Source organism: Hippoglossus stenolepis, chromosome 23 (assembly GCF_022539355.2).
Source record: "Hippoglossus stenolepis isolate QCI-W04-F060 chromosome 23, HSTE1.2, whole genome shotgun sequence".
Lineage (NCBI taxonomy): Eukaryota > Metazoa > Chordata > Actinopteri > Pleuronectiformes > Pleuronectidae > Hippoglossus > Hippoglossus stenolepis.
The window spans coordinates 16,561,816-16,633,904 of record NC_061505.1 but is presented as its reverse complement, the minus strand read 5'-3'; the positions used below and the strand labels follow the sequence as shown (position 1 = coordinate 16,633,904).

Sequence of the window (72,089 nt, the reverse complement as noted above, 5' to 3'; positions counted from 1 at the left end):
TCCCCCTTTCTCTATCAAACAAATGCAGATGTTATTTAGACTCCAGTTACCTCTAATGCCCTGCGGTGTTTAAATTTAACATACCACTCAATGAACACATCAAATCTTTACCCATAAGATTTATCAGGCAGTGTGGTAACAACAAAAATGAATCTTAAACAATCTCCTTCAACCACATCATGAAAAATAGCAATTGTACAGTGCATCTCTCTATCACTGTTGATAGACCTGTTGCTCCAATCATTATGAGATATCCAACATTCATTTTAGGAGTAATAATCACACTCTTCACATCTATTAACTGATTCCGGTTCCTGAATCTACAAATATATGTGATGTCTCTACCACTCACTGTGATTTGTGTGTTCGGGCATTAGTTTATACACATCATTGTGAAAATATTTAGCATAAAGTACAGTAGGCCTCTCTCTACTGATCTTCTAATCAAGCTCACAATGGTCAATAGCAATCTTAATCATCTGTTCTATGTCTAACATTAATTCACATGGTGTGTGTGTAACCGTGTTCTTACTATAGTGACGTGCTTGAAACTCTCTCTCTCCATCTCAGTGTCCTCACCAGATGAATTCCTTCACTGTCCCCAGCTCACCGATAATCAAATCGCACCGTGTGCGCTGCTTCCCAGGGCATTCTCTTGCCCACCTCTTGGTGGAGCTGAGTCCAGATCAGAATCTAGTCGGAAACACTGAGACTGGAGATTATTTCAGTTCCTGCATATTCACTTCAGTTAAACAACATCCATACACTCTACAATCCAGCACAAATATCCCTACTTTCATTTTTCCTTTTTCTTTGTCCTCTCTACTTCGTTCTTATTCTTTTTATTTCTCTCTTTTCACACGCAGTTTAGTTTTGAATTACCAAAGATAATTTAAACTCAAACTTCCCATGCTCCGAAAAGTCATCCTCTCTATTTTAAACCTATTTTCTCAAATAGGTTGTCTCAGCAATTGTGAACCCGACTCTTATTTTATAAATTTAAACTCTGGTTTTGTTCAGCAGAAATACGAAATTTAGAAAATAAAGTTCTGCTTATATGGGAAAAGAACTTAAAAGTCTCTTAATTTAATTTTTTAACCAAATCGTTTCTATCTCTTAAAAAAAATTATTTTTAAGATTTGTTAGAGGTTTTTTTATTTTTTTCCTTTTACTATTAGCTTTTAAAACCCAATTATACCCCAAATATATTTAAACATATACTCACCTTTTTCTCCAGTTCGAGGATTCTCACCCTCCTCTCTTTTTCTTTTCTCCTCTGCTTTCTCAGCTGAAATCCTCAGCTTAAATACTCAGTTTAGTTTCATCAAATTCTACATGTTTCTTCTTTCACAGTCACACATATCCATCAACAAAATTTGTTTCGTTTAGTTTATTAGTGTTTTAGTGTTAGTAACCTTAAACCTTCAACCAACACCAAAATGCTTTTAACCTTCAACCAACCTTCAAAAAATGCTTTTGTAAGGAACAATAAAACCCATCTCCAATATAATGTTGCCAATTGTAATTACCTCTTGTAATTCCTGATCACTTGGCAAATTTCTCCATTATTGTTCCTACGTTTTTGATTCCTTAATACATTTAAAATACTCTGCCTGATATAATGCCTTAGAGAAATCTCATATTCACACTTCTCTTTAGCACCTCGCATGCAGGTATAACATGTACTGGAATTATCAGATTTTCAACAGATTGCTGAACTGAGACGATCCGGACCTGGCCTTGGTCCTTCTGTCCCAGCTACACCTCTATTGCAAAATAATAATAATATTACTATATATTAATAATAACTACTAGTCATGAGCCCGACATCAGAGCCCAATCTTATTTATAATATTTTTGACCTTTTCCTAAAGATCGAAACCGAAGCTTCATGGATCCTACACCGATTTCCAAAACCTTGCCATGCAGACACGTCTGTCCCTCAATACAATGAATGAGTGAATCTCTTTTTCCTGGACCTTTTCCTAAAGGTCATAACAAATGTGGATCTTTTCCTAATAGATCACAACATTGGACCTTTTCCTAAAGATCGAAACGTTTTAATTTTACTTACCCGAGAGACAATGCTTGTTTTCCAGACCAGGTCCGTTGGATCACCTCAGTGAGTGCACTCCTGGCTCTCAAGCATTCGGCCCTCATTTTGTTGAGGTATGAGTCCCAGACTTTCCTCAGCATTGAGATCCAGAGTGTCTGCTCACACGAGTGATCCTGCCGACAACGCCAAAATTGTGGTGGCAGTTTCTGTTTAATAATGATACTCTATTGTATAATAATACACACATAACATTGTCTCTAGGAAAGTTCAACTAAAACACCTGCAGGTGGGCTCACCCCACACAGCCACCTAGTGTGACGTGTACAGAATGAGCACAGAGCACAGGAGAATCACTTCACTTATACAATCAGAAGCCCCTCCCCGCGAGGAGCCAAAAGGTATTCTTCAGCCTCTTGATGTCTGACAAGGTTGGGCAGAGTTCCTGTCTCAGATCTCCGTCTCAGACCCCTGGTGTGCCTTTCTGGTGTGAGACAATCTGTCTCCGAGATCCCCTATCTAGATTTACAACATCAAAAGACTCCAGTCCTGTATACAATGCAGAGTTCCCCTCACCCATCTCTATCAGACACACTAAGTAACCCCTGCAGTGAAGCATTTGCTAAGACACACATGTGGGGGCCATAAACACTTATAGTCCCCTCTGCAACTTTTGTAAGTCACAGAAACACATTTGTTCTCTACTTCTTCTAAATACATATCTGTTCTTCTATTAAACATTACACAAATGCAAAATCTGCCATTACACGCTCAAGAAAACAGTTGACACTCAAGAAGATGTTTCCAGTGGTCATCCGAGGGCAGAGTTTGGAGTATAAGCCTTGGCAGAGTACAGATATGTCAAACATACTTGAGAAGTTACCTACTCTTCAAGATGGAGCACATTCTTGGATTTCGAAGTTGGAAGAGATTATGGTGGGAGAACAACCTGCCATTGGAGATATTAAGAGACTTTTGGCTAATCTCCTTGGAGTCCATGCTATGGGAGAAATTCTACAGAAAGCTGGACTTAATCGATATGTGGGAACTGCAGTGAATGATTCAGAGCTGTTTTCTGCAAATAGAGGTCGAGTGTGGAGAGCGCTGAAAGAGACATTTCCGACAAATGTACATCCTGACAACATTTTTATTGAACCACTGGGACAGGAAGAAAACCCGAGGGCCTATGTGTCGAGAGCTCATCAAGTGTGGAGAAATATCACAGGAAATGACCCGGATTTGAATCAAATGGAGCAGTCAATTTTGCGAGCCAGAATACAGAAGGGGTTGCCCCTATCAGTGAGGAGCAAACTGGCAGAGGTGGTTGGTCTTGGAAGCATGGCAAAGGGTGTCTATACGGATCATATAGCCCATCAAGTGGTTCTGTATAGGAAAAAGGAACATGACCAGAAAGAACAGGACCAAGAGACCCTCAGAAAACTCAATCAAATACAACTGGTGGATAATAAGAAGATGGAGAAGAAGCAGGCTCTGGTTATGCAGAATCAGGCTCCACTAAATCAACCATTACCACAACTACAGCCGAACCAGGTTCAGCTCCAATCGTTCCAGCCATCATCGGTGGTTCCAGTTGTCTCCTACCCACAGCCAACTTTTGGTCAAGCGCAGAATTGGAGAGGAAGGGATCAAGGAAATTTCGGAAGAGGAAGAGGAGGAAGGTTTAATCCAAATTTTCAACAGCGTTCAGAAGAATGTTATAATTGTGGACAATTAGGACACTTTGCCCGTGAGTGCAACAAGACAGGAGGGAATTTCAGAGGGAACTCCAGAGGAAACTTCAGAGGAGGATTCAGGGGCCAATCAGGGCCACCCAGGGGACCGGTGAACCCTTACAGAGGCCCGGAACCAGGATTCTAGAGATGCCCTGAAGACTCGAAAGGGGGGTGTCAGCTGATAGTGTCAGGGCCGGAGAGAGATCCAACAATAGAGGTGAAAATAAATAATCGACCATTGGAAGTGATGGTGGATAGCGGAGCTGCTTTTACCTGTATTCAGCCTGAAGATGCTATACATCTCCCCATGTCCGGTCAATTGATTCGGACAATCGGGTTTGAGGGAGTGAAACAGCTGATTCCTCTCACAGAACCAATTGAGCTCAGTTATAAAAATCGGAAGATTACAATACCCATATTGGTATCAGAACATACACCTATTGCACTTTTGGGAAGAGATGCTTTGTGTAGATTGAAGTGTACAATAAAGTTTACACCAGACGGCTGTCTGGTGGAAGTGCCAAATGATATTTTTCACCAATCATTGATGACAACGGAGACTGAAGCTTCTTCAGTATTTTGGATCGGAAGTCTTAATGCAGATTTTTTGGAGCCAGCTAAATTGTGGGAGAAGTTTATCATTGCCAATATGCCTGATGCGAAGCTTCCAGAGTATCCATTTCACTGCACGCTCAAGTATTTCAATAATGATGCCCAACCAAACACAGAGGAATGGTTGAGTCGTCAACCAAAGCAAGTTCAACTCAGTTCGGGTTGTATAATTTGGGACCACAAGGAGCAGCTATGAAGATACACAGAGATGACTATTTGGATAAAGAGTTTGATATCGAGAAGAGTGTGCCACATGTGTTGTTGGTGTGTGAAGAATATAAGCAGAAGCATATAGGAGAAATGATGGCAGAAGCAGAAGAAGCTGTTTTTATACCGGTAAAAGAGAATCTTGCCATCTGGAGGAGTGAGGATCAGAGATTCATTAAGATCATGATCTCTGCTCAAGGACAAGGAAAGCCACAAACTGTGCGGATGACACATGAGTCAATTTGCAGTGCTAAGATGGACTCAGACTTAATGAGAGAAGAGATGTTGCGACAAGTTCCAGAATGTTTGTGGTCTCGGCATAGTACTGATATTGGACTTGTGAAGTCAGCCCAACCAGTGAGAGCTGAACTCCGACCAGGAGTCAAACCTCCTTGGAAGAACCAGTATCCACTGAAGGAAGAGGCAATCCGAGGAATTGAACCACAGATTGAAGGACTTTTGAAAGCAGGTGTTTTGAAGATAACACAGAATCCCCAGAGTAACACGCCTTTGTTGCCTGTAAAGAAGCCAGATGATTCATATCGCCTGGTACATGATTTGAGAGCGGTGAATGAAGTGATAGCTGATTTTCCAGCAGAAGTGCCTGATCCACATACTTTGTTAGCCCAAATTCCTCCAGATGCGACACATTTCACAGTGTTAGATTTATGTGGTGCGTTTTTCAGTGTTCCACTTAGTATAGAAAGTCAAGGCTTATTTGGGTTCACGTACAATGGACAGTTTTATGAGTATAAGTAACAGTAAAGATAACAATTTAAAGATTTGGATAATGGAACTGATCTGAGTAGTTCTAATATGAACGTCATGCGAAGGAACTATGGTGACACAGCACTAAGCCAAGTACAAGTGTGGATGAAAGAATGTGGGTTTCCAACTGGGGGAAGTTTTAGTATAAGACAGCTGAAACAGCTGAGACTGAAGCTAAAGGAGAAAGAAAAAGTAAGTCAGGCCAGAAATGTAAATCTTACATTTCAGGCAGATAGGAAGGTATGTGGAATGTGGTTAAAAGATAGCCATGGTAAGGTTCTAGTTCTGTTAGGAACATCACCATTAAGGAAGTATACGTTAATTAATGACAAAAGGAGACTGAAGGTTGAGGGAGATTGTAGTCTTTATGTATATAGGCCTCAACAGGAAGATCAAGGTGATTATAGGTGTTCTTTTTATGATCCACGTTTTGGGAGTGAGCGGTCCGAGTTGGGATTTAGAGTTCGTATAGTGTCTCTAGTGATAATAGGTGAGAATAAGAATATAGACCTCCAAGATGTTGGGGAAACAAGAGAATTGACGACGATGACATCAACTCCCCAGACGAAAGCTGGGAAAATGGAAGGGAAATCTACCCTTTTAGTGTTAAAAGTTATTGAAGGTATAAATGTATCGCATTTAACTACAGTGGCGCCTCAGATGATTTCTATAACGCCACCTCCTTTGAATACTGTGATCAGAGTTAAGTTAGGAGGAACAGCTTACCTTCCTTGTCGATGTGGAAGGTGGAATGTTGGTAGTAACATTCCTCCCAAGTGGGAAAATAGTCGTGGTGAAGATGTGTTGTTGACAAGACCTGAAGTTGATATTGTGCCTCGTGATCAAAGGAAGTATGTTTTGTATAATGACATGAGGTGGTTGAAAATTAAAGATGATTGTTCACTTGTCCTGCGTAAAGTTACATGGGAAGACCAAGGGGAATACATGTGTACTTATTTAGAACCGGAGTTTAAATTTGTTCCATATCAAAATTATTGGATAAAAGGTCATATAACTCGTAAAGTGACACTCATGATAAAAGATTTGAGTCCTATTGGAGTTTTCACGGTTACTAAAGGGGTTCAGGAACAATTTACCACAGTAATCACTCCAAGGCTGAATAGTACACAGATGAAGCTTGTTACTTTAGCTCCAGAAACAACTAAGAGTGTTCATACATCAACTCAGGCTACTACTCTAGCTATGACTTTGAAGGGGATGAATGCTACAACAGTGACGACATCTTTGACGTCTACGACATTTGTAAATGTGACGCAGACATTTGACATGACACCTTTGACATTTAAGGATGTGGATAATGTAACCCAGAAGCTAATGTTAAAGATAGAGCCTAGGGTGAACAGTAGTAATGAGATTGTTGAAGGTAGAGAACAGATGATGGAAGAGAATGATGCAGATTCATCTGTGACAGCTCAGAGGACTATTTCAGAAGTAGATAATTACTTTTTTGACTCTGATCAGACACCAGAACATATGACTGATCAATACCATACATTACAAAAGAGAGAAACTAAATGGAAGGCGTTTGGGTTTGATCCTTCAGTATTACAAATTGCAGACCCATGGGCAAGTAGACATAAGATGAGTAATGATTCGTATGAAGTAACTTTTTATGTACCACATCAGAGACAGAATATAACTTTAAGGGTGCAGATCCAAAGTTTGCCTGGGAATGTGACTATAGGGAATTTCAAGGATATTTGGTGGGTTTGTGGTGATAAGGCATATATATTTCTACCGTATGGGTGGACAGGATGCTGTTATATGGCAACGTTGAAACTCCCATATGAGGTTTTTACTATGCAGAAGGGAAAAGGGCCAGATGAGGTCCAATCTAATGTCGTTTCCGGAAGTAGGAAGAAACGGGAGATGGCACAGTTTAACAATTTGGAATCGTACCATTGGAGAATCAGTTTAGCAGAGAAGTGGGCTATAGGATTATTTCCATGGTATGGGGTGACATTCTTGGCAGATCACATTGATAATATTACCTATACCCTACAGGGTTTTGCAAACGCAACCATAAAAGGTTTTGAATATTTGTCAAATACTGAGAAAAGCCACAGACTGACGTTGCTAAAACATGACATGGCTCTTGACTATATTTTGGCCAAACAAGGTGGCCTATGTGTGGCTTTGAACTTAACTGGGAATGCTTGCTATACTTTGATTCCTGATAGTTCTGATAATATGACTAGTGTTATAGATGCATTGAAGCTTATAAGGGATGCGTTTGGCCCGTCGGAAAACGCTGGATGGTCTGCAAATGCTTGGTTGCAAGACAAATTAGGGCCAGTAGGAGCAGTGTTAGTTCAGGTTTTGGCAGCACTTGTTCTAACGTTGAGTGTGATGTTTTGTTTTTGTACGCTGTTGTTGACCTTTGCGAAGGTTATGATATTGAGATGGGTTGGAGTTGTGATGCCCGGTGATCAAACTCAGATGCCATTATTATTTGGTGCTGACACGGACGTTGATGAGGACGACGTGATAAGGGTGGATGTATATCCATTTTGAATATCTGATGTTATTATAATCCTAACATTTACCTCTGTTATTGCTTAGTTATTTTGTAGTTTCTTCTTATATTAGAGGTGTGTGTACAGGGGGGAAATGGACAATATGACTTATAATTTCACATTTACTTAAAGAGTGTTAATCTATATTTGATGTTTGATTTGTATCTGTTTTGTATGCAAAAGATACTGGTTTTCTTTTCTTTCATTCTAGAACATATTGGGGGAAGACCACTGTGAGGGTGGTTGATTGTTCAGGGACTCCGATGTGTTGAATGGATTCAGACACTTCAAACAGAACAATACGAATGGACTGAAGGACTCTGAACAAGGACGTATGATACGATATCCAGATTCAACACGTCATCGATACTACAACTGAGAATCAATGCTGCTGAGAAACTACAGTGTTATACATTCTTATGTTTTCTCTTATATATTGCATGAGTAATATTAAAATTGAACTATATTCTCTGTGTGTTAATTGCTAGGAAAATGATGTTTTCTGTTATTGGGTAAATATACTGGGACCTCAGATGTTTTCTTTTTCTTGGTGTTTAGGGATAGAGGGGCTAGGCAGGAAAAGGTCCGTTGGAAGGTGCGATGGGTCGACCAGCCTGACTTTGGACATTTGTTTTGTTTTGATTTGCTGAGGGTTCCATATGTATTTGCTTAAATCATTTCCTTACACAATTTGCTAAAATTCCTAATTTCATTGGTATGGAGTACTATGTATGGTCGCCTAGGCAGAGGGGCCGTGAGAGAATTTTCCCGTCTAGTTTGTTTGATGGATATTTCAGGAAAGATAGCTGCCTGATGGGTTTTTCACTCTCACTTTTACGCTCCATACAGTTGCTTTATTATTACAATTATGTTACAGGACGGATTGTTATTTTTGTCATGATTATACACTTGTATGTTTTATTCTTTTGTTCTTTCGAGACTTTGTGAAGTCTCGAAGGGGGGAAATATGTGGTGTATTTAGTTAACATGGATCATTTTGACACGTGTGTAAAACATAATGACGTGTTTACAGCTAGCGGCGCCTGGTTTCTGGACTCTCAGACTCCCTAAGTGTTATTACAATATGTTACTTGTTAGTTATCTCTTCCTGAGAATGCTCTTTGACCTGTTAGATGGAGAGGTTCCCATCTTCAAGTAGGAAGCATGTTTCGAACTAGATGCCCCTATGTATGATGTCATTTTATCTCAAGTTTTGGGCGTAAACAAGTTCCCTATATGAATGCTTGTCCGGCACCGGTGACTCAGACTTCTGCATTGGCCGAGAACGTCTCCGGGTATACCTAGGTACCCGTCCTGACCTGTAACTTCTGTGTAATAAACCTTATTATACAAGCAAGAACGGTGTCCGCGGAGATTCCTTCATCATCATCTTCAACATCACTGCTGCCTTAAATATACGACAGTTGTCACCACACTGCCTGATAAATCTTAGGGGTAAAGATTTGATGTGTTCATTGAGTAGTATGTTCAATTTTAAACACCGCAGGGCATTAGAGGTAACTGGAGTCTAAATAACATCTGCATTTGTTAGATAGAGAAAGGGGGATTTGACACTAGCATATCAATGGGAGGTCTAGACTCTTTTCTACTCTCTGGAAGTAACACCCTCTTGCGAAAGGCAGAGGCAGAGAGACTTCAGACAAATGTGAACATAGATGTTATTTTACTCAGAGAAGCGAACTATTAAGTAAGAGCAAACTAAGTTTAAGAAGGTTAAAGAGGATGTGAATTAAAGAAAGGATAAAGTAAGTTGGTTGTATTGAGATAGTAAACACTGTGTTGTCTTAGTAGTTTTGATAGACTCATTGGCTAAAGATTTGTTAAAATATCAACTTTTGATTATAATACTACTGGAGGGGAAAAGACATTTAATACCAATAAGATATTTTAAAGAGGGTTAAAGGTTAATCGCAAACGATTTTCCACAGTGATAAATGAAATTAGGAGTGTTGAACTCATTCCTGAATGTTGTAAATCTTTTGATAAAATGTATTAAGATTTTTAGTTTTGGTGTAAACATTAATGATATTCCTGAGTTGAAACAGGTACCGTCATGTTTGTGGACTGGGCACAAATATGTTTTGGGTCTGATCAAGGGATAAGACTCAAATAGAAAAGAATATCTGAATCCTCGTATGGAATATGTAAAGATTGTCTGTTAACACACTACTTTTTTTCCTGTAAGGAAAAACAAAGGAAGCAGAGCTTCAAACAATGTCTTAGAGCTGCAACAACTGTTGAGAGAGCTGTGATATTTGATGTGTAATATGTGACGCTGTGATATGACTTTACTGGTGCCAATATGCTGATAGGATGATTTTGCTTGAGCAAAATACCTCCCACCTTTTAACAACCAGGTGGCTCAGATATGGGACAGTATTGCCTTAGATGATAGACATCACTATTTAGAGATGCAATGTTTTTAACTATGCGACTCTCTTCCCTACATCAGTAGGGAGAGCCACATGATTGCGTAGCAGTTTTCTTAACTAAAGAAAAAAAAAAGTTTTTTTCTCCTAGATTAGATTTAGATTTAAAAGATAAACAGCTAATTATGCAGAAGTGATAGTTGTTTGGTGATAAGTTCAGCATCAAAGGATGCAGCAACTGAGATAACCAAGTGGGTTTACGACTGTGTGATACAATAGAGGCTAAACCACTCCCATCACACTATTGTGCATTGACTGAAGAATGCAAATATGCTAGTGACAAGAGTGTCAAGAGCAACACTAATAGCAGGTTTGCATGGGGGTGGCATGTGATTTTGGCCGAGTTGATTGAATAGGAGATTCATGAACCTATTTCACTTCACACTTTCATCTGTGTGCTGATAGATGCTGTGTTATCATGCAAACTGCATGCAGTCTGCAAATGAGGAGAGCGTATTAAAGATTTTTAATGATTAACTTAATGTAGGTTATAGGAGCTATAAACCAGGGTCAATCACAATTAAATTTTTTTTTTTTTAAGAATACAGATTTAATTTACTAAGTTTAAGAAGTAAACTGTTTGGTGGATAACAGTTTGTTTGGTGGCTGACAGACGTTTGATGTGGGTCACATGGATGATATTGTTTAACCTATGTATGTTTCTTCATTAGTTTGAATTGACACATGACTGTAGTCAGTGTGTCAAAAGGGAGGAATATAGATATAGATGTATTGGGTGTACAAAAACAACACTCTAAACAATACTCAATAAAACTTTTTTTATCTGAGTCGCGTAATTGAATTACAATGAAAATAGGTAAAGAAATCCAGATTCCACAAAGTGAACAATCCACCACCAAACAAACAGTTTGATCATTTATAGAGGAATTTGATAACGATTAAATTGAATTAAGTAAGCTAAATAAATAAATACTGTCTTGTTCTTGTTGACATGTATGCTATGCAAGTAGAAGCTTTCCCCACATCTAGACAGGATTCTTCAGCAGTGACGCAGACACTGCTCGGAGAACTCATTCCACGTTGGGAAATTCCAAAAAGATGTCCACTGATAATGGTACACCATTTGTAAGCACAGCTTTAAGGATGCTGGTGAGTATGGGTATCGACACGAGGCAACATCGTGCCTATCATCCCGCCAGTGGCGGGGCAGTGGAAAGAAACAAACAGTGGAAGGAGACAACAGCACATTGAAAAACGAACTGGTAGATATTGTGTAAACCTGTCCCCTGTACTCTTTAAAATCCACAGGCAGGTGATGGACTCCCTACCGAAATCCATAGACAGGGAAACTGCATGATCTGAGACCAGGAGACTAGATTGTGGTGAAGGACGTGAGAAGGAAACCAGGAGAGCACGTCGATGGAACGAGTGCAAACCAAGTGCCTCTCACCACACAGACGGAAGTGAAGGTCAACCTGGAGACAAGCAAGCCATTGAAGGACGATTTCCGAAGCCACGAGTGGATTCTACAGGACGGAGCGTGCGTTGTGTCAGTGTGCGAGCCTTCAGCCTTCAATTGTTTCGTGTTTGCAAGCAAGGAGAGGTGTGGAAATGATTAGGGCCACACGTCTCTAATCTCAAGAAGAGGCAACACTTTGAAGAGGGGGTTGGCGAGGGGCACTGCTGATACAATAGCGCCAAAGGGGGAAAACAACGACACCTGATGGGACAACTAGGATGCAGTTCGAGGGAAAAGATGGTTTCCCTGTTCATGAACACCGTCATCGTCGTCCTGCCACCAATAATATGGCATGTGAAACCTTGGCAGGAAGAAAAACACGAAATATAACCTGAGCATCAAAGTCAGAACAAAAGGAGAACTCATGTTCGACTTCCCTGATGAACTGACAAAGCCTGGAGAATGCATGGTTTGAGACTATGAAAACATCAGAGACCCAAGCTCACTTACAGATTCAACTCATTGTGTGCAATCAATAGATGAGAGTTCCACAGTGTGAGTGTCTCCAGATGAAAGGTTTTGGAGGACTTGCCCCGGGGGGGGGAGCACTGTGAAGAACACACACAAACAGATGAGTTTGCTCGGGAGATGGAAGATTAACATCTTTAGAGGGGGGCTGGGTTTTCAACTCTTTCTCCCACTGTCTAGGGTCAGGAATGACTCTGCATCACAGGATGGCTTTGAGAAAAGATGCTAGCCAAGAAGGTGTTTGTCACATAATCAGGACGAATTGTGACACATACACAGTGAACATTTTTGACAATATGATGCATATCGTTTCAAATTTTAAATGACCTATTGTCCAGAGAAAGAACAAGGACACTCAGATTCCTGAAGGGCGGAATTGATGGTCACGCCTACTTTTGAATGATTGCAAACTATGTTATTGAAGTTTGTTGAAACCTATTTGGATTTTCATGTGTGTACTAGTGTTGTTGAACTGTTGTATTGTCTTTTGAGTTTAAGACTATGGTTATTTCCTTAATCAAGTCTATGATTGGACGATATGTTCAACTTCCTGAAACTCATCTATCCTGGATGCTTCCCTTTCAGGATGATGAGATGGTATAAAGATGTATAAAGGATATTGAGCCTTTTAGGCTCAAAGGGGGAATTGTAATGGCAGATTTTGCATTTGTGTAATGTTTAATAGAAGAACAGATATGTATTTAGAAGAAGTAGATAACAAATGTGTTTTCTGTGACTTAACTACGGGAAGTTGCAGAAGGAAGTGTTTATGGCCCCCACATGTGTGTCTTAGCAAATGCTTCACTGCAGGGGTTTTACTTAGTGTGTCTGATAGAGATGGGTGAGGGGAACTCTGCATTGTATACAGGACTGGGGTCTTTTGATGTTGTAAATCTAGATAAGGGATCTCGGAGACAGTTTGTCTCACACCAGAAGTCACACCAGGGGTCTGGGACGGAGATCTGAGACAGGAACTCTGCCCAACCTGGTCAGACATCAAGAGACTGAAGAATACCTTTTGGCTCCTCGCAGGGAGGGGCTTCTGACTGTATAAGTGAAGTGATTCTCCTGTGCTCTGTGCTCATTCTATACACGTTACACTAGGTGGCTGTGTGGGGTGAGCCCACCTGCAGGTGTTAGAATTGAACTTTCCGAGAGACAATCATTATTAAACAAAAACTGCCACCACACGCTCTGCTGAGATTTTGGGGCCCCTGGGTGTCTCGGGGCCCGAACTGCAATCATCTTTGGACCTGGAACTGGTAGAACTTTGAAAACCTGGCTGTGCCACCAAGGGCCCCAGGGAAGAGTTTGTGCAAAATTTCAGACCTCTAGCTTCTAAGGGGCCCAAACAGTTGCCCTTTTTAGTGTAAATTTCAGCATAGGCCCTTTGTGCAGTCAGCAGTTGGGAAAAAAGATGGAGGTATTTTTGGTACTTCTGGTTGAGGTAGAGGCACCAAATTTTGCATGCACCTCCTGGGTGACAGGTTGACGCTCTGCTGAGATTTTGGGGCCCTGGGTGTCTCGGGGCCGAACTGCCCTTTGTGTTTTCTAGATCACGGCATCATCTTGGACCTGGAACTGTAGAATTGAAGGCTGGCCATCATCCAGGAAATGTCAGTAGGTGATCTGTGGGGCCCGAACTGCACCTTTGTGTTTTCTAGGATCAACTGGCCGCTGGCATCATCTTTGGACCTGGAACTGGTAGAACTTTGAAAACCGGGCTGTGCCATCAAGGTCCACAGGGAAGAGCTCGTGCAAAATTTCAGACCTCTAGCTGCTAAGGGGCCCAGACAGTTGCCCTTTTTAGTGTCCATTCAGCATAGGCCCTTTGTGCAGTCAGCAGTTGGGAAAAAGATGGAGGTATTTTTGGTACTTCTGGTTGAGGTAGAGGCACCAAATTTTGCATGCACCTCCTGGGTGACAGGTTGACGCTCTGCTGAGATTTTGGGGCCCCTGGGTGTCTCGGGGCCCGAACTGCACCTTTGTGTGTTTTAGGATCAACTGGCCGCTGGCATCATCTTTGGACCTGGAACTGGTAGAACTTTGAAAACCGGGCTGTGCCACCAAGGGCCCCAGGGAAGAGCTTGTGCAAAATTTCAGACCTCTAGCTGCTAAGGGGCCCAAACAGTTGCCCTTTTTAGTGTAAATTTCGGCATAGGCCCTTTGTGCTGTCAGCAGTTGGGAAAACGATGGAGGTATTTTTACTTCTGGTTGAGGTAGAGCCACCAGATTTTTCATGCACCTCCTGGGTGCAAGGCTTAAGCTCTGCTGCGAATCTGGGGCCCCTGCATGGTTTGGGGCCCGAACTGCACCTGTGTGGATTTCAGGATCAACTGGCCTCTGGCATCATCTTTGGACCTGTAACTGGCAGAACTTTGAAAACCGGGCTGAGCCACCAAGGGCAGCAGGGGAGAGCTCATCCAAAATTTCAGACCTCTCGCTGCTAAGGGGCCCAGACAGTGGCCCTTTTCAGTGTCCATTCAGTACAGGCCCTCTGTGCAGTCAGCAGCTGAGATAAAAGTTAGAGGTTTTTTTCCTTCTGGTTGAGGTAGAGCCACCAAATTTTCATGCACCTCCTGGGTGCTGGGCTTAAGTTCTGCTGCGAATCTGGGGCCCATGCGTCGTTAGGGGCCCGAACTGCACCTGTGTGGATTTCAGGATCAACTGGCCTCTGGCATCATCTTTTGGACCTGTAACTGGCAGAACTTTGAAAACCGGACTGAGCCACCAAGGGCCGCAGGGGAGAGCTCATCCAAAATGTCAGACCTCTCGCTGCTAAGGGGCCCAGACAGTGGCCCTTTTCAGTGTCCATTCAGTACAGGCTGTCTGTGCAGTCAGCAGCTGAGACAAAGTTTAGAGGTGGTTTTTTTACTTCTGGTTGAGCTAGACCCACCATATTTTTCATGCACCTCCTGGTTGGCGGGCTTAAGCTCTGCTGCGAATATGGGGTCCCTGGGTGGTTTGGGGCCCAGACTGCACCTGTGTGGATTTCAGGATCAACTGGCCTCTGGCATCATCTTTGGAACTGTAAGTGGCAGAACTTTGAAAACCGGGCTGAGCCACCAAGGGCTACAGGGGAGAGCTCATCCAAAATTTCAGACCTGCTGCTAAGGGGCCCAGACAGTGGCCCTTTTCAGTGTCCATTCAGTACAGGCTGTCTGTGCAGTCAGCAGCTGAGACAAAAGTTAGAGGTGTTTTACGGTTGAGGTAGAGCCACCAGATTTTCATGCACCTCCTGGTGCCGGGCTTAAGCTCTGCTGCGAATATGGGGTCCTGGGGGTTGGGTGACTGCCCTTCAGATCACTGCTCTGCATCTCGACCTGACTGCAGAATTTGAAAACCGGGCTGAGCCACCAAGGGCTACAGGAGAGCTCATCCAAAATTTCAGACCTCTCACTGCTAAGGGGCCCAGACAGTGGTCCTTTTCAGTGTCCATTCAGTACAGGCCGTCTGTGCAGTCAGCAGCTGAGACAAAGGTTAGAGGTGTTTTTTTTACTTCTGGTTGAGCTAGAGCCACCAGATTTTTCATGCTCCTCCTAGGTGTCGGGCTTAAGCTCTGCTGCGAATATGGGGTCCCTGGGTGGTTCGGGGCCCAGACTGCACCTGTGTGGATTTCAGGATCAACTGGCCTCTGGCATCATCTTTGGAACTGTAAGTGGCAGAACTTTGAAAACCGGGCTGAGCCACCAAGGGCCTCAGGGGAGACCTCATCCAAAATTTCAGACCTCTCGCTGCTAAGGGGCCCAGACAGTGGCCCTTTTCAGTGTCCATTCAGTACAGGCCCTCTGTGCAGTCAGCAGCTGAGACAAAAGTTAGAGGTGTTTTTTTACTTCTGGTTGAGGTAGAGCCACCAGATTTGTCATGCACATCCTGGGTGCCGGGCTTAAGCTCTGCTGCGAATCTGGGGCCCCTGCATGGTTCGGGGCCCGAACTGCACCTGTGTGGATTTCAGGATCAACTGGCCTCTGGCATCATCTTTGGACCTGTATCTGGCAGAACTTTGAAAACCGGGCTGAGCCACCAAGGGCCGCAGGGGAGAGCTCATCCAAAATTTCAGACCTCTCGGTGCTAAGGGGCCCAGACAGTGGCCCTTTTCAGTGTCCATTCAGTACAGGCCCTCTGTGCAGTCAGCAGCTGAGACAAAAGTTAGAGGTGTTTTTTTACTTCTGGTTGAGGTAGAGCCACCAGATTTTTCATGCACATCCTGGGGGCCGGGCTTAAGCTCTGCTGCGAATCTGTGGCCCCTGCATGGTTCGGGGCCCGAACTGCACCTGTGTGGATTTCAGGATCAACTGGCCTCTGGCATCATCTTTGGACCTGTAACTGGCAGAACTTTGAAAACCGGGCTGAGCCACCAAGGGCCGCAGGGGAGAGCTCATCCAAAATTTCAGAGCTCTCGCTGCTAAGGGGCCCAGACAGTGGTCCTTTTCAGTGTCCATTCAGTACAGGCCGTCTGTGCAGTCAGCAGCTGAGACAAAGGTTAGAGGTGGTTTTTTTACTTCTGGTTGAGCTAGAGCCACCAGATTTTTCATGCACCTCCTGGGTGTCGGGCTTAAGCTCTGCTGCGAATATGGGGTCCCTGGGTGGTTCGGGGCCCAGACTGCACCTGTGTGGATTTCAGGATCAATTGGCCTCTGGCATCATCTTTGGAACTGTAAGTGGCAGAACTTTGAAAACCGGGCTGAGCCACCAAGTGCCGCAGGGGAGAGCTCATCCAAAATTTCAGACCTCTCGCTGCTAAGGGGCCCAGACAGTGGCCCTTTTCAGTGTCCACTCAGTACAGGCTGTCTGTGCAGTCAGCAGCTGAAACAAAAGTTAGAGGTGTTTTTTTTCCTTCTGGTTAAGGTAGAGCCACCAGATTTTTCATGCACCTCCTGGGTGCCGGGCTTAAGCTCTGCTGGGAATATGGGGTCCCTGGGTGGTTCGGGGACTGAACTGCACCTGTGTGGATGTCAGGATCAACTGGCCTCTGGCATCATCTTTGGACCTGTAACTGGCAGAACTTTGAAAACCGGGCTGAGCCACCAAGGGCCGCAGGGGAGAGCTCATCCAAAATTTCTGAGCTCGCTGCTAAGGGGCCCAGACAGTGGTCCTTTTCAGTGTCCATTCAGTACAGGCCGTCTGTGCAGTCAGCAGCTGAGACAAAGGTTAGAGGTGTTTTTTTACTTCTGGGTGAGCTAGAGCCACCAGATTTTGCATGCTCCTCCTGGGTGTCGGGCTTAAGCTCTGCTGCGAATATGGGGTCCCTGGGTGGTTCGGGGCCCAGACTGCACCTGTGTGGATGTCAGGATCAACTGGCCTCTGGCATCATCTTTGGACCTGTAACTGGCAGAACTTTGAAAACCGGGCTGAGCCACCAAGGGCCTCAGGGGAGACCTCATCCAAAATTTCAGACCTCTCGCTGCTAAGGGGCCCACACAGTGGCCCTTTTCAGTGTCCATTCAGTACAGGCCCTCTGTGCAGTCAGCAGCTGAGACAAAAGTTAGAGGTGTTTTTTTTCCTTCTGGTTGAGGTAGAGCCACCAAATTTGTCATGCACCTCCTGGGTGCCGGGCTTAAGCTCTGCTGCGAATCTGGGGTCCCTGGGTGGTTCGGGGCCCAATCTGCACCTGTGTGGATTTCAGGATCAACTGGACTCTGGCATCATCTTTGGACCTGTAACTGGCAGAACTTTGAAAACCGGGCTGAGCCACCAAGGGCCGCAGGGGAGAGCTCATCCAAAATTTCAGACCTCTCGCTGCTAAGGGGCCCAGACAGTGGCCCTTTTCAGTGTCCATTCAGTACAGGCCCTCTGCAGTCAGCAGCTGAGACAAAAGTTAGAGGTGTTTTTTCCTTCTGGTTTAGGTAGAGCCACCAAATTTTCATGCACCTCCTGGGTGCCGGGCTTAAGCTGTGCTGTGAATATGGGGTCCCTGGGTGGTTCGGGCCCAGACTGCACCTGTGTGGATTTCAGGATCAACTGGCCTCTGGCATCATCTTTGGAACTGTAAGTGGCAGAACTTTGAAAACCGGGCTGAGCCACCAAGGGCCGCAGGGGAGAGCTCATCCAAAATTTCAGACCTCTTGCTGCTAAGGGGCCCAGACAGTGGCCCTTTTCAGTATCCATTCAGTACAGGCTGTCTGTGCAGTCAGCAGCTGAGACAACAGTTAGAGGTGTTTTTTTAATTCTGGTTGAGGTAGAGCCACCAGATTTTTCATGCACCTCCTGGGTGCCGGGCTTAAGCTGTGCTGTGAATATGGGGTCCCTGGGTGGTTCGGGGCCTGAACTGCACCTGTGTGGATTTCCGGATCAACTGGCCTCTGGCATCATCTTTGGACCTGTAACTGGCAGAACTTTGAAAACTGTGCTGAGCCACCAAGGGCCGCAGGGGAGACCTCATCCAAAATTTCAGACCTCTCGCTGTTAAGGGGCCCAGACAGTGGCCCTTTTCAGTGTCCATTCAGTACAGGCTGTCTGTGCAGTCAGCAGCTGAGACAAAGGTTAGAGGTGGTTTTTTTACTTCTGGTTGAGCTAGAGCCACCAGATTTTTCATGCTCCTCCTGGGTGTCGGGCTTAAGCTCTGCTGCGAATATGGGGTCCCTGGGTGGTTCGGGGGCCCAGACTGCACCTGTGTGGATTTCAGGATCAACTGGCCTCTGGCATCATCTTTGGAACTGTAAGTGGCAGAACTTTGAAAACCGGGCTGAGCCACCAAGGGCCTCAGGGGAGAGCTGTGGTGGCAGTTTCTGTAGAATAATGATACTCTATTGTATAATAATACACACATAACATTGTCTCTCTAGGAAGTTCAACCAAAACACCTGCAGGTGGGCTCACCCCACACAGCCACCTAGTGTGACGTGTACAGAATGAGCACAGAGCACAGGAGAATCACTTCACTTATACAATCAGAAGCCCCTCCCCGCGAGGAGCCAAAAGGTATTCTTCAGCCTCTTATGTCTGACCAGGTTGGGCAGAGTTCCTGTCTCAGATCTTCGTCCCAGACCCCTGGTGTGCCTTTCTGGTGTGAGACAATCTGTCTCCGAGATCCCCTATCAAGATTTACAACATCAAAAGACTCCAGTCCTGTATACAATGCAGAGTTCCCCTCACCCATCTCTATCAGACACACTAAGTAACCCCTGCAGTGAAGCATTTGCTAAGACACACATGTGGGGGCCATAAACACTTATAGTCCCCTCTGCAACTTTTGTAAGTCACAGAAATACATTTGTTATCTACTTCTTCTAAATACATATCTGTTCTTCTATTAAACATTACACAAATGCAAATCTGCCATTACAATTCCCCCTTTGAGTCTAAAAGGCTCAATATCCTTTATACATCTTTATACCATCTCATCATCCTGGAAGGGAAGCATCCAGGATAGATGAGTTTCAGGAAGTTGAACATATTGTCCAATCATAGACTTGATTAAGGAAATAACCATAGTCTTAAACTCAAAAGACAATACAACAGTTCAACAACACTAGTACACACATGAAAATTCAAATAGGTTTCAACAAACTTCAATAACATATTTTGCAATCATTCAAAAGTAGGCGTGACCATCAATTCCGCCCTTCAGGAATCCTTGTCCTTGTTCTTGTTCTTTCTCTGGACAATAGGTCATTTAAAATTTTAAACGATATGCATCATATTGTCAAAAATGTTCACTGTGTATGTGCCACAATTCGTCCTGATTATGTGACAAACACCTTCTTGGCTAGCATCTTTTCTCAAAGCCATCCTGTGATGCAGAGTCATTCCTGACCCTAGACAGTGGGAGAAAGAGTTGAAAACCCAGCCCCCCTCTAAAGATGTTAATCTTCCATCTCCAGAGCAAACTCATCTGTTTGTGTGTGTTCTTCACAGTGCTCCCCCCCGGGGCAAGTCCTCCAAAACCTTTCATCTGGAGACACTCACACTGTGGAACTCTTATCTCTTGATTACACACAATGAGTTGAATCTGTAAGTGAGCTTGGGTCTCTCATGTTTTCATGGTCTCAAACCATGCATTCTCCAGGCTTTGTCAGTTCATCAGGGAAGTCGAACATGAGTTCTCCTTTTGTTCTGACTTTGATGCTCAGGTTATATTTCGTGTTTTTCTTCCTGCCAAGGTTTCACATGCCATATTATTGGTGGCAGGACGACGATGACGGTGTTCATGAACAGGGAAACCATCTTTTCCCTCGAACTGCATCCCAGTCGTCCCATCAGGTGTCGTTGTTTTCCCCCTTCGGCGCTATTGTATCAGCAGTGCCCCTCGCCAACCCCCTCTTCAAAGTGTTGCCTCTTCTTGAGATTAGAGACGTGGTGCCCTAATCATTTCCACACCTCTCCTTGCTTGCAAACACGAAACAATTGAAGGCTGAAGGCTCGCACACTGACACAATGCACGCTCCGTCCTGTAGAATCCACTCGTGGCTCCGGAAATCCTCCTTCAATGGCTTGCATGTCTCCAGGTTGACCTTCACTTCCGTCTGTGTGGTGAGAGGCACTTGGTTTGCACTCGTTCCATCGACGTGCTCTCCTGGTTTCCTCATCACGTCCTTCACCACAATCTAGTCTCCTGGTCTCAGATCAGGCAGTTTCCCTGTCTATGGATTTCGGTAGGGAGTCCATCACCTGCCTGTGGATTTTAAAGAGTACAGGGGACAGGTTTACACAATATCTACCAGTTCGTTTTTTCAATGTGTTGTTGTCTCCTTCCACTGTTTGTTTCTTTCCACTGCCCCGCCACTGGCGGGATGATAGGCACGAACAAGACAGTATTTATTTATTTATCTAACTTACTTAATTCAATTTAATCTTTCTCAAATTCCTCTATAAATGATCAAACTGTTTGTTTGGTGGTGGATTGTTTACTTTGTGGAATCTGGATTTCTTTACCTATTTTCATTGTAATTCAATTACGCGACTCAGATAAAAAAAGTTTTATTGAGTATTGTTTAGAGTGTTGTTTTGTACACCCAATATATCTATATCTATATTCCTCCCTTTTGACACACTGACTACAGTCATGTGTCAATTCAAACTAATGAAGAAACATACATAGGTTAAACAATATCATCCATGTGACCCACATCAAGTCTGTCAGCCACCAAACAAATTGTTATCCACCAAACAGTTTATTCCTTAAACCTAGTGAATTAAATCTGTATTCTTAAAAAAATATTTAATTGCGATTGACCCTTGTTTATAGCTCCTATAACCTACATTAAGTTAATCATTAAAAATCTTTAATATGCTCTCCTCATTTGCAGACTGCATACAGTTTGCATGATAACACAGCATCTATCAGCACACAGATGAAAGTGTGAAGTGAAATAGGTTCATGAATCTCCTATTCAGTCAACTCGGCCAAAATCATTTGCCACCCCCATGCAAACCTGCTATTAGTGTAAATCTTGACACTCTTGTCACTAGCGTATTTGCATTCTTCAGTCAATGCACAATAGTGTGATGGGAGTGGTTTAGCCTCTATTGTATCACACAGTCGTAAACCCACTTGGTTATCTCAGTTGCTGCATCCTTTGATGCTGAACTTATCACCAAACAACTATCACTTCTGCATAATTAGCTGTTTATCTTTTAAATCTAAATCTAAACTAGGAGAAAAAAAACCTTTTTTCTCTTTAGTTAAGAAAACTGCTACGCAATCATGTGGCTATCCCTACCGATGTAGGGAAGAGAGTCGCATAGTTAAAAACATTGCATCTCTAAATAGTGATGTCTATCATCTAAGGCAATACTGTCCCATATCTGAGCCACCTGGTTGTTAAAAGGTGGGAGGTATTTTGCTCAAGCAAAATCATCCTATCAGCATATTGGCACCAGTAAAGTCATATATCACAGCGTCACATATCACACATCAAATATCACAGCTCTCTCAGCAGTTGTCGAAACTCTAAAACATTGTTTGAAGCTCTGCTTCCTTTGTTTTTCCTTACAGGAAAAAAAGTAGTGTGTTAACAGACAATCTTTACATATTCCATACGAGGATTCAGATATTCTTTTCTGGTTGAGTCTTATCCCTTGATCAGACCCAAAACATATTTGTGCCCGGTCCACAAACATGACGGTTCCTGTTTCAACTCAGGAATATCATTAATGTTCACACCAAAACTAAAAATATTAATACATTTTATCAAAGATTTACCACATTCAGGAATGAGTTCAACACTCCTAATTTCATTTATCACTATGGAAAATCGTTTGCGATTAACCTTTAACCCTCTTTAAAAATATCTTATTGGTATTAAATGTCTTTTCCCCTCCAGTAGTATTATAATCAAAAGTTGATATTTTAACAAATCTTTTAGCCAATGAGTCTATCAAAACTACTAAGACAACACAGTGTTTACTATCTCAATACAACCAACTTACTTTATCCTTTCTTTAATTCACATCCTCTATAACCTTCTTAAACTTAATTTGCTCTTACTTAATAGTTCGCTTCTCTGAGTAAAATAACATCTATGTTCACATTTGTCTGAAGTCTCTCTGCCTCTGCCTTTCGCAAGAGGGTGTTACTTCCAGAGAGTAGAAAAGAGTCTAGACCTCCCATTGATATGCTAGTGTCAAATCCCCCTTTCTCTATCAAACAAATGCAGATGTTATTTAGACTCCAGTTACCTCTAATGCCCTGCGGTGTTTAAATTTAACATACCACTCAATGAACACATCAAATCTTTACCCATAAGATTTATCAGGCAGTGTGGTAACACCAAAAATGAATCTTAAAAAATCTCCTTCAACCACCTGATGAAAAATAGCAATTGTACAGTGCATCTCTCTATCACTGTTGTACCTGTTGCTCCAATCATTATGAGATATCCAACATTCATTTTAGGAGTAATATCACACTCTTCACATCTATTAACTGATTCCGGTTCCTGAATCTACAAATATATGTGATGTCTCTACCACTCACTGTGATTTGTGTGTTCGGGCATTAGTTTATACACATCATTGTGAAAATATTTAGCATAAAGTACAGTAGGCCTCTCTCTACTGATCTTCTGATCAAGCTCACAATGGTCAATAGCAATCTTAATCATCTGTTCTATGTCTAACATTAATTCACATGGTGTGTGTGTAACCGTGTTCTTACTTTAGTGACGTGCTTGAAACTCTCTCTCTCCATCTCAGTGTCCTCACCAGATGAATTCCTTCACTGTCCCCAGCTCACCGCTAATCAATCGCACTGTGTGCGCTGCTTCCCAGGGCATTCTCTTGCCCACCTCTTGGTGGAGCTGAGTCCAGATCAGAATCTAGTCGGAGACACTGAGACTGGAGATTATTTCAGTTCCTGCATATTCACTTCAGTTAAACAACATCCATACACTCTTCAATCCAGCACAAATATCCCTACTTTCATTTTTCCTTTTTCTTTGTCCTCTCTACTTCGTTCTTATTCTTTTTATTTCTCTCTTTTCACACGCAGTTTAGTTTTTAGTTACCAAAGATAATTTAAACTCAAACTTCCCATGCTCGGAAAAGACAGTCATCCTCTCTATTTTTAAACCTATTTTCTCAAATAGGTTGTCTCAGCAATTGCGAACCCGACTCTTATTTTATAAATTTAACTCTGGTTTGTTCAGCAGAATACGAAATTTGGAAAATAAAGTTCTGCTTATATGGGAAAAGAACTTAAAAGTCTCTTAATTTAATTTTTTAACCAAATCGTTTCTCTCTCTTAAAAAAAATTATTTTAAGATTTATTATGAGGTTGTTTATTTTTCCTTTTAATATTAGCCTTTAAAAAAAACCAATTATACCCGAAATATATTTAAACATATACTCACCTTTTTCTCCAGTTTGAGGATGCTCACACTCCTCTCTTTTTCTTTTCTCCTCTTTCTCAGCTGAAATCCTCAGCTTAAATACTCAGTTTAGTTTCATCAAATTCTACATGTTTCTTCTTTCACAGTCACACATATCATCAACAAAATTTGTTAAGTTTTAGTTTATTAGTGTTTTAGTGTTAGTAACCTCAAACCTTCAACCAACACCAAAATGCTTTTAACCTTCAACCAACCTTCAAAAAATGCTTTTGTAAGGAACAATAAAAACCATCTCCAATATAATGTTGCCAATTGTAATTACCTCTTGTAATTCCTGATCACTTGGCAAATTTCTCCATTATTGTTCCTACGTTTTTGATTCCTTAATACATTTTAAATACTCTGCCTGATATAATGCCTTAGAGAAATCTCATATCCACACTTCTCTTTAGCACCTCGCATGCAGGTATAAAATGTACTGGAATTATCAGATTTTCAACAGATTGCTGTACTGAGACGATCCGGACCTGGCCTTGGTCCTTCTGTCCCAGCTACACCTCTATTGCAAAATAATAATAATATTACTATATATTAATAATAACTACTAGTCATGAGCCCGACATCAGAGCCCAATCTTATTTATAATATTTTTGACCTTTTCCTAAAGATCGAAACGAAGCTTCATGGATCCTACACCGATTTCCAAAACCTAGCCATGCAGACACGTCTGTCCCTCAATACAATGAATGAGTGAATCTCTTTTTCCTGGATCTTTTCCTAAAGATCATAACATTGGACCTTTTCCTAAAGGTCATAACAAATGTGGATCTTTTCCTAATAGATCACAACATTGGACCTTTTCCTAAAGGTCATAACATTTTAATTTTACTTACCCGAGAGACAATGCTTGTTTTCCAAACCAGGTCCGTTGGATCACCTCAGTGAGTGCACTCCTGGCTCTCAAGCATTCGGCCCTCATTTTGTTGAGGTATGAGTCCCAGACTTTCCTCAGCGTTGAGATCCAGAGTGTCTGCTCACACGAGTGACCCTGCCGACAACGCCAAAATTGTGGTGGCAGTTTCTGTAGAATAATGATACTCTATTGTATAATAATACACACATAACATTGTCTCTCTAGGAAGTTCAACCAAAACACCTGCAGGTGGGCTCACCCCACACAGCCACCTAGTGTGACGTGTATAGAATGAGCACAGAGCACAGGAGAATCACTTCACTTATACAATCAGAAGCCCCTCCCCGCGAGGAGCCAAAAGGTATTCTTCAGTCTCTTATGTCTGACCAGGTTGGGCAGAGTTCCTGTCTCAGATCTTCGTCCCAGACCCCTGGTGTGCCTTTCTGGTGTGAGACAATCTGTCTCCGAGATCCCCTATCAAGATTTACAACATCAAAAGACTCCAGTCCTGTATACAATGCAGAGTTCCCCTCACCCATCTCTATCAGACACACTAAGTAACCCCTGCAGTGAAGCATTTGCTAAGACACACATGTGGGGGCCATAAACACTTATAGTCCCCTCTGCAACTTTTGTAAGTCACAGAAACACATTTGTTATCTATTTCTTCTAAATACATATCTGTTCTTCTATTAAACATTACACAAATGCAAATCTGCCATTACAGAGCTCATCCAAAATTTCAGACCTCTCGCTGGTAAGGGGCCCAGACAGTGGCCCTTTTCAGTGTCCACTCAGTACAGGCTGTCTGTGCAGTCAGCAGCTGAAACAAAAGTTAGAGGTGTTTTTTTTCCTTCTGGTTGAGGTAGAGCCACCAGATTTTTCATGCACCTCCTGGGTGCCGGGCTTAAGCTCTGCTGGGAATATGGGGTCCCTGGGTGGTTCGGGGCCTGAACTGCACCTGTGTGGATTTCAGGATCAACTGGCCTCTGGCATCATCTTTGGACCTGTAACTGGCAGAACTTTGAAAACCGGGCTGAGCCACCAAGGGCCGCAGGGAGAGCTCATCCAAAATTTCAGACCTCTCGCTGCTAAGGGGCCCAGACAGTGGCCCTTTTCAGTGTCCATTCAGTACAGGCCCTCTGTGCATTCAGCAGCTGAGACAAAAGTTAGAGGTGTTTTTGCTTCCGGTTGAGGTAGAGCCACCAGAGTTGTTATGCACCTCCTGGATGCCGGGCTTAAGCTCTGCTGCGAATATGGGGTCCCTAGATGGTTCGGGGCCCGAACTGCACCTGTGTGGATTTCAGGATCAACTGGCCTCTGGCATCATCTTTGGACCTGTAACTGGCAGAACTTTGAAAACCGGGCTGAGCCACCAAGGGCCGCAGGGGAGAGCTCATCCAAAATTTCAGACCTCTCGCTGCTAAGGGGCCCAGACAGTGGCCCTTTTCAGTGTCCATTCAGTACAGGCCCTCTGTGCAGTCAGCAGCTGAGACAAAAGTTAGAGGTGTTTTTTTTCCTTCTGGTTGAGGTAGAGCCACCAAATTTTTCATGCACCTCCTGGGTGCCGGGCTTAAGCTCTGCTGCGAATATGGGGTCCCTGGGTGGTTCGGGGCCCGAACTGCACCTGTGTGGATTTCAGGATCAACTGGCCTCTGGCATCATCTTTAGACCTGTAACTGGCAGAACTTTGAAAACCGGGCTGAGCCACCAAGGGCCGCAGGGAGAGCTCATCCAAAATATCAGACCTCTCGCTGCTAAGGGGCCCAGACAGTGGCCCTTTTCAGTGTCCATTCAGTACAGGCCCTCTGTGCAGTCAGCAGCTGAGACAAAAGTTAGAGGTGTTTTTTTTCCTTCTGGTTGAGGTAGAGCCACCAAATTTTCATGCACCTCCTGGGTGCCGGGCTTAAGCTCTGCTGCGAATCTGGGGCCCCTGCATGGTTCGGGGCCCGAACTGCACCTGTGTGGATTTCAGGATCAACTGGCCTCTGGCATCATCTTTGGACCTGTAACTGGCAGAACTTTGAAAACCGGGCTGAGCCACCAAGGGCCGCAGGGAGAGCTCATCCAAAAGTTCAGAGCTCTCGCTGCTAAGGGGCCCAGACAGTGGTCCTTTTCAGTGTCCATTCAGTACAGGCCGTCTGTGCAGTCAGCAGCTGAGACAAAGGTTAGAGGTGTTTTTTTTACTTCTGGTTGAGCTAGAGCCACCATATTTTTCATGCACCTCCTGGGTGTCGGGCTTAAGCTCTGCTGCGAATATGGGGTCCCTGGGTGGTTCGGGGCCCAGACTGCACCTGTGTGGATTTCAGTATCAACTGGCCTCTGGCATCATCTTTGGAACTGTAAGTGGCAGAACTTTGAAAACCGGGCTGAGCCACCAAGGGCCGCAGGGGAGAGCTCATCCAAAATTTCCGACCTCTCGCTGGTAAGGGGCCCAGACAGTGGCCCTTTTCAGTGTCCACTCAGTACAGGCTGTCTGTGCAGTCAGCAGCTGAAACAAAAGTTAGAGGTGTTTTTTTTCCTTCTGGTTGAGGTAGAGCCACCAGATTTTTCATGCACCTCCTGGGTGCCGGGCTTAAGCTCTGCTGCGAATATGGGGTCCCTGGATGGTTCGGGGGCCTGAACTGCACCTGTGTGGATTTCCGGATCAACTGGCCTCTGGCATCATCTTTGGACCTGTAACTGGCAGAACTTTGAAAACCGGGCTGAGCCAACAAGGGCCGCAGGGGAGAGATCATCCAAAATTTCAGACCTCTCGCTGCTAAGGGGCCCAGACAGTGGCCCTTTTCAGTGTCCATTCAGTACAGGCCCTCTGTGCATTCAGCAGCTGAGACAACAGTTAGAGGTGTTTTTACTTCTGGTTGAGGTAGAGCCACCAGATTTTTCATGCACATCCTGGGTGCCGGGCTTAAGCTCTGCTGCGAATCTGGGGCCCCTGCATGGTTCGGGGCCCGAACTGCACCTGTGTGGATTTCAGGATCAACTGGCCTCTGGCATCATCTTTGGACCTGTAACTGGCAGAACTTTGAAAACCGGGCTGAGCCACCAAGGGCCGCAGGGAGAGCTCATCCAAAATTTCAGACCTCTCGCTGCTAAGGGGCCCAGACAGTGGCCCTTTTCAGTGTCCATTCAGTACAGGCCCTCTGTGCAGTCAGCAGCTGAGACAAAAGTTAGAGGTGTTTTTTTACTTCTGGTTGAGGTAGAGCCACCAGATTTTTCATGCACCTCCTGGGTGCCGGGCTTAAGCTCTGCTGCGAATATGGGGTCCCTGGGTGGTTCGGGGCCCAAACTGCACCTGTGTGGATTTCAGGATCAACTGGACTCTGGCATCATCTTTGGAACTGTAACTGGCAGAACTTTGAAAACCGGGCTGAGCCACCAAGGGCCGCAGGGGAGAGCTCATCCAAAATTTCAGACCTCTCGCTGCTAAGGGGCCCAGACAGTGGCCCTTTTCATTGTCCATTCAGTACAGGCTGTCTGTGCAGTCAGCAGCTGAGACAAAAGTTAGAGGTGTTTTTACTTCTGGTTGAGGTAGAGCCACCAGATTTTTCATGCACATCCTGGGTGCCGGGCTTAAGCTCTGCTGCGAATATGGGGTCCCTGGATGGTTCGGGGCCCGAACTGCACCTGTGTGGATTTCAGGATCAACTGGCCTCTGGCATCATCTTTGGACCTGTAACTGGCAGAACTTTGAAAACCGGGCTGAGCCACCAAGGGCCGCAGGGGAGAGCTCATCCAAAATTTCAGACCTCTCGCTGCTAAGGGGCCCAGACAGTGGCCCTTTTCAATGTCCATTCAGTACAGGCTGTCTGTGCAGTCAGCAGCTGAGACAAAAGTTAGAGGTGTTTTTTTTACTTCTGGTTGAGGTAGAGCCACCAGATTTTTCATGCACCTCCTGGGTGCCGGGCTTAAGCTCTGCTGCGAATATGGGGTCCCTGGGTGGTTCGGGGCCCAAACTGCACCTGTGTGGATTTCAGGATCAACTGGCCTCTGGCATCATCTTTGGAATTGTAAGTGGCAGAACTTTGAAAACCGGGCTGAGCCACCAAGGGCCTCAGGAGACCTCATCCAAAATTTCAGACCTCTCGCTGTTAAGGGGCCCAGACAGTGGCCCTTTTCAGTGTCCATTCAGTACAGGCCATCTGTGCAGTCAGCAGCTGAGACAAAGGTTAGAGGTGTTTTTTTTTCTTCTGGTTGAGGTAGAGCCACCAGATTTTTCATGCACCTCCTGGGTGCCAGGCTTAAGCTCTGCTGCAAATATGGGGTCCCTGGGTGGTTCGGGGCCCAGACTGCACCTGTGTGGATTTCAGGATCAACTGGCCTCTGGCATCATCTTTGGAACTGTAAGTGGCAGAACTTTGAAAACCGGGCTGAGCCACCAAGGGCCGCAGGGAGAACTCATCCAAAATTTCAGACCTCTCGCTGCTAAGGGGCCCAGACAGTGGTCCTTTTCAGTGTCCATTCAGTACAGGCCGTCTGTGCAGTCAGCAGCTGAGACAAAGGTTAGAGGTGTTTTTTTTACTTCTGGTTGAGCTAGAGCCACCAGATTTTTCATGCACCTCTTGGGTGGCGGGCTTAAGCTCTGCTGCGAATATGGGGTGCCTGGTTGGTTCGGGGCCCAGACTGCACCTGTGTGGATTTCAGGATCAACTGGCCTCTGGCATCATCTTTGGAACTGTAACTGGCAGAACTTTGAAAACCGGGCTGAGCCACCAAGGGCCGCAGGGGAGAGCTCATCCAAAATTTCAGACCTCTCGCTGCTAAGGGGCCCAGACAGTGGCCCTTTTCAGTGTCCATTCAGTACAGGCCGTCTGTGCAGTCAGCAGCTGAGACAACAGTTAGAGTTTTTTTTACTTCTGGTTGAGTTAGAGCCACCAGATTTTTCATGCACCTCCTGGGTGCCGGGCTTAAGCTCTGCTGCGATAATGGGTCCCTGGGTGGTTCGGGGCCCAAACTGCACCTGTGTGGATTTCAGGATCAACTGGACTCTGGCATCATCTTTGGAACTGTAACTGGCAGAACTTTGAAAACCGGGCTGAGCCACCAAGGGCCGCAGGGGAGAGCTCATCCAAAATTTCAGACCTCTCGCTGCTAAGGGGCCCAGACAGTGGCCCTTTTCAGTGTCCATTCAGTACAGGCCGTCTGTGCAGTCAGCAGCTGAGACAAAAGTTAGAGGTGTTTTTTACTTCTGGTTGAGGTAGAGCCACCAGATTTTTCATGCACCTCCTGGGTGCCGGGCTTAAGCTCTGCTGCGAATATGGGGTCCCTGGGTGGTTCGGGGCCCAAACTGCACCTGTGTGGATTTCAGGATCAACTGGCCTCTGGCATCATCTTTGGACCTGTAACTGGCAGAACTTTGAAAACCGGGCTGAGCCACCAAGGGCCGCAGGGGAGAGCTCATCCAAAATTTCAGACCTCTCGCTGCTAAGGGGCCCAGACAGTGGCCCTTTTCAGTGTCCATTCAGTACAGGCCCTCTGTGCATTCAGCAGCTGAGACAAAGGTTAGAGGTGTTTTTTCTTCTGGTTGAGGTAGAGCCACCAGATTTTTCATGCACCTCCTGGGTGCCGGGCTTAAGCTCTGCTGCGAATATGGGGCCCCTGGGTGGTTCGGGGCCCAAACTGCACCTGTGTGGATTTCAGGATCAACTGGCCTCTGGCATCATCTTTGGACCTGTAACTGGCAGAACTTTGAAAACCGGGCTGAGCCACCAAGGGCCGCAGGGAGAGCTCATCCAAAATTTCAGACCTCTCGCTGCTAAGGGGCCCAGACAGTGGCCCTTTTCAGTGTCCATTCAGTACAGGCCATCTGTGCAGTCAGCAGCTGAGACAAAAGTTAGAGGTGTTTTTTTTACTTCTGGTTGAGGTAGAGCCACCAGATTTTTCATGCACCTCCTGGGTGCCAGGCTTAAGCTCTGCTGCGAATATGGGGTCCCTGGGTGGTTCGGGGCCCAAACTGCACCTGTGTGGATTTCAGGATCAACTGGACTCTGGCATCATCTTTGGAACTGTAACTGGCAGAACTTTGAAAACCGGGCTGAGCCACCAAGGGCCGCAGGGGAGAGCTCATCCAAAATTTCAGACCTCTCGCTGCTAAGGGGCCCAGACAGTGGCCCTTTTCAGTGTCCATTCAGTACAGGCCCTCTGTGCAGTCAGCAGCTGAGACAAAAGTTAGAGGTGTTTTTTTTACTTCTGGTTGAGGTAGAGCCACCAGATTTTTCATGCACCTCCTGAGTGCCGGGCTTAAGCTCTGCTGCAAATATGGGGTCCCTGGGTGGTTCGGGGCCGAAACTGCACCTGTGTGGATTTCAGGATCAACTGGCCTCTGGCATCATCTTTGGAACTGTAACTGGCAGAACTTTGAAAACCGGGCTGAGCCACCAAGGGCAGCAGGGGAGAGCTCATCCAAAATTTCAGACCTCTCGCTGCTAAGGGGCCCAGACAGTGGCCCTTTTCAGTGTCCATTCAGTACAGGCCCTCTGTGCAGTCAGCAGCTGAGACAAAAGTTAGAGGTGTTTTTTTTCCTTCTGGTTGAGGTAGAGCCACCAAATTTTCATGCACCTCCTGGGTGCCGGGCTTAAGCTCTGCTGCGAATATGGGGTCCCTGGGTGGTTCGGGGCCCGAACTGCACCTGTGTGGATTTCAGGATCAACTGGCCTCTGGCATCATCTTTGGACCTGTAACTGGCAGAACTTTGAAAACCGGGCTGAGCCACCAAGGGCCGCAGGGGAGAGCTCATCCAAAATTTCAGACCTCTCGCTGCTAAGGGGCCCAGACAGTGGCCCTTTTCAGTGTCCATTCAGTACAGGCCCTCTGTGCAGTCAGCAGCTGAGACAAAGGTTAGAGGTGGTTTTTTCTTCTGGTTGAGGTAGAGCCACCAGATTTTTCATGCACCTCCTGGGTGCCAGGCTTAAGCTCTGCTGCAAGTATGGGGTCCCTGGGTGGTTCGGGGCCCAGACTGCACCTGTGTGGATTTCAGGATCAACTGGCCTCTGGCATCATCTTTGGAACTGTAAGTGGCAGAACTTTGAAAACCGGGCTGAGCCACCAAGGGCTGCAGGGGAGAACTCATCCAAAATTTCAGACCTCTCGCTGCTAAGGGGCCCAGACAGTGGCCCTTTTCAGTGTCCATTCAGTACAGGCCCTCTGTGCAGTCAGCAGCTGAGACAAAAGTTAGAGGTGTTTTTTTACTTCTGGTTGAGGTAGAGCCACCAGATTTTTCATGCACATCCTGGGTGCCGGGCTTAAGCTCTGCTGCGAATCTGGGGCCCCTCGTGGTTCGGGGCCCGAACTGCACCTGTGTGGATTTCAGGATCAACTGGCCTCTGGCATCATCTTTGGACCTGTAACTGGCAGAACTTTGAAAACCGGGCTGAGCCACCAAGGGCCGCAGGGAGAGCTCATCCAAAATTTCAGACCTCTCGCTGCTAAGGGGCCCAGACAGTGGCCCTTTTCAGTGTCCATTCAGTACAGGCCCTCTGTGCAGTCAGCAGCTGAGACAAAAGTTAGAGGTGTTTTTTTACTTCTGGTTGAGGTAGAGCCACCAGATTTTTCATGCACCTCCTGGGTGCCGGGCTTAAGCTCTGCTGCGAATATGGGGTCCCTGCGTGGTTCGGGGCCCGAACTGCACCTGTGTGGATTTCAGGATCAACTGGACTCTGGCATCATCTTTGGACCTGTAACTGGCAGAACTTTGAAAACCGGGCTGAGCCACCAAGGGCCGCGGGAGAGCTCATCCAAAATTTCAGACCTCTCGCTGCTAAGGGGCCCAGACAGTGGCCCTTTTCAGTGTCCATTCAGTACAGGCCCTCTGTGCAGTCAGCAGCTGAGACAAAAGTTAGAGGTGTTTTTTTACTTCTGGTTGAGGTAGAGCCACCAGATTTTTCATGCACCTCCTGGGTGCCGGGCTTAAGCTCTGCTGCGAATATGGGGTCCCTGGGTGGTTCGGGGCCCAAACTGCACCTGTGTGGATTTCAGGATCAACTGGACTCTGGCATCATCTTTGGAACTGTAACTGGCAGAACTTTGAAAACCGGGCTGAGCCACCAAGGGCAGCAGGGGAGAGCTCATCCAAAATTTCAGACCTCTCGCTGCTAAGGGGCCCAGACAGTGGCCCTTTTCAGTGTCCATTCAGTACAGGCCCTCTGTGCAGTCAGCAGCTGAGACAAAGTTAGAGGTGTTTTTTCTTCTGGTTGAGCTAGAGCCACCAGATTTTCATCACCTCCTGGGTGTCAGGCTTAAGCTCTGCTGCGAATATGGGGTCCCTGGGTGGTTCGGGGCCCAGACTGCACCTGTGTGGATTTCAGGATCAACTGGCCTCTGGCATCATCTTTGGAACTGTAAGTGGCAGAACTTTGAAAACCGGGCTGAGCCACCAAGGGCCGCAGGGGAGAGCTCATCCAAAATTTCAGACCTCTCGCTGTTAAGGGGCCCAGACAGTGGCCCTTTTCAGTGTCCATTCAGTACAGGCCCTCTGTGCAGTCAGCAGCTGAGACAAAAGTTAGAGGTGTTTTTTACTTCTGGTTGAGGTAGAGCCACCAGATTTTTCATGCACCTCCTGGGTGCCGGGCTTAAGCTCTGCTGCGAATATGGGGTCCCTGGGTGGTTCGGGGCCCAGACTGCACCTGTGTGGATTTCAGGATCAACTGGCCTCTGGCATCATCTTTGGAACTGTAAGTGGCAGAACTTTGAAAACCGTGCTGAGCCACCAAGGGCCGCAGGGGAGACCTCATCCAAAATTTCAGACCTCTCGCTGTTAAGGGGCCCAGACAGTGGCCCTTTTCAGTGTCCATTCAGTACAGGCCATCTGTGCAGTCAGCAGCTGAGACAAAGGTTAGAGGTGTTTTTTCTTCTGGTTGAGGTAGAGCCACCAGATTTTTCATGCACCTCCTGGGTGCCAGGCTTAAGCTCTGCTGCAAATATGGGGTCCCTGGGTGGTTCGGGGCCCAGACTGCACCTGTGTGGATTTCAGGATCAACTGGCCTCTGGCATCATCTTTGGAACTGTAAGTGGCAGAACTTTGAAAACCGGGCTGAGCCACCAAGGGCCGCAGGGGAGAACTCATCCAAAATTTCAGACCTCTCGCTGTTAAGGGGCCCAGACAGTGGCCCTTTTCAGTGTCCATTCAGTACAGGCCATCTGTGCAGTCAGCAGCTGAGACAAAGGTTAGAGGTGTTTTTTTTTCTTCTGGTTGAGGTAGAGCCACCAGATTTTTCATGCACCTCCTGGGTGCCAGGCTTAAGCTCTGCTGCGAATATGGGGTCCCTGGGTGGTTCGGGCCCAAACTGCACCTGTGTGGATTTCAGGATCAACTGGCCTCTGGCATCATCTTTGGACCTGTAACTGGCAGAACTTTGAAAACCGGGCTGAGCCACCAAGGGCCGCAGGGGAGAGCTCATCCAAAATTTCAGACTCTCGCTGCTAAGGGGCCCAGACAGTGGCCCTTTTCAGTGTCCATTCAGTACAGGCCCTCTGTGCAGTCAGCAGCTGAGACAAAAGTTAGAGGTGTTTTTTTACTTCTGGTTGAGGTAGAGCCACCAGATTTTTCATGCACATCCTGGGTGCCAGGCTTAAGCTCTGCTGCAAATCTGGGGTTCCTGCGTGGCTCGGGGCCCGAACTGCACCTGTGTGGATTTCAGGATCAACTGGCCTCTGGCATCATCTTTGGACCTGTAACTGGCAGAACTTTGAAAACCGGGCTGAGCAACAAAGGGCCGCGAGGAGAGCTCATCCAAAATTCAGACCTCTCGCTGCTAAGGGGCCCAGACAGTGGCCCTTTTCAGTGTCCATTCAGTACAGGCCGTCTGTGCAGTCAGCAGCTGAGACAAAAGTTAGAGGTGTTTTTTTACTTCTGGTTGAGGTAGAGCCACCAGATTTTTCATGCACATCCTGGGTGCCAGGCTTAAGCTCTGCTGCGAATCTGGGGTCCCTGGGTGGTTCGGGGCCCGAACTGCACCTGTGTGGATTTCAGGATCAACTGGCCTCTGGCATCATCTTTGGACCTGTAACTGGCAGAACTTTGAAAACCGGGCTGAGCCACCAAGGGCCACAGGGGAGAGCTCATCCAAAATTTCAGACCTCTCGCTGCTAAGGGGCCCAGACAGTGGCCCTTTTCAGTGTCCATTCAGTACAGGCCCTCTGTGCAGTCAGCAGCTGAGACAAAAGTTAGAGGTGTTTTTACTTCTGGTTGAGGTAGAGCCACCAGATTTTCATGCACATCCTGGGTGCCGGGCTTAAGCTCTGCTGCGAATCTGGGGTCCCTGGGTGGTTCGGGGCCCAAACTGCACCTGTGTGGATTTCAGGATCAACTGGCCTCTGGCATCATCTTTGGACCTGTAACTGGCAGAACTTTGAAAACCGGGCTGAGCCACCAAGGGCCGCAGGGGAGAGCTCATCCAAAATTTCAGACCTCTCGCTGCTAAGGGGCCCAGACAGTGGCCCTTTTCAGTGTCCATTCAGTACAGGCCGTCTGTGCAGTCAGCAGCTGAGACAAAAGTTAGAGGTGTTTTTTACTTCTGGTTGAGGTAGAGCCACCAGATTTTTCATGCACATCCTGGGTGCCGGGCTTAAGCTCTGCTGCGAATCTGGGGCCCCTGGGTGGTTCGGGCCCGAACTGCACCTGTGTGGATTTCAGGATCAACTGGCCTCTGGCATCATCTTTGGACCTGTAACTGGCAGAACTTTGAAAACCGGGCTGAGCCACCAAGGGCCGCAGGGGAGAGCTCATCCAAAATTTCAGACCTCTCGCTGCTAAGGGGCCCAGACAGTGGCCCTTTTCAGTGTCCATTCAGTACAGGCCGTCTGTGCAGTCAGCAGCTGAGACAAAAGTTAGAGGTGTTTTTTTACTTCTGGTTGAGCTAGAGCCACCAGATTTTTCATGCACCTCCTGGGTGCCGGGCTTAAGCTCTGCTGCGAATATGGGGTCCCTGGGTGGTTCGGGGCCCAAACTGCACCTGTGTGGATTTCAGGATCAACTGGCCTCTGGCATCATCTTTGGACCTGTAACTGGCAGAACTTTGAAAACCGGGCTGAGCCACCAAGGGCCGCAGGGGAGAGCCTCATCCAAAATTTCAGACCTCTCGCTGCTAAGGGGCCCAGACAGTGGCCCTTTTCAGTGTCCATTCAGTACAGGCCGTCTGTGCAGTCAGCAGCTGAGACAAAAGTTAGAGGTGTTTTTTTTACTTCTGGTTGAGGTAGAGCCACCAGATTTTTCATGCACCTCCTGGGTGTCGGGCTTAAGCTCTGCTGCGAATATGGGGTCCCTGGTGGTTCGGGGCCCAGACTGCACCTGTGTGGATTTCAGGATCAACTGGCCTCTGGCATCATCTTTGGAACTGTAAGTGGCAGAACTTTAAAACCGGGCTGAGCCACCAAGGGCCGCAGGGGAGAGCACATCCAAAATTTCAGACCTCTACCTGGTCGGGGTCTCGGGCTAGCAGGCCCCTTTGCAGTGACTTTCAACAGGCCCCACATTTTATTGAGGTGCGTTTATACTTACAGTTGAGCTAGAGCCACCAAAGTTTATGTGCACCTTCTGGATGCCTGGCTGAAGCTCCGCTGAATGTTTGGGGCTCCCTGGGTGCTTGGGCCTGGAACGGTGGACCCCGGGTGCAGAAAAGGTTGTCGGCTATATCTCCGGCCCTGTAATTGGCAGAGCTTTGAAAACCAGGCTGCGCCATCGGAGTCACCAGGGTAGAGGTTGTACAAAATTTCAGACCTCTGGGCCAACAGGAAAGACCCCAAAATGGGCCCTAAATTCAGGGGGGGTAGGCAATGCAAATAGATGAGAATATGGAATTTTTTGATGATGACACCTTCTGAGTAACATTTCTGAGGCCTCTTCAACTATACAAGGTCCGATTGATTTGAACCCACTTTTGACTGATAGCTGGCATCCTGCTGAACGTGTGCGTGCTTTTTATTTCCCTCTGAGCCAACAGGAAGGACCCAAAATGGGCCCTAAAATCAGGGGTGTAGGCAATGCAAATAGATGAGAATATGAATTATGATGCAAATATGGGAGGAAGTTTTACCTTCCATCACCTGAAGCATTTAGGGAAGAGGGGACACTGAGGGCACCGTTGTACTCATGTGATCAAGGGCTTTCAGGTGGACTAGATCCCACTGTCTATCCCTAATCGTTGCAGAGTTAGCCCAAACAGCGCCACACTCTAGATGGCACTGACATATGTAATACAACTCTTTGAGAGCTTTCCAACCATGTCTGTCCCAAATCCCTCACTGCTTCTGTCAAAGAGATACAGCCCTTAACGAGGTGCAAAATCTCACAATTTGGCGCCCCCTAGCGCCGCATCAAAATAGACTATGAAATGAAATTCATCAAAAGTTGGAATATGGAATCAAAAACGTTCATTTATAGGCCTGTACTGCCCCCAGTGGCCATATCGAAATTTGGAATTTGGAATTTCGAAAGTTGGAATATGGAAGAAAAAGTTGGAATATGGAATTCCATATTCCCATCTATTCAATGCAAAATTCAAAATTTGGAATGTTGAATTTTGGAAGAGGACTTGGAACCATTCATTGTCTATGTGGAGCGCCTAACCCTAAGCATATCAGTCACTCTCTGGAATTATTGAGCAAAGTCTTTTTATTGAAATTCAAAAATCCACAAATGTACCGATTTGATTGTACACATGTTGGACTTTCTTGTGTAAAATCTCTTAATCTATACAGTAAAAATGTTTGATATTCAGTGTGTGGATATTCAGAGAGGTCCTGAAGACAAGCATATCAGTCACTCTCTGGAATTAATGAGCAAAGTCTTTTTATAGTACTTAAAATATCCAGAAATGAGCTATTTATCAGTCAAAATGTTGGATTTATTTTGTAAAATCTCTTAATTTATACAGTAAAAATGTTTGCTCTTCACTATGTGGATAGTCTGAGAGGTCCTTAACACAAGCATATCAGTCAATCCCGGGAATTATTGAGCAAAGTATTTTTATAGTACTTCAAATATCCTGAAATGTACCGATTTGATCGTACACATTTCTTGTGTAAAATCTCTTAATCTATACAGTAAAAATGTTTGCTCTTCAGTATGTGGATATTCAGAGAGGTCTTGAACACAATCATATCAGTCTCACTCTGGAATTAATGAGCAAAGTCTTTTTTTTTTACTTCAAATATCCAGCAATGTAGCGATTTGATCATACACATGTGGGACTTTACTTTGTAAAATCTCTTAATCTATACAGTTAAAATGTTTGCTCTTCAGTATGTGGATAGTCAGAGAGGTCCTGAACACAAGCATATCAGTCACTCTCTGGAATTATTGAGCAAAGTCTTTTTATAGTACTTCAAAAATCCAGAAATGTACCGATTTGATCATACTCATGTTGGTATTTACTGAGTAAAATCTATGAAGTAAAAATGTTTGCTCTTCAGTATTTCCATATTCAGCGAGGTCCTGAACACATGCATCTCAGTCTCTCTCTGGAATTATTGAGCAAAGTCTTTTTATAGTACTTTAAAATATTCATAAATGTACCGATTTGATCGTACACATGCTGGAATTTCTTGTGTAAAATCTCTTAATCTATACAGTAAAAATGTTTGATATTCAGTATGTGGATATTCAGAGAGGTCCTGAACACAAGCATATCAGTCACTCTCTGGAATTAATGAGCAAAGTATTTTTATAGTACTTCAAATATTCAGAAATGAGCTATTTATCAGTCAAAATGTTGGACTTTATTTTGTAAAATCTCTTAATTTATATCGTAAAAATGTTTGCTCTTCACAACGTGGATAGTCTGAGAGGTCCTTAACACAAGCATATCAGTCTCTGTCTGGAATTATTGAGCAAAGTCTTTTTATAGTACTTCAAAAATCCAGAAATGTACCGATTTGATCATACACATGTTGGACTTTACTGAGTAAAATCTCTTAATCTATATTGTAAAAATGTTTGATATTCAGTATGTGGATATTCAGAGAGGTCTTGAACACAAGCATATCAGTCTCACTCTGGAATTATTGAGCAAAGTCTTTTTTTTTACCTTCAAATATCCAGCAATGTAACGATTTGATCATACACATGTGGGACTTTGCTTTGTAAAATCTCTTAATCTATAGAATAAAAATGTTTGCTCTTCAGTATGTGGATAGTCAGAGAGGTCCTGAACACAAGCATATCAGTCTATCTCTGGAATTATTGAGCAAAGTCTTTTTATAGTACTTTAAAATATCCATAAATGTACCGATTTGATTGTACACGTTGGACTTTACTGAGTAAAATCTCTTAATCTATAGAGTAAAAATGTTTGATATTCAGTATGTGGATAGTCAGAGAGGTCCTGAACACAAGCATATCAGTCAATGGAATTATTGAGCAAAGTCTTTTTATACTACCTAAAATATCCAGAAATTAGCTACTTGAAGCTAATAATGTGTGACTTTTATTTTGTAAAATCTCTTAATTGATACAGTAATAATGCTATTTATAAAAATTACACAGGTAAAATGATGCATACTTCTTGTGAATATAATCCAATCAATTTTATTTTCAATTATGCATTTTGTGCATGCTCCATGTCAACAATTTATTTTGAAAACCGGACGTAGGCACACATGTGTTCTTCCTCTAACTTTGTGTACTCCGTTGCTCGCTTCCCGTTCCCATTCTGGGCAGTTTGAATGCGTTTACCATAAATGTCAGTATATGGGTGCAGTAGAATTTCCGTGTCGGCTGATTTGACCACAGAGATGCGAGTGTCGGCTGGCTTTACCAGTCATAAACTGTGGGAGGAACTCTTCTGCCTGCAGGACTGTGTGTTTCTGTGTGTGTTTGTGTGTCTGCTTGTCTCAGACCCTCTTCACACACGAACTGATAATCACATGTATTTATTATTAATTGATGATTTCGGATCATGACTCCGGATCGTTCAGCTCACTTTAACCCTGATGTCCTTACTGTGCACGTAACGTCTTTTGTTGTGTCTCATAAACTCTAGAGCGAATCAATCAAACACAAAGTAAACATCAGTCCTGTACGTGTCCTAATAACGTGTGATCAGTGATGGTGTTTATTATTAAAGTGTAAAGTGAGCGCAGGCCAGAGGGGGAGTGAGGAGGAAACAGAGACACAGGACGACTGGACCTTTAATGTGCGTCTGTCCTGAACCTGAGCGGTGTTAAAATTATCCAGCGGAGTCCCTGTCCGAGAGAAATGTCCACAGCTCTAGTGCTCAGCTCTGTGCAGGACACAGCATTCAGCGCCTCAGTTATTGCAGCCCAGGTTTAATTCTTTTTCAACATCGTCACTCTGGAGGACACGCTACAGAGAAGTGTCACTTTTGTGGCTTCCACCTCCGACACAATCGTTTCAATTTCTGCTGCAAAATTATTTTTCTCTCTTCTCACTTCAACTTCTCTGTCAAGCACACCACTGGCTTCATGACAAACGGTTGTCCTTATATGGAGAAAGAGAGGCGTGGCAGTATGCTAATTACAGAGAGCGGAAACGTGCGATTTAGACATTACGTTTGACGCACAAATCTGGAATTCATCAATATGTTCTTACCTTAATTTGTTCGTACTCTGCAAACAAATTTAGAACTTCCTCAGACCATGCGTTCACACAAATGATTAAGGCCCGGCTGTCCTAGAAATTTTTACTATAATTGATCGGTCACTCCCAACTATTTCTAGTGCCATGAAATTGCGCATCTGTAGTTGATTTTAACTGTTTATATGGTAGCAACAAAAATATTAGATAAGAGAGCTTATAAAATTATATTATTTATATATAGTTCTGCTTTATCTTGCCAACCCTCAAACCTGTCAAGAGGTGCGTTACAATGACATCCATGCCCACACATGCGCAAATTTCAGCTAAATTCAAAAAAAAAAAATTAAAAGCTCATCTGCATATTTAATCCTTGTGTTGTCCCTGGGTCGGATTGACCCAGAGTGTGTGCGTGTGTGTGTGTGTGTGTGTGTGTGTGTGTGTGTGTGTGTGGGTGCGTGCATGCGTGCATACGTGCGTGCGTGCGTGTGATCATCCGCAAGCCCTGGCCGGTCAGGGTTAGGGTTAGGGTGACCCACGGATTGTCATTCTCCAATTCTCCTGGGGTCATTGAGACCCACGGATTGTCATTCTCGATTTTCCTGAGATCACAATTGGAATCAACTGTATTGTCGAGCAAATTTACCAATTCCCCACCCCCAACGTGTGTGCACGTGTATAGGTATATAAATAGATTACTAACAATAAATCAGGTACAAGTCAGGACACGTCCGTGTGCCGTTCTCCCTGACCAGGTCACGATGTCACGTCAAGCGCGTTTCACCAGAGAACAGGCTCTCCAACAGCTGTTCTCCCAGCAACAATCCTCTGAACCGGAAGAGGACGCGTAAGAGCAAGCCCAAGAAGCGGACCGAGAAGCAGACCGAGAAGCGGACAGAGACGACGAAGACGAAGACGAAGACGAAGATGAAGACGAAGACGAAGACGAAGACGAAGACGAAGACGACGATGACGATGAAGACGACGATGAAGACGATGACGAAGACGACGACAAAGACGACGACGAAGACGACGACAAAGACAACGACGACCCTAACCCCGATGACTGTTTTGGGCCTTTCAGCATCTGGCTTCATTCAAGGCAATCTTTATCCCAGGGATAGTAAATCGAGCAGCAGACCTCCTGTCCAGGACTGGTCCTCCCCCAGGAGAGTGGAGGCTTCATCCAGAAGTTGTATCCCTCTTACAGAGTCGGTTTGGCATGGCTCAGACCGACCTATTTGCGTCAGCAGAGACAACCCACTGCAGGATGTGGTTCTCTCTGAAAGGCCAAGGAGGTCCTGGATGCACTATCTCAAGAATGGCTGGAAGGGTTGTTGTACGCTTTTCCTCCATTCCCTCTGATTCCCCAGGTTCTCAACCGGATCGCCTCAGGCCACTACGAGGTGCTGTTAATAGCCCCCAGGTGGCCAGGGAGGCATTGGTTCCCAACGCTCCTTCGCCTTGTTCACGGTCAACCATGGGCCCTGCCAGTCAGGGCAGACCTCCTCTCACAGGCAGAAGTTCAGATATGGCACCCCAGATCAGACATCCTGCAGCTTTGGGCTTGGCCCCTTCTCAGTACCTCTCTCAGGGGTTAGATGAGGCTGTCCTACTATGGCCAAAAGTGGAGGGTGTTTTCTACATGGTGTCACAACAGACAGGAAAATCCAGCCACTTGTCCTATTGAGCTGGTTCTCCGCTTCCTTCAGTCACTTTTGGACTCGAACAGGGCGCCCAGCACCATTAAGGTATACACTGCTGCAATTTCTTTCTTCCACAAGACAGTGAGAGATGCTACAGTTGGGAGACATCCTTTATTGTCCCAGTTCATTAAAGGAGCATACCGCCTGCGACCAAGCAGGGCTCCCAGGGCTCCATAGTGGTATTACGGTCCCTGATGCAGTCTCCCCATGAAGCCATAGGGCAGTGGTTCTCAAACTTTTTCTGTCATGCCCCACTTTGGAGCTACAATATGTTTCATGCCCCACCCGCTCCCCTGCCCCAACAAAATGATACCAAATGGGCCAAGTTTAACATTTGTATTTACATAACATACACATGAACATTAAATTCACATTACTTTCAGGAATTTCTGATGTGCAAATAAAAAACCTTTTTCAAACTACTTTTTGTGACATTTGTCGCTTTTTTCAAAAAATAGTGCAATAACTTTGCTTAAATTCAACCTAATTGAAGTACTCCATTGGTGACATTTATCACTACATTCCTCCATCAGTCTGTACTTTTTCAAAAATAGAGAAAAAATTAATTCAACTAGGGCTACGTTGTAGCACTAACGGGCCCGAGCACAGGCATTTTGAAGCCTGTTGCGGTTAGTGGAGAGAGCGATCAATGACCAAGCGCACGTCTCTGCGTTGCATGCGTTTTGCGCACTGCGGCAAGGAGTAACGCTTCACTTCCTGCGTCCGTCACGCGATGTCGATCCTTGCCTGCTAATTGCTCATTACGATCCACGCCATCAATTGCACACTGTGAACATTTTATGTAAATTGAATGATAGTTGTAAAACAAAGCTTATTTCCTGTTGCCAGTAGGTGGCACCATCAAGATTCAAGATTCAAGATTCAAGAGTTTAATGTCAAATGCACAACAATTACATTAAGCAGTCGCTGGCAATGAAATGCTTGGGTCACAGGCTCTCTTATTGCAATGCTCCAAATATTTACAAGCAAAACAATATTGTATAAAATAATATAAAATAGAATATCAAAAGTTTAAAATAGAAAATAAAATATATATATCTAAAGGAAAAAAAATGGTGCAATTATGTGCAATAGTGCAAATATGCAAATATGCTAAGGTGCTGGTTTGGAGGAGTTTAAAAGTCTTATGGCCTGGGAGATGAAACTGTCTCTGAGCCTGGTGGTGCGGGCTCTTTTAATGAATCAGTGTAACCGATGGCAACTACAGAGGAACTTCTGTTACTGCTGCTTATTGATTTGTTCTTAACCTCTTTATGATGAAGTAAACGTAATGCATGTGTTTTTTGTGGAGCACTGCATAGGGTAGAGTAATACAAATACTGAAATTATTTAATTATTTTGTGAATAGATATTCTTTCCTTTTCCTAAGTTGTAGGTAATGTAAATCATTGGTGTGGGAAAAGAAATCGCATTGTACATTCTACAATACGTCTGTTCCAGGTGCCAGCTGTTGTTTGAATCTTGCTTCGGCCTTAAAGTATGACATCAGCTTGTCTTCATTACATAGGAGTGGGTGCTGGAGCCAATCCCAGCTGACATTGGACAGAAGGTCGGATACACCTTGGACATGCGGTCAGTCTATTACAGGGTCACATTCTTGCTCACATTCACAGCGACAGGACCCTTGCATTACTGTGATCCATGAAAAAATATGAGCTATGTTAATTTATTATATCTACTGTATTATCAAACCTGAGATATACAGAATACTTAACAATTCACAATATAACAAGAAAATATATTACAAGCTACTACATCTGCATTTTCTTCAATAGAATGTAAAAAAAGGGTCTTTATTTTATTTCAAACATAAGATAGGTTGTCACACTACACTTTTTTCGTTTTTGTGAAAAACTTTTAATGTCAAATGCACAACAATTACATTAAGCAGTCGCTGGCAATGAAATGCTTGGGTCACAGGCTCTCTTATTGCAATGCTCCAAATATTTACAAGCAAAACAATATTGTATAAAATAATATAAAATAGAATATCAAAAGTTTAAAATAGAAAATAAAATATATATATCTAAAGGAAAAAAAATGGTGCAATTATGTGCAATAGTGCAAATATGCAAATATGCTAAGGTGCTGGTTTGGAGGAGTTTAAAAGTCTTATGGCCTGGGAGATGAAACTGTCTCTGAGCCTGGTGGTGCGGGCCCGGATGCTGCGGTACCGTCGGCCAGACGGCAGCAGGCAAAACAGTTTATGGCTGGGGTGATAGGGGTCTTTGATGATCCGGTTGGTCTTCTTTCTACACCGCTGGGTGTAGAGGTCCTCCATGGATGGCAGCTCCGTCCTGGTGATGTGCTGGGCAGACTTCAGCAACCTCTGTAAAGCCTTACGGTTCAGGGCAGTGCAGCTGCCATACCAGGCGGTGATGCAGCCAGTCAGGATACTCTCTATGGTGCACCTGTAGAAATTGCAGAGAATCCTGGCATCCATGTTGAGCCTCCGCAGCCTGCGGAGGAAGAAGAGCCGCTGTCTGGCCATCTTCCTGATGGAGTCTGTGTGGTGGGTCCAGGTCAGGTCATCACTGATGTGGACCCCAAGGAACCTGCTGACTCGCTCCACCGTAGTCCCGTTGATGGAGAGAGGGGCGTGTTCTACTCCTTGTCTCTTCCTGTAGTCCACGATCAGCTCCTTCGGAGCCGGTTGGATAGTGCAGAGTAGATTTACAAATTACTTCCTGTTTCATGGCTAATCAGTAGGTGGCGCTATGACACTGAGGAATTATTGACACATAGAGCTGTTCCGGTTTGGACTCTGAACATTTGACAGAAGTTTGGCGGTGATAGGACAATGCACAGTGGAGTTATGACAACATCGTGTCCTTTGGCGAAGGATGAACCTTCACCGCACCTCAAGGTTTACACGGTTTGAGGAAATGTCACAATTCTGACCATGATCCTATGACTTGTCTCAGCTCATTTGAGCTGCATATTGTCAAGCAGCCAGGAGCAGTTCATCAAAGTATAAAACATGTCACTTCCTGTAGTCAGCAAGTGGCACTGTGATTTTAAGTCATGATTTCTGTGTAGATGTCATCAGGCTGGGACTCTTGTCTTACATGTCTAGTTTGGACTCGATTGGACCAAATATGTCCGAGATACAGAACCTCATGTTTTGATGGCGTGTAATCAAAATTCTACGCCACGCCACGGTCACACCGTGTGATGAAATCGAATATACCGAGGTAGTTTATATCTCCATCTTGTTGAGATGACATTCCCAGAAGTTGAAGTTGATCTGATGAAAGCCCTACGACAAGTTCGTCAAAGTAAAAATGTGGAAAATGGCCAAAATGGCCACTAAAGTCAAAATGGCGGGCTTCCTGTTTGGTCTAGCATATCTGTCCAAGAGACTTATTTGTTTGTTATGAAAAGACACATGTCCCTATCGATTTTTGTACATGTCGGCCAATCGTGGTACCGGGGCTGCCCTTTAGGGGGTGCTATTCAGTTATTTTGCCACGCCCATTTCTTAAAACCATCTGAATGTCTGCGGGGGGGGTTGTTGCTATACAAATGTAGTTTGAGGGAGGTTGAACCTCGAACACCGAAGTTATAGCAATTTAGTGTGTCACGGCGAGTTGATGAACTTTGACGCCACGCCACTATTATGGCGTTTGACGAAAAGTCACAGTAATCTTATGCCTTCATTATCAATGTCTTGAGACCCGTTTGATACAGTTTGACATGGTTGAGGTCAGTGGATGAGGAGGAATACTTCCAAGTGTAAGACGTTCCAAAAACAAGACATTTCCTGTTTCCACCAGGGGGCGCTGTGATTTTAAGTCATGATTTCTGTGTAGATGTCATCAGGCCGGGACTCTTGTCTTACATGTCTAGTTTGGACTCGATTAGACCAAATATGTCTGAGATACAGAACCTCGTGTTTTGATGGCGTGTAATCAAACTTTGACACCACGCCACGGTCACACCGTGTGACGAAAAATCGATCTTTGAGGTAATTTTCATCTCCATCTTGCTGTGATGACACGCATCTCCATATGAAGCTGATCTGATGAAAGCCCTGGGACAAGTACATCAAAATAAAAATGTGGAAAATGGCCAATATGGCCACTAAAGTCAAAATGGCGGGCTTCCTGTTGCTTTTTTCCAATTGCACCTCTGACCTTTTTTGTTTGTCTGGTCATGATACACCTGGGCTTCGATTTTTGTGAAGATCGGTGAAAGCTAACTGAGGGGCTTTTCCTTAGATGACGCTGTTGAGCCATTTTGCCACGCCCATTTCAAATTACTCCAGAATACAATAACTTTTTGGGGTTTTGAATTCCCTGCAAACTTTGGTAACAATTTGAGCATGTCTAGGCCCTGAAAAAGCCCCAAAAGGGAAATACAAATCCTTCGAAACACAAAAAGCTCAAATAATATACTGTACTGGAGGAAAAGGAAAAACTGACATCGCATAATAATTGTCATGTTATCCTCAAGTCATTTTTTCATCAGTCTGGCTAGAGTGCTGTAAATAGAACCAGCTGATGCTATTATAAGTGATTATTCTGAGTGATCGTGATGTTTTTTTAAGCATTCAGGCTTCACAGCCAATTACTCTGCCAATAGATTAATTATTTGAGTTTCATTTTAAACACAGTGTTCTCTGGTTCCGTAGTGACATCCGCTGGTAAAAGCCGTCCAGTCATCAACATGTTGCAGCATTATGTACTACCGCTGAATTCTATTAGGATTGTTACATGTTTTTCATAAACTTAAGTTATTATCATCATAGGTATTACTTGGTATAACTGCCAGCTCAAACCTTTTTGACAATTTGTTTATAAAACTCTCTCTTATCAAGATAAAAGATTCGATCGAATTTTGACGTTCTTCCTCTCAGGTTGATGGCCTAGTGTTTGAAAGACTTTGCCTGCCTGGTATGGCGGATCACACAAGTGAGGATGAGCCCCTCTATTCATCAAGTTTGGCAAGCAGCAATGTCACATGTAGGAGATAACAGGACACATCAACTCCACAGGCCAAGAAGAAAAAGACAGGATAGATGGACCAAACAGCCTGAAGTCATTCCCATGTTAGTGTACAAACAGAAGAAATTGTCAGTGCTAATGCAACTGTACATTTAGCAGCTGCTCTTTTAATGAATCAGTGTAACCGATGGCAACTACAGAGGAACTTCTGTTACTGCTGCTTATTGATTTGTTCTTAACCTCTTTATGATGAAGTAAACGTAATGCATGTGTTTTTTGTGGAGCACTGCATAGGGTAGAGTAATACAAATACTGAAATTATTTAATTATTTTGTGAATAGATATTCTTTCCTTTTCCTAAGTTGTAGGTAATGTAAATCATTGGTGTGGGAAAAGAAATCGCATTGTACATTCTACAATACGTCTGTTCCAGGTGCCAGCTGTTGTTTGAATCTTGCTTCGGCCTTAAAGTATGACATCAGCTTGTCTTCATTACATAGGAGTGGGTGCTGGAGCCAATCCCAGCTGACATTGGACAGAAGGTCGGGTACACCTTGGACATGCGGTCAGTCTATTACAGGGTCACATTCTTGCTCACATTCACAGCGACAGGACCCTTGCATTACTGTGATCCATGAAAAAATATGAGCTATGTTAATTTATTATATCTACTGTATTATCAAACCTGAGATATACAGAATACTTAACAATTCACAATATAACAAGAAAATATATTACAAGCTACTACATCTGCATTTTCTTCAATAGAATGTAAAAAAAGGGTCTTTATTTTATTTCAAACATAAGATAGGTTGTCACACTACACTTTTTTCGTTTTTGTGAAAAACTTTTCCACCTGTCAAATGGAAGGTGTAACCTTGAACTGGTGTTAAAAATGCTATGAAATATATAATGCCAGACACGTTTAACTAAATACTGTTGGCAAGTAACTTCTTGCATTCTCAAGAGCTCAAAATATAAAAAAGAAAAAAGTTCTTGGCAGTTGTATAAGAAGTATCTTAACAGGGCCAATACAACATATACTACTTCAAAAATAAAAAAAATCTTGTGCACACTTTTCTTTGCCTTTTTGTGAAAGTCCAGTATTGTAATTACAATAAAAAATGATTATTAAAAGATTTCAATATGTAATGAGGTCTGATACATTGGGTATCTTTGTGAAATGTTCCAACTCAGCCAGCTTCTCTTCAGCCCTCTTTGCTCTCATGTCTGCTGCTGCTGCTGCTGCTGCTGCTGCTGCTGTTGCTGCTGCTGTTGCTGCTGCTGCTGCTGCTGTTGCTGCTCCAGCATGACTTCACAGGTCCGTCCCAGTTCTCCCAGTTTGACCTTAGCGTACTCTGCTCGGTTCAGTGCCATCTGACAGTCCTTCCTTGCTGAGTACGTGGAGCCCTCATGAGGTTGACCAGTAGCTACCTATGGAAATAAACAGGAGAGTTACTTTTATGAAGCACTTTGATGTATGATGTACAAGAGATCTCTGCAAATAATGGATTTTTCCAGGTATCTCTACACTATAGACCTAAACCTAAAGCTTATAGACTGAAAAAAAATGTATGCTCATATTAGAGTGGTGATCATGTAGAGTAATAATGCATTAACTTTCTAACCCTAACCCTATAAGACTAGAGACACTATCTACAGCTTATTTAGTTCAACCCATCATTTGTCATAATATGGTGTAAATTATATCATGACGAGTATTATTACAATATAATAAAGTTAGCATTATCGGATGGGGTTTAGACAGCGTGGGAGTATACATCACCCCTCTGATGCTCTTCATAAAAATGTTATTGATTGTTTCTGAAGCCCATCTATGGGACAATAGATTTTTTTAATATAATTAGCAATACATCTTAATTGTCAAGTAAAGTGAGAGAGAAAAACCTGAACTAATAAGTTACATCTATTAGTTGTTTATATTTTACTGTATTTGATTAGTATACGGTTAAATTCAATTAAAGGTCAATCTTAAGGTGTTTCTGACCAGCCTTCCAACTGATATCTTATATGAAAATATTGATAGGGATATATTGAGCAGAATATTCAAAGCTATACATATAACAACTGTTTTTGTTAAGGTGAAACAGCCTCTGAAACAATACTTGTACCATGAGGCACTTCAGTTATGTTGGACAAATAAAGAAAAACTACTACTATTAGAATGTGTTTGACCTGTGTGAGGTAGCGGATCTGGGTGCTCAGCTCACTCTCCACTCGGGTGACAGAGCTTTGGAATTGGACAAGCTGTCTGTCCAGGAGGCTGGCATTATGTTTGTCTTTGGAGAGTTCCAGAACTATATTACCTGCAAGGGTAAGGAAACAAAAATATACAGTATCAATTCAGGACCTGACACTGTGACCATGATAAAAGCATCTCATGCCTAAAGCTACTGGAAGGGAGATTGATGAGAGTTGAGTTTATCAGCCAGGAAGTCAAAATAATGTGCTCAGAGAGGCTGAAAAGCTCGGTGACAAGACTTTTTTCCCCATTCATATTGTTAGTCTAATTGGGGGAAATCTAATGCATGAACCAGCCTAAGCTACTTTGCAATGCAAAGGTGGGCTTTTAGACACACTGAAGTCAACAAGGAACTGAACAGCTAATATTAAACATATACTCCTTTAAGACAATAGATGTGAAACATGGCTATTTGTTCAAGATTCATTGTGTAGAATTTAGAGGCAAATAAATGTGATGATGCATGTTGGTATTTAGAAAAGAATCCTGGACTGATTTCCATAAATGTTTCTGACCAACAATAAACTGTTATTAGTTCACAGTGGTTTCATGATTGTAACCAACTGAATATCCCTTAATGTCCCCTTCATTTCCCCTGTCAAGCATGTAAGTATATGTTTGTATAGACTTTATCTCGTCTACAACTTAGCTCACTAGTGTTTTGTGGTTTACTAACACTTAAATGCATGGGTGTATCTTTAGTATTCCTACACACCTTGGTTTTAAGCAACCCTGCACTTATTGTGTATCACGCAGATTTAAATTAAACTGCTTGACAGCTTCTGAAGGTACAGTGTGTAGACTTTAGTGACATCTAGTGGTGAAGTTGCATGTTGCAGATGAATACCCCCTCACCTCACACACCCCATACAAACATGAAAGAAAACCTGTGGTAGCCTTCAGTTGTTATAAAAAAAAAACTGAAAAGCTGTTTAGTTTGTCCTGTCTGTACTACTCTAAAAAGAGTAGCTCTCCATAGTGAGGATCCGCTCCCAATGTAAATATATAGTAAATAAATATATATTTAAATATAAGGGCCCATTCTAGGGTAAAGAAAACAACTATTTGTACAATTTAGATGATCACACACTACTGAAAACATCACTAGATCTTACACACTGGACCTTTAACCACATGATGAAGCCTCTATGCAATCAAGAGCGCACAGACAGACAGAGACAGAGAGAGAGCAGAGGGCATGACACAATATTTCATATTTATACTGTCTAATCTTGCATACAGACTGACACCTACCAAACCAAATTAGTCAGCACAGCAATCACTAATCACTTATGTGTGATCATTACAAAATGTCGTGGGACGAGCGCTGATGCACAGATGTTTTTCCAGCTGAAGCAGTTGTGGTTCTGCACAATTTTAAGAACTATGTCATACATTACATCAGAGATGCCCTAACCTTGGCCTGGAGTAGAGGTCTTCAGGTGGTACCCAACCTTCAATAAACGTTTCGATCCTTAACCACAACACTCTCTAGTTGATGGGTCAGAAGTAGTGGCCAAATCACTGCCTCCTACTCCAGGCTTCCAGCTAGTATCCTTCCTCTTATGCCAGAGGAACCAGGAGTCTCTCTCTTATCGTCACTTATTCCAACCTTCGAACAGTATGTTTTCCTCGTCTGCCCTCTTACTCCAACTTTGGTCATCGCATTCCACACTGACTGAGCTGGGAATCATCAACACCCCACCTCTGCTGTAAACAGCCATGATGTCCTCCCTTTGTCCTGATAAACCTGGACCAGCTAATGGTACTTGGCTTTTTTTTCTCTCTCTGCTGCTTCCTCACAGCGCACAGCTCACAGGATTGTTAATTCCACCAAGTTGACTTTCCTTCCCTCCTGAGACCACATGACGATATCTGGTCCCTTGCAGATAGAATCTACTTTGGGTTGAGGAGTTTTCTCCCAAGGTCTGACCTCATTTCCCATCTCCAGGTGGACTGCAGAAGGTTTTGTTCCTCCTGGGATGGTGGGCTTCTGACCGTCTTTCACAAAATGGATGTTTAGCTGGGAGTGGCGACCTGTACCTCCTCTGGGCCAAAGCTGTTTTGCACCCTATGTCGTGGTATCTCTGTTATCTCCAGCCACAGCACATCAAGTTCTGAAGTCGTCCAGTAAAGTGTGCAGCTGGTGAGATCCTCTGCCCAAGTTGTGTCCAGGAAAACTGGATACTGGACTCAGTTCAGCACAAAGATCACAGATCATAGATCTATAGAATCTTTATCAGCTGATCATTCATCATCATGGGACAAAAACGCTTTGTGATCGCTGAACCCTCGTTTCCTCCCCATTCTTCCATTCGCGTGCATCCATCACGCAGCATTACGCACGAGTGTCACCGCAGTATTTATATAATTAGAGCAATCGGACTGATTACCTCACATCAGTGGATCCTAACCTCCACTCTGGGATATTATTTGGAAAGTGAATAGTTTTTCTTTATTTTTAGTGAGTGATCTCCAGTGCGCTCTGTGCCCTCTGTGCTCCTGATGGCACAGTCACGTTCACTGCAGCAATTTGATGATACACTCACAGTGTTAGAAGACAGTATTAAAAACTATTAATGACTCGGCTCTGTAACTCCGCTGTTTAATGGAATCTGAACATCATTTTCTGGAAGTTGTTTCATATATTTTGCAATTCAATTTCGTGTGGAACAGATATGTAGCGCGAGCACAACTAAAGCTGTTGGTTTTAATGTCAATGATGAAGTGGATCAATAATCTGTCTTCAGTTCACCACCTCCTGATCCCTCTCCCAGGACGGACAGAAGTGCAATAGATGCCATGTGTAATGGAGAACATCAGAAAGATAAGGGTATTTGCAGCATTGATTAGAATAAACACTTTGTAGCATAATGGAAGGTCAATGAATTGATGGATTATTGTCAGTAATGGTGGAGTATCTATTAGCCTACAACAAATTCCATGGTAGTGTCATATACGCCTGTGTGGGATGGGCATACTTAATGCATGACACAAAAATAAAAACTGCCACAAAGAATGAAATCTGTAATTTAGATCGACTGATTTATTCCTAACTACTGGCAACATGAGAATCGACGACACGCACCAAGCATCAGACAGGGACACACAACATTTTTCGGGAGGAATTTTTCTAGTTAATATCTCAAATAGAGACAGTGGTCCACAACAATATACAAAACCAAGATCTAAAGATACATCAAACACGGTGGTGTCTTGTATACTTACCGGCACACTGCAGGATCATCGCTATCTCCTTTTCGACCTCCTCCAGAGCTCTGAGCCGCTCATTAGCCATCACTGAGCAGCAAACCGCTTCTTACAGCAGCTCTCCAAGGACAAATAGTAACAAAGATTAGTCCAGACAGCCCAGCTCGGTGTAGACAGGGTTCAATATAAAGAAACCTGCTTGGTTATGACTAAAACACAGACACTGCTACGACTGGAGCCGCTCAACAACTCAGCGCTCACGAAATTGACGTCACCCAGTCGCACAGTGATTACGTCAGCTTGACGGACAGGCAAAATGGCTACATCGACTTGGCAGCATGGCTCATCTGCCATGCGACTAACCGAGGGTTTGGTGTCGGTTCTGAAAGAACACCGTCCAGAATATTTACCTGCTTTGTTGGCTAGCTACAGAGAACATGGCGTATTCCCGACACAGGTAGTGGCCAAGCCGGAGCAGCTCATAGCCTAAAACGAGGTCCCTGTTAGCCCGCTGTCGCTGTGCAGCATCTGCTACAGGCTTTGTTTTTCACTAAGCTGGCATCTGGAGTTACAGTAGCACACTGTGGCACAGAGGTTTATGTGGCTGTTTACTGTGTTTTTGCTCGTATTGATAGTTAACGCCTGTGTTTATTTCTGCAGGGCGCGAGCGCCGTCGGGGGTCTCGTGGGTTTTAGCAATGCCAAACTGGGCTCGAGCAAGACCAGGTGAGGAAAAAAACAATGTTTCACGTCAGCTGTCGTAAGGTTTCAGTCATTGCTAAGGTAACGTTAACACTGGTAACGCTGTAAGGATACTCTGTCATTTGGCCAGTATATGCATCAGCGTTATTTTCAGTGTGCTGTATCTCTAGTGACGCTATCTTGTGCATCAAATGGCAAAAGTGGATAACTGATAGACTAATCACTGAAAACTTAGGAAAATAGCATATTTATGTTGTGAAAGTCAATTGATTTGTTAAGAATGTTCACACTAATGTATATGATTACTATAGTGCAGTCGTGAGAAATAGATTTGGTATCAAATAATCTTTAATTTTGAGGTACATCATTTGAGTTAAATTTTATCAGACATTTGGCATTACAGTTGTGATAATTACTGTTGCAAAGGAAAAGATCAACAAAAGTCCTATGATTATTGAATGCTGTGTTTTTGAGGCATACCTTGTGTGTGCAGGTTTGAAGGGCTCTGCCTGCTCTCCATGCTGGTTAAAGACAGCTCCAGTTCTCTGTTTGAGCAACACTGCCTTTCCTGGCTGCGTTCCCTGCAGCAGGTCATACAGGTACAAAATGCATGGACACAAACGTCCACACAGACACTTTTGTTGTTGTCCATTCCTGTCAGTCTGTGTCTTCCATAAAACTTGAATTATTCCAAATTTGAAAGCCTGAAAATCAACACAGCCCAACTTCTTCCTTCCTGATTCTTCTCCCGTCATCCTCTTCTGTGTCTTTGGATGATCTCCTTTAGTCTCAGGCTCCAGTTCAAACCATTCAGCTAGCAGTGAACATTCTGAAGGATTTGCTGCACTACTCATCCCAGTTAGCAGAGCTCGCCAGGGAAGTGGGACTCAACTCCATCCTGGGCATCCTGACTTCTCTTCTGGGACTCAAGACAGAGGTGAGGGAACAATGTAGTGGATAGTTTTACATATCAGGGACTAGGGCTGGGCGATATGGAAAAAAATCGTATCACTATAATTTTTCCCATATCAGTCAGTATCGATATATATTGCGATATAAATCAAACAACCAGAAGATAACTTTTTTTGTTTATGTACAATGTACTCCTTGTGCACAAATGTTTTTTCTTATGCACAAAACAGATTTTACTTGCTCGTACAATCATCCTGTGCCACTGCACTATATAACATTTTTTACAAACCACTACAGTGAAAAGGTGTATATAATGTACATACCCTGCATATTATTTAATTTTAATTAAAACATTTTATTCTATTGCCTTTTTATATTGCTCATTCTGACGTGCCTGCTGCTGTAACAACTGAATTTTAGAGGTTTTATCTTATCTTAAATCAGTGTCACTGCACTGAGGTGCACTACTCAACTTACTGGTCAACAAGTGACTCCGATTGTTTTCTAATCAATCACACTTGGAACTGATCTTTAGAAAAACCTGCTGAATTCATATTTATGGCGTTGCTTCTTCTGCAAAAAAGAAGTTAAAACAGCGCGCTGCGCCATAATCTGTTGAGGGAGCGTGCGCATGCTCGCACACACAAACTGATAATCACATGGGATATTCACCATCTAGTCCTATATTCTAAAATAGTTATTAATCAATGGTTCAAATCAGGACCCCGGATTGTTCCCGTCTCTTTAACCCTGATGTCCTGACTGGTCGCGTCATGTTATGTCTCGTGTTGTGGAGCAGGTAAAACATCAAAGCAGAAAATGGCTCTGAACAAGAGAATACAAAGATGGTTTTGGTTGGTTAGGAAGAACCCAGTCTGGTTCTGACATGTTAACCACATAACAGAGAAGCTCAGTGTACTTTTTAACCAACACTCTTCATAAACTCTAGAGAATCAACCAAAGTAAACATCAGTCCCTCTACGTGTCCTAATACCGTGTGATGGTGTTTATTGTTGAAGTGTAAAGTGAGCGCAGGTCAGAGGGGGAGTGAGGAGGAAGCTCCAACTGAGACTCTGACACAGGACGACCAGACCTTTAATGAGTGTCTGTCCTGAAGCAGCAGTGTTATAATTATTCAGCGGTGGAAACCCGCTAAAACAATGAACTTAGCGAAAAACATGAATCAATATGTTCAGTCACTGCATCGATAAAGAGTCGTCCACCTCTATGCAGGAGCCCAAACATTAGCACGTGTGCTGCTGCTCCTCCTGTGTGTGTCAACCTAACATGACATGGCTGTAATTCCAGCCACATGATTGGTTCGGCGCGGCGCTATTCTCATTATCATTGGTTATTTGTGTCGTCTGTCAAAACATGGATGTGATGAGTCCTATCAACGTTATATCGTTCAGCCCTTGTGGCAGGTCAATCGATCGAAAATCTATTGTCGTCACGATATCAACGTGTGAGATACACTTTCGCATAAGACGGAAAAAACTGTGATAAATTGTGTTCCATACACCAAACATTCACGCTCTTCGTGTCAATATCTTTGGCCTATCGGATGGAGCCCTGCTGCCCTAGATGATAAATTAAAAAATGTCTTTGCCTCCACATCCTAAAATCTACTGTGGAAACTTCTAGTGATCATGTTTGTACCGAGTTAAATTCATCACTATGAGCGGTTGATTATATCAACAATCTTTGATAACTTCAAAAATGTAGTGATAACTTCATATAATGCTTTATACTTAATTATTCTATAAACTAATAATATAAGCTGCTTGTCCCTGCTTCACTAGTGTGAGCACTTCCTAGCCGTCTGTTTTTTTCTCCTTTTTTACGTCATTAGCAATATTTATGTTCTTAGACTCTTCATCATCAGATATCCCCTTGAACAATGTGTCCTGACATTTTAATGACTCAGCTACAATTAATTGGTTGAGTAATGAAGAGATTAATTTGGCAGTCAAAAGCATTGTTTCAGCCCCATAACTAGGACCAAATTTGCATCATTCTCCCTTTTCTTCTTGCGACCACAGTGTGAGCTGTCAGCCATGGAGGGAATGACTGCCTGTATGACTTACTACCCCAGAGCCTGTGGATCCCTCCGGGTAAGATACAAGGAGACAAAGAAAACTGGAAAGAAGGAGTTATTTTTCGCCATTAATAAAGTTTGCCTTATGTTTTGTTGGTAACTAAGATTGTGTGTATTTCACTTCTGTCATTTGAAGAAAAAAATGAAAAACTTGAGCTGTCTGTTTTCTTTTAGGACAAACTAGGAGCCTATTTCCTCTCCAAAATGGACAATACAAACAAGAAAACACAAGTGGTTAGTGATTCCCCCTCATTTAAAAAATATATTATATATATGTATATGTACACAAATATTCCTTTTCCCTCTTTCTTTGTGACTATTGTTCTGTTAGATGGCTTGTCAGTGCTATGGTCGCTTGCCCTGTCTGGGGGGCCTATTGGACAGAGGGATGGGTGCTGGCAGAGCTGAGGGCTGGACCAATCAGATTCACTGCTTATTGGCATCAGCCAATGGCCTGTTGGCACAGATCTACCAAGGATCAGAAATGGGTAAACTTTCCGTGAAGCTTAATTTCTCTATAGAGCCAGAGTTCAATTCATATCTGTTCCTAACTTTTTGAAACTGAGTTCACTGTATTTCCCTAACAATAACGTACAGAGACACACGTTCAAGTGTAAACATAGCCTGAGCATCTCTTGCTCCAACCTCCATTGGATACATGAAACAAAGTCATTCTGAGGTGGGAGTTTAAGACCTTGCTGACAGGGGCGTTGATCAGGCCTTCACTTTTCCCTCTGACTTAAAGGTGTGTTCAGCTTTCAGCCTCAGCTGCCATCTGATTCATTTGGCTCTCTTCCTCTCTTCACCTGAGAGTACGAAACATACGGAAACAGGTGTGATGATGTGACCACAAAGTTTATCAGGGTTTCTGGCACCACATACACTTTGGAAACTATGCTTAAACATCAATTTCATTGTGGCCAATCCATGAGAACACAGAAGTCCAATGACAAAGAGCCATTTTGGCTATGAGCAGCAGTTCCTGCCAGTCACTGACCTCCAGGTTAAACCCTAACCCAAGTGTTGGAAGTACCCATAGAGCACAGCAGCATCCGTAGGTTGTATCCTCTCCAGGAACCCAACCACAGACATAGAGAAAACTGGATATTCCTAACTGACGTTCAATACCTGAGCACAGATAATAGTCAGAGCCTTCCTCTTTGCAACTAGCAGTTGCACTGCAGAGAGAACCTTCATTCTCCAGGGAGAGCTTCAATAGAGCGTTGTACATTGCCTCACCAAGACCTTGGTTCCAGAAACAGTGCATTGTGTTGAGGTGAGTCCAACTCTGGCTCCTTCCCCACTAGAGCAGGACATCAGGGTTGTGTGCATTGCCTATTGTCTGGCTCCTCCCATTGGACTGATTTTCGCTCTCAAACACTGCTGGGAAGTATTTCCACCGACAACATGGCTACCAGGACCACTGAGACAGACAAACCCATTCAAACACAAACAAGTCATCTGGTGACAGATACATAAATATAAAAAATGGATGCATCATAAAGTTTGCTGATGACTCAGTTATAATCAGTCTGCTGGGGGTGGTGACGTTATTTATGATTATTTGGAATGATGAACTGATGTGTCCAAAACCAAGGGCATGGTCTGTGATTTTTGGAATCACTTGTCTTTGCTTGCCTCAAAGAATATGTTGTGGTCTCATGTTAATAACTGGTGTCTGGGATGTGTTGAAGAGACTATATCCATCACTAGAGAATTAAGATTTGAACTTTCTATATTCCCATGGACTATCTTCATTTAAAACTCCCAATAGCACCCTGATACACTTGTGATTGACATGGACCTAGTGGTAGTTGAACCTGTGACAGGATAGATGTACAAAATGTTGAGCAAAGACACAATTACTGCATTTTTTTAGCACACTATCCAATGGCCTGGGAGCCCATCAACAAAGTAGTGCAGTTGGTATTTTGCATGTGCCTGACCATGCACTGGTCACTAACTGCTCTTCAACAACATTGTATATAATTAGTGATGTGATGCCTTTTCCGATAAGTTATGATATCTCAGCAACAACTTGAAAACCAAAGACCAAACTTTCTTTATAAACTAATGTTGTTGAAAACAATTTTTAAATGTATATATATTTTTTGCTATTCAACTTCTTACTGTTATAAACACACAATGCTATTATATTAAATTGATAGCATACTATTAGGATAGATGTGGAGCTGGACAAAAGCATTAAAATAATATAAGACCCATATACCTGTGACCTATATTAAAGGTGATATGACCAGTCAAATTCAGCGAGCACCCCAAATTTCATTAATATCTGCAATGATGCGGCCCAAAAATGAGATGATTTGACATTAGCTGCATCCCCTTTGAAACAGTTTATTCTCTCTAACATCCTTTGGTAATACAGAGCCATCACTGAGACTCCAAGTTAAATCTGTCTGTACTGGAAATGTATCTGCTTTTTTACACACCTGACATTTTTATCATTCTTTAAAAGATGAAATGCAAATATCCGCTAGTAAGTAAGTCAGGCACTAGACGACATGGAGAATGTCTGTTAGCTTTATGAACATGTTTGTTGGAATTTCTTCATGTGTTGTCCCCTGGTTTAATGATTTAGTTTGCTTGTTGTTGATACAGATGGAACTGCGCAATATGAAGGTTCGGGGGTGGAGCTGGCCTTTCCTCATCTCGACCAATCCGATCCCCTGCTGCTCTTGCAGCTCCAGAACAGATACACAGCTCTCTGTATGGCACTTAAACACACGCTAAGGTACAACACACACAATTTCAAACTGAAATCTAACTTTCAAAATGTCACATCACCTAAACCACAATACAATCTTTTTGGTTATTATTGTGTCTCGCCATCAGAATATTTTTGGTTTTCAAATATCTTCTGCCACTATAATGTCATTTGTTGTGGTGACAGCACTAACTACTACATTTGAAACATTCAGCAGCAACATATCTTCCACAATCAATGTTCAGATAACTGGCCTCACTTTCAACAGTTCTAATCAGACCTAATCTGTACCGAATAAAAACTGTTTACATTCCACGGTTTGTGAACTGGGTAAAAAGGCTTGATCTTGGAGATGAGCAGGAACGCAATGCCCACTCTTTGTAAGATAGCAGAACCTGAAAGCTCCTGAATCGATGTACTGACTTGATAGGAGACACTTCTCAGAAAAGAAAACCTTCAAAAAGAAAAAAAAACAGGCTGTGGTCCGTATGTGGGTACCTGTACTGTAGTGCATTATAAGGGCAGAAGCATCATGCTGTGTAGTGTTTATATAATAACTAAAGTTGAGCCTAACCATAATAAATCAGAATGTACACCGATAATTGTAGCATTGTGCTGTTTTAACTTGAGTTTACAAAATGGTCATTTTCAAAAAATTTGAATTCAGAAATTGTACAGAGCAGTAAAGTGTTTTGGGTTCCAGGTGTTCATCTTGTTCTTCTCTTGTACCTGTCCTTCAGAGTGGATCCAGCCTCAGCTGTACGTCTGCCTGTCAGACCAATTCTCAACCTGGTGTGCCGAGCCCTTGCTGTCAGCTCCAAGAGCATAGTGAGTGTGCAAATGCTCTCACACACACTCACTGAATTATATTAATTAATAATTATTCTGTGTTTCCCCTAGGATGGAGTTGTAGCACCTAACCAACAACCCATTAAGAACAGTCATTTTCATCAAGATATTTGGAACAATGTCCATACAATTACCGAAATATAAAATTATAGAAATATATATATAGTAATTTACTATCAAAACTATGTACGTCACAACAATCATAAATACAAATGATTAAGTGAGAGAAACAGGAAATAAACTATATAGATACAAATAAAATAGAGAATCAAATTACCTATACATTACAATATATTGCTAGAAAAGAACACACAAATAAAATAAAATTGCACAAACCCTTGTCTATCACACAATACAAAAACAGAACAACATACTATTGCACACTTATATGCAACTAAATTGCATAACTGCTAAATCCTGACCTTCCTTGCCTTCCTTGATCATCCATCAAATCATTCTGCCCAGTAATTGCATTGTTAATAATAATTACAGAAAGGCCACTAAGGCATTCCTGTGACATGGTGGAAATTGAATGCTAAATGCATGTAGGGGAAACACTGCAGGTGATGTACTGCAACATCAGCCAGTGCATTTTCATACATTTTGGTAAATGACTGTGAAACAAATGGCATTGATCATTATTCATATTTGACTGTGTGTGTGCCAGAATTTAACAGGAGACGGAAGTGTGAGGATGCTTGTCCTGCCCATCATACACACCAACACTCTGGAGGTCCTATCAGCTCTCATCACAGTGTGAGTGTGGACACACACATTAACACACACTTTTTGAGATCTTTATTTTTTATGTTTTCATTATTGGTTTTTTTCTTCACAAATGTACATGTAATACGATAGACAAATCATTGCAAAGATACAAGCATGCAGGAGATAATATTGTTAACTGTAGCAGTGGCATTGATGTGTAGCTTCTTGTCTGCTCTGTGTGTGTATTACAGTGTACGCAGCGGCATGGTTCAATACACTGTAGTTCTCCAGAGGCTGTTTTCTCAAACCCTGTCTTCCTGGGCACCTCTACATGAAGCCAATCTAGGACAGCAGAAAGCCTACAGGTAACTGCAGCCCTACCGCCTGTGGTCGTTTTGTTTTACTCCGTACAAATGAACCTCTTATTTTTTACATTAACCAATATCTAAATTACAGGCACCAAAACTCCTATTCTGTGGTTACATGGCCATATTTGATCCTCTTGCCAAAGCTGCAGCAGAAAAAGGAAAAATCCCTATTTATATTTGAAAGTAGAAACCTAATGAGCCGTATCATGTCAGCATCCTACCTTTCAATTTGAATTAGATTTACTGAATCAGGTATGTTATCAGTTATTCTGAAACTATTGCTTGCTAAATAATTGGGAATTACCTTTTTAAAGCCGTATTGAGATTACAACTAATGGCAGTGCAACATTATTTATTAGCATCACAACAGGACTACATGGTGATTTGTTCTCACTGAAAGTCAGTTGGCGTTTTTGGCTAATGTTTTATATAAAACAAAGTTTGTTTTGGTGTACATGAAATGCATGTAAAAGCACACTCCACCTCATGTACACATTTCAGAAATGGGTCTGTAACAGCTACAAGTCATCTGCTTATGTGACATCTATTGGTTATTAAAAAGCACGGCATAAAATCATTTTGGTCTATAGTATAGTCTGTTGGGCAGTAGGTACTATACATTTACTGTAAAATAAACTTATTACAAACGCCTACTGTATAATGCAATACCAAACAATACGTCCACCAAGGCCAACAAAATGTCAGAATCAAATCAACAATTCATAATAAAACTGAACATTATGACAGGAGGGTTTATTGCAGGGATGTTTCACTGGGTTCTTTCCTATTTGCCACTTGCTTCGGTAGTACAGTGAAGTGATGGCATCTATTTCTATTACCTGAATAATAACTTATTCCAAGATGACTGCTTTGATACAATCAGATGTTTGTGTTGAGTGATGTACAGGATACAAACTCAAGACGTGAAGAAGCCCTGAACTTTTTCATGTTATTTCAAATAAAAACAGCATTCAGCAAAAATACTTAGCATGTATCAGAAAGATGGGGTGCCATCATGGTTTCGGAAGGAGGAGGATTAGTTCATGGAAAATTTCAGACTATGAGGATGTGGCAGAAGGATTTGTTTCTCATGTCTCTTCCTTCAATCCACAGTTCGGTGCGGGTGTCAGTGTACAGAACCTTAGAGCTCTGGATCCAGGTGGCTGGGGCCTCTGCAAGCATTCTTCAGGGAAGCCCGGGCCATTCAGAACTGCTGTTTAGCCACCTGCTCAGTGACATCACACCAGGGGTCGACTCTGTCAAGGTGACTTCACTTTCCATTAAGTTAGTTTAAATGTGTATGGGCAACATGTATTTTTGAGTAAGAATGAATTAGTTTTTAATATTATCTAGCAGCAGTATAGTTTGTAGCAGCAGGTATCTACATCGACATATGTAAAGGCAGCAGCACCAAGTATTCATCTCTAATTCCCTGTGTCTTTCTGTGTGGTCGGTTCCTCCAGCTCCGGGCTGGTCTGTCAGCTGATGTGGTTCCTGGAGGGAAACCAGGCCCTCGGAGGACGAAGCCTTTGGTCATAGCAGATGCAGGCGGGTCATCACTTCAGAGGAAAGGAGACCTTCTGGCCAATCAGGACACTTGCCTTTCAGCCCTCAGAGGTGAGATTTGGCCCAAGACTGAAAAGATCTCATGTAATAGTTTTTTTGTAAATATGGTGAAATCACAGAGATGTTTTCTTCTTCACAGCACTGAGACAAATCATACTGACAAGTGGTACACTGCTAAAGGATGATATACACAAGGTAAATGTCAGTGTTACATTGTTGTTCATGGTAATTTAGTTTATTTTTTGCCAGATATTAACTGTAACTATGAGACTTGGTGCTTTAACACTACAGCAGTTAGGCCCAATCCCATTTCACCCCTTGGCCCTACCCCTACCCCTTGTTTCCGAGGTTTATCTTGCCCCTTGAAACAGAGTCACAAGAGGTAGTGGTTTTAAATCTTCCCCTACGAATTGGGACATCCCTTCAAGAAGCCATTACATCATCAGTAGTCATCAATGTAAACAGACCAGACAATTTTGCCGGGGATGTCATTGTGATCTTAAATAAACCAATGCTATTGTTTGCAGTTACTAAAGTGACAAACCCATAATATCCAAATAACATCTGTGCTAAAGCAGGTGAATCAATGACATTTGAAACTGAAAAGCTTGGATGCTCTGCATCATTTCACATATGAATCAAAAGCACGCAGCTTCAGGCTGCTAGCAGTGGTCTGTAGGCAACACTACCAGGATGCTTTGTTATTAGAGGAACAGTTAAGTTCAGTAACATCGCTGCTATACGCGGGTTCAATCAAGTGAATCGTGTGTCTTCAAAGAGGGGGAATGCGACATGACATTATGTGAAAATACAGGACTATCATGCAAATAAATTATCGCTAGTATGCTAACGCTAGCGCGCTCACGATCTTTATTTTTTTAAGGTTATGAAAAAATTGACCATAATACATTTAAATGATATTAAACTAATATATTACAATCATTATCGTAATTTTAAATCCTTATTAATGGAGAAAAGCTACATTTGTAGGTCTCTCTCCCGGCTTGCCGGTGATTCGCAAGGCATTCTGGGTACCCCCTACGTTCATAGTGAGGGTCGGAAAATCTCCATTTGGAGGTACTGGGACAGCCTACCGCTACACGTGAACGCGCATAACGAAGGGGAAGGGCTAAGGGGTAGTCACTCTATTTCAGAATGAACACCTCATCTTTTTAATGGTGTGTTTTTCTCACAGCGTATCCACGACGTGGTGCTGCCGCTGTGTGTGCGTCTGCAGCAGCAACAGTCCTGCAGCAACACTGCATGTGAATCTGCAGTGGGGGTCAGTGGGCAGTACAGCAGTGCCCTCACACGACGCGAGCTATACAGGTACTACCTTCATTCACATCACATCAGAGATTTACACTGTATTAGTATCTTTTATACTTTTATAAACTTCTATCTGACCATTATTTTTTAAATAAAACACTTTCATCTGTATTAAATTGTATTACTGTATTACAAAACATCATCGTTTAGATTTAGTTCAGGTTGCCAGTTTACAACACTTCTTTTTGGCTCATTTAATCCAATAAACTCACTGCTGACAGTGTGTGGGTTTTTTTCTTCACAGGACCAAGATTTACTACACACCTGTAGTGCACACACTGTTTAATTTGACCTGTATGTTGTAATCAAGCTGAGTAAATTTAAGACTGTAAACGGTTGTATCAATGTATGATATCAGTGTTTTGGTATTTTTATGGACTTTAAGGTTATTGCTGGCTCTGGTCCTGGTCCCATCACCGTGTTGGCCTCCACCTTTGACCTGTGCTGTATCCATCCTCAGCAAGGGACTCACCGACCGCAACCTCAAGGTAACTAATCTCTGGCAAAGAGAGAAGAATAAAGGAGGAAACCATGAGATGTGTTGGCTGGTTTGAGTTACAGGTCCATCAATTCCAGGGTTTGTTAGATACCACAACACTGCTCAGCAGTTTATAAAAAAATATGAGACAAGATTTTTCAACTGTCCAAAATGATCACAGCAGCAATTATGCTATCTTCTCTCACGACTTCCAGAACTTAAACAGTAAATGTTCATATTAATTATTAACTATTCTCTATATCTGCTAGGGATGTGTTCTTGCTTGTGGTTGTTAACAAAAAGATATGAGATGATGAACAAAGACCTCCCAAAGTCGCTGCATCAGTTAGATCATCCTTATTCAGCGCCCCTGAGCCATCTCAGACTACGATCAGATTTATAACCTGCTGGAAATCCAGTCGGTGTCAACGCAAACTCATGCAGCAGTCACACCGGACGTGGAAGCGCAGCGCCAAGAAATGCTGTCCGCCTCCTTTCAATTGGGTTGTTCACATCTGCAGCAAAGCGCTGCGCCGAGGCCGGCTCGTGATCTGCACGTGATGGTTTCGGTGTCTGTTCTATTTTTCCAGTTCGCCGCTAGCGAATCGGGCCAGAAAACATACTGAAAATCGATTTTTAAATGATATAAATGATATATTATATATGATATAAATGATCAAATATGCATCCCATACTTTTGATTTTCCTGCTGTTCTCCTGGAGTTTCAATTTCCCCGATTTTTTTCTCCCCCATATGATGAAATTTCCCCAGCTGCCCATCCACTTTAATTTCTTTCTTTTTTTATTATGTACTTACACATTTGTCAGTTGTGTCTAAAAAGACAGACACACACACAAGCAGACAGACAGAGAGAGTTGGGGGTCTAGTGGTTATAGGCTTGCGTAGGTCAGTCACTTGTGAAGACCATCATCATTTACCCCAGAACTCCTACATTAAACGGAGCATACAACAACATATCAGCTATATGTGTGATTAAAAAGTAGCAGAAGAAGCAGAATCGCGGGCTGACCAGCGCGGAGAAATGCGCGTCCGGTGTTAACAGCCAGGCGGCTGCATGCACGACAATTGATGCTGCGCTTCCGCGTCCGGTGTGAACCCGGCGTCAGGCTTAGTTCAGCCAATAAAAGTAAGGGTGTTTGGATCATTTTTGAGGGACGATCACCAATCGTTTGAAGTAGTATCGGCCGATACCAATCAATGGGTCTTTGGCCTGTTTACGCCTGATTAAAATGCGTCTTGGGTGATCCAAGTGACCACTTATGATCAGATTTCTCTTCCCTGCTCTTTATGCAAATAATAATAAAAGTACATCAGGACAAAAGGAAGCTGTGAACAGACGACGCTGCAATTAAACATAACACTTGTGATTATTTAAAATGAGACGGGGGTAATTAATACAAAAATATGTCAAAAACAGTTCAACAGCCCGCTTTGCTTTAGTAAATGGGCAAACTGTGCACACCAGGAGACTTGGGGCCCAATCCCGTGTGCGCGTGTAGGCGTAGTGTGTCCCAATACTTGGGATGGAGGTGGAGGGAGAAGTTTTTGGGCTGTACAGCCCTCGAAAAGGACATTTATCAGACCCACACTTCAAACTGAGGGCTACGAGAATTTCCCAGAATGCCTTTCGAATCACAGGAAAGCTTGGAGAGAGTCCCACAAATGTAGTATTTTATCAATTAATGAGGGTTTTAAAATTACGATAGTAATTGTAATATCTTTAATTTAGTTTAATATGCAGAGCATCCAAGCTTTTCAATTTCAAATGTCATTGATTCACCTGCATTAGCATAGATTTCAAGATTTTAAGATCTCAACATTGTTATTACAATGACATTACCGGGAAACTTTTGGTCACGTCTGTTTACATCGAAGACTACTGATGACGTGTCGGGTTTTCACGATGACTGCTTCTTGAAGTGCTGCCCCAATTCGTAGGGGAAGATTTTAACCACTACCCCTTGTAACTCTGTTTTAAGGGACAAGATAACCCTTGAAAACAAAGGGTAGGGAGAAGGGGTTAAAAGGGATTGGGCCTTAAAGTGATAGTTCACACAGAAATGAAAATTCATACATTATCTACTCACCCCTATACCGATGGGGGGGTGGGTGATGTGTTTGAGTCCACAAAACACTTTTGGAGTTTCAGGGGTAAACAGTGTAGCTGATTAGAGACCTATCTTCAGACGTAATAAAACAACAGAAAAAACACAGCATGCCTCCATACTGCTCTTGTGGTGTTATCCAAGTGTCTGGAAGCACCGACATTAATATTCAACTCGAAACACGGTCATTTACACCAAGTTTTAAGTCTAAAAGTCCACCAGAGGTGGCTAAGGTAGCATTTCTGACAGTCCCTGAATGCACCTTGTCGGAAGATATCTGCGGACATTTAAGCTTAAAACACGATGTAAATTACGCCGTTTTGAGTCGAATATGAATGTCGAGGCAGAAAGAGTAGATGTAATTTCAAAGAATTTAATAAAATGATTTAACTTTTCGATGTAGAGTATTTTATATAATGTTGAAAATTGTATTTTAAATTAAACGTGCATTATACTTTTTACAATATTGCAAAAAGTGCAAATGTTTAACAATGACACACTCTTGAAAACTGCACAGTGCACAATGCCTTTTTTAATCCAGTAATTAAAAATAGTTATTAGTCAAGTGATTTCATTTACTGAGAAACTGTATAATCCTGCAGAACAACAGATTATACTAGGTATTTAAATCATTTTCTTCATATCTGTATGAAAAGCAACACATAACTTGTACTGTTAATTTATGACACACGTTAGCCTCAAGTTTGGTGAATATTGCTGTGCCGCTACAATGACCACCACAAGGAAAAGTCCATGACTGATGAAGTGACAGCATTTTATTGGTGGAGCTGCAGGACCACTTCCTGTTTGTGTTTCAAATTAAAAGCCCTCTTTGTACACCGTCCAGCCTCTAGGTCTCAGCTTTGCTAACGTTTCATCATACAACCGCGGGTGGCAACCAGCTTTAGAGCTTTTCAGTGTCTCTTCTAACTTGTGTTTTCGTGATTTGCGTTTGCGGACCAATCAATGGTTTCTCCTGGTGAAAGATCATGTAGTGTGTGTCCCCCTATCACCAGTCAGTAGTGTAGTATGAAGTCAGCTTTCAGATTCACTGGTGAATCTGGTAACCATAGATTGAACTGACTCCAAACTAATTGTCATGTACTAATTTGTTGTCAAGTCATTTCAGTTTTTAATGGCTTTATTTGCTCATGTGCCCTCCGTCCCCTCTCAGATCTCTACATTCTGTACTGAGGCCTTGACCATCTGTAACTCTCTGCTCCATCCCCGTAATCCCTCCATCGCCCTCCCCTTACCACCTCTCACGTTGAAACCCACACCCACCGCACCAGTCCTTTCATCCTCTCAAGGACCTACCCCTGGACTTACTTTGCCAACCCTTTTAGGAGGCACCGCCCCTGGTCCCCCTTTTGCTACTCGCCACTCCCTCAGCCTTGGCCCGACCTCCCTCCTGGGCTCGCTTGAGAACCACCTCTCCCTGGTTCCGGGGCTGTCAAGCCAGGCCCACACTCCAGGAGACATGATCCTATCCCCACATGCACACCACTTGCCAGACCAGGCTGGGCTTGGGCCCCCAGAAGGGCAGAGACCTGTCTTTGTCCGTTATGAAAAAGAAGAAGCAGATGATGTGGAGATCTCTTTGGCCAGTGACTCAGATGACAGCGTGGTTATCGTTCCTCCAGGGATGCTTAACATGGAAAACCAGCAGGAAGACACAGCCGTCTCAACAAACTCCCAGAATGCGGCTTCTGCTGCACCAGGAGGCTCCACAGTCACACTACCAGGAGGAGAATGTGTCACCATGGTTCCCACCACAGCAGCACCAACCACAGTAGATGGCATCTCGCTTTCCAACAATCTCCCTAACTCCTCCCCTCTACTCACCACTTCCACAGCCCCCATTAACTCCTTCCCTCCTTCCAGCACCTCAGTGGTTTCTCTGGTTCCACCTCTTAACTCTAGCACTCTCACAGTTCCACCGGGCAGTCTGGGGGACTCAATGCCTGGTAGACCCCAGCTCCAGCAGATGCTAATGCAGCCCTCCACGACAGGCCAGCCCAGTGCCATGGGTCTACCACTGCAGCTCCACCAGCTTCAGAATCAGCTGAATCCACAGGGTAGGCATCTTCACCAGCATCAAACTCCCACTGCACTGAGTGAAGATTCAGCCGTCATCAACATAAACAGCACAGATGAGGAGGAGGAGGAGGAAGAGGAGGACATTGAGGATGACGAAGAGCTGGAAGAGGAAGAGGAAGGGATGGAGGAGGAGGATGAGGAGGAAGAGGTGAGTGATTTTGCTGAGGAGGAGTTCTATGATGGAGAGGAATTTGAGGAGTATGATGAAGAAGAGGGAGAAGAGCTAGAGGAGGAAGAGGAAGAGGATGGAGACATACCTCCATTAGAAGGAGCAGAAGACAAGGCAGGAGAGATGGGGATGGAGGAGGGGAAGGTGCTCCAAGCAGCAGTGGATGAAGGAGGGATTGCTGGATTCAGTGTGGAAGGAGATGATGAAGGTGGGATAGAAGAGATTCAGACCAACAGAGTGCTATTCGGAGAGGACAGGATGAAGGTCCAGGAGGTGGAGAGCATTGGAGTCCTGGAGGAGGCGCGGGCGGGTGAAGACGAAGAAAGTGAAAGGATGGATGACCCTACCATGCCACAGATACTGTGTGTCACCGGAGGAGCACTGGAGAAGAGGGAGGAGACAGAAGAGAAGGAAGGGGGAGCTGGAGGAGGTGTGATGCAGCAGGAGGCAAGCTTGTGGGAGAAAGGAGCCAGTGAGATTGATCCAACAGCCCCCTCAGAAGAGTGCACAACCAATCAGAATCAACAGGTACTTAACACATTTTTAACTTTTTTTACCTCTGATGGATACAGATGACATCACATCAGTGTTTAAGTACTTAACACAGGCTGCAAGATTTCGAGAAATGAAATGAAGCAGTTGTAGATCTAATCTCAAAGGCAACACACATAGGCAGTGTATGACACTACAACCATACCACTTGTTTTGTATATGAACTTGCTCCCTGATAGTGAATATTTTATTTCAGCAAAAATAGCTTGCATGGTGACAATTAAGAATTGATAAGTCAAGCCTGTCATCTCTGTGAACGCCTTGCGCAAGACACATGACAACTGCACTATTTTTCAGCACGATAAGAGTTGTGTACTTCCCTGGACATACATTGATAGTTTTATATAATATATGTATTTTGAATTGCAGAGATAAACAGAAATAATCTCAAAATATTCATGAGGTGCACAAAAAAATGGGTGAAGACGGCATCAAGTATAATGGCACTCATGATTTAATTGAAGTGGGTCGTCAATTTGACCACTGTCCCCCCCTTGTTGTGTGTCGAAGTGTCCTTGGGCAAGAGGGCAAGCTACTGAACCCCAAGTTGCCCCTGATGGCTGTGCCGACAGTGTGTGATTGATGTGGGACAAGTGAAAGTGTTGCATATTGATGCGCACTCTCAATGTGTGTGCGAATAAGTGGATGGCAAAACTGTCCTGTAAAAAGAGGAAGTCTGCCTCCCGAATTGAAACTGGAAGATGTTTCCCCAGGAGAGGAGCTCCTACTCTACTGTAGACTTTAGGGACAACAAGTATGCCTGAATTCAGCAAGTGCAGTGGGGTGATATGGTACTATGAGCTCTTTCAGGTATGTTGGTACCAAATTAGGTCTTTGTAGGTGAGGAGAATTTTTTTCTATTCTAAATTTAACCGGAACATCACCATGGTCACTTTATGAAAGCTGTAGATTCTCTTTATGAAAGATGTAGATTCTCTTCTGTGAATGATAAACCTTTTGTCAGATGCTGAAGCTGAACATAACCAACCAGACTCATTTAGTATTGGACTTGTTTACTAACCTCATTACACATTTGTATTCTGACATCAATATACAGTAGAAATTGAACCAAAGTGTTGTACCTGTTGTATTCTAAAGCTATAAATATAGTATATTTTTTTTATTTGCTCCCAATTGCGCTTAAAAAGACTAGGGTTGCACATGAAAGAACAAGTTATTGTCAGATCTACTCTTGCCCTAACGATGGGACAGTTTGAGTAGTTAAAACCAAATTAAGTCAGAATGATGTTAATATTTCATTGATCTTATACTGTATAAAAAATTATTACCAGTCACAGTGAAAGTATGAGTAGTCCAAATGACGTTGGCGATATTGTGAAGTTATTCCAGGTTAATCAATATGTTACATAAATTGTTTGCAGAGTACAAACAAATTTAGAACTAGATATGTCATTTAATATGATCTATCTAGGCCATTGTTTTTTTAAGCATATTCTGCTGAGTATTCTGCGATAAACTGATAAATCTCACCTCATTACACCTCAATGAAATGTCCAGATATCTGGATAGTCAAACTTTCAGACATGTACTCAACTCGGCAGTTCCTCCGTCCCTTACCTTGCTCTTGGCCTTAAAATATCTTTGTATTTAACAGGGTCCTAAGTAAATACCCTCCTCTGTTGTCTGTTTTTGTTACACTAAGGTTTGATCAAATTAAGCTTGTGTTGTTACCATGAAACTGAGAATCTTCATCTCAACAGGAGTCGTGGGCTGAAACGGCACAGGAAGCCAGTGTGAGTGATAACCAGCCATGTAGTCATCAGGAGGAACAACCAGCATCTGCCGAAGAAGGAGAAACGGCAGCTGCAGAGCCCGAAACCGCAACAGCTCTGAATACTAAAGAGCAAGAGGAGACAAATGAGAACAGAGACAACAAAGTGGAAACTGAGCTGCAGGAGACAAAGGGAGGAAGAGGAGGGGGAGAGAGTGATGGAGAAGAAGTCAAAGGACTGAAGAGGAAGAGAGAGGACGTGCACAGGGCGGAAGAGGCGGGACACAGCACTGAGAAGAAAAAGGTACAAATTCACAGCTGTTCAAGTATTTTAAGTAACACAAAAAAGTAAATTGTAAATCTCACTCCCCACAGAGTGCATGTCTGAGCAGTTGTCCCTCTGTCTGTCCCGTAGCTGGATGATGACGCCATGGCCTCCATGTTGGCTGATTTTGTCGCCTGTCCACCTGATGATGAAGACGGTGCCTCTGGATCAAACTGCTCATAATCACTTGCCAACCATAACTGTCTGTAATGTTATTGAAGTCGCCATGAATACTGCTAAGATACTGTATTATTAGTGACATTTTCAAGACTGAGTTTCCTCATATAACAAGTCCTGTATTAACATCTTCAGTCATTCTTCAATGTTCACATCAGACTGATATAATGTGGCCTCCTGGTTTGTCTTTTAACATTGTTGCTCACTTTCAGCTGCACTGTGTGGGCTGTGGGAATATTAAACTATTACAACTTTTAGTGATAGCAAAAAGTGAGGTCTTTGTTTATTTTTCTAAAGGGTTGGTTCACTCACTAAACATGACACCATCCACTGAGCTGACAGATATCTGAAAACATTTAGTGCCTCGGGAGAGAGGAGGGTGTCACCTGTTCAGTGGAACGGTGTCCACATTTCATCCTACATACTAGCTGTACAGGTTCTCTGGTACCGGAGTATTCTGTTTCTGTAGAGATACAAAAACATCAACATAGTCTACTGTGGTA

The 72,089-nt window shown here is 43.6% G+C and overlaps 2 protein-coding genes across 2 annotated transcripts; one reads left to right on the top strand and one right to left on the bottom strand.

Moving 5' to 3' along the window:
- Positions 1-47,949: 47,949 nt before the first annotated feature.
- On the bottom strand, positions 47,950-52,958 carry med11 (mediator complex subunit 11). The gene is made up of 3 exons (XM_035148785.2): positions 52,686-52,958; positions 49,391-49,521; positions 47,950-48,628 (listed from the first exon to the last, which is right to left on the bottom strand). Exons 1-3 carry the CDS (start codon positions 52,753-52,755, stop codon positions 48,419-48,421), a joined length of 411 nt encoding a protein of 136 aa, XP_035004676.1. The 5' UTR covers positions 52,756-52,958; the 3' UTR covers positions 47,950-48,418.
- Positions 52,945-71,856, top strand: pelp1 (proline, glutamate and leucine rich protein 1). Its single transcript, XM_035148784.1, has 19 exons — positions 52,945-53,124; positions 53,328-53,392; positions 53,862-53,967; positions 54,156-54,305; positions 56,323-56,394; positions 56,553-56,612; positions 56,710-56,866; positions 59,001-59,133; positions 59,847-59,934; positions 60,623-60,711; positions 60,915-61,028; positions 62,145-62,295; positions 62,495-62,648; positions 62,737-62,792; positions 63,793-63,926; positions 64,312-64,414; positions 67,706-69,328; positions 71,074-71,388; positions 71,500-71,856. The coding sequence occupies exons 1-19, from the start codon at positions 52,984-52,986 to the stop codon at positions 71,590-71,592; spliced, it is 3,804 nt and encodes a 1,267-aa protein (XP_035004675.1). The 5' UTR covers positions 52,945-52,983; the 3' UTR covers positions 71,593-71,856.
- Positions 71,857-72,089: the final 233 nt, after the last annotated feature.

Excerpts from the sequence above, each read along its gene's own strand:
- med11 (XM_035148785.2), bottom strand. The coding sequence starts at position 52,755 with ATGGCTAATGAGCGGCTCAGAGCTCTGGAGGAGGTCGAAAAGGAGATA. Across the intron at positions 49,522-52,685 it reads GATGATCCTGCAGTGTGCCG|GTAATATAGTTCTGGAACTC; the intron begins GTAAGTATACAA and ends TTACCCTTGCAG. Across the intron at positions 48,629-49,390 it reads AGATCCGCTACCTCACACAG|GTAGCTACTGGTCAACCTCA; the intron begins GTCAAACACATT and ends TTATTTCCATAG.
- pelp1 (XM_035148784.1), top strand. The coding sequence starts at position 52,984 with ATGGCTACATCGACTTGGCAGCATGGCTCATCTGCCATGCGACTAACC. Across the intron at positions 56,613-56,709 it reads CAAACAAGAAAACACAAGTG|ATGGCTTGTCAGTGCTATGG; the intron begins GTTAGTGATTCC and ends TTGTTCTGTTAG. Across the intron at positions 64,415-67,705 it reads TCACCGACCGCAACCTCAAG|ATCTCTACATTCTGTACTGA; the intron begins GTAACTAATCTC and ends GTCCCCTCTCAG.